We start from the raw sequence: 72,089 nt of genomic DNA, 5'->3' as shown, positions 1-72,089 counted from the left end.
CCCCCTCCTTTTTAGATTCTGTTCCCATATAGGTCTTTATAGAATTGAGTAGAGTTCCCTGTGCCATACAGCAGGTTCTTATTAGTTATCTGTTTTATACACAGCAATGTGAATATGTTAGTTCCAATCTCCCAATTTATATTCCTCTTGTCCCCCTCCTTCTCTCTTGGTAACTGTAAATTTGTTTTCTCCATCTGTGACTCTATTTCTGTTTTAAAAATAGATTAATTTGTACCATTTTTTTAGATTTCACATATAAACAGCATCATATAATATTTGTCTTTCTCTGACTTACTTGACGCAGTATTGACAATCTCTGCATCCTTCCATGTTGCCGCAAGTGATGTTATTCCATTGTTTTGATGGCAGAGTAATATTCCAGTTTTGTATCTATATATAAACATCTTCTTTATCTACTCCCCCATTGATGGACATTTAGGTTGCTTCCATGTCCAGGCTATTGTAAATAGCAGTAAACATTAGGGTGCAAGTATCTTTTCAAATTAGGGTTTTCTCTGGATATATGCCCAGGAGTGGGATTGATAGGTCATATGGTATCTCTATTTTTAGTTTTTTAAGGAACCTCCATACTTATTTCCATAGTAGCTGTACAATATACATTCCCACCAATAGTGTAGGAGTGTTCCCTTTTCTCTACACCCTCTCCAGCATTTATTGTTTGTAGATTTTTTGATGCTGGCCATTTCTGACTGGTGGGAAGTGATACCTCATTGTAGTTCTGATTTGTATTTTTCTGATAATTAGTGATGCTGAGCATCTTTTCATGTGCCTTTGGCCATCTGTGTGTCTTCTTTTGACAAATATCTATTTCTTTTCACTTCTTAAGTGGGTGACTTTGGATGAACAAAAGCTGAACTAATGTTTTTGTTTTGATTTAAATTTTTTTGTTAGTGTTAATTGCCCAGCTTAGACTTTAGTCAATAGTGTATAAGAATGCCCGTTTCTCCACACTGCTGCCAACATTGGGCATTATCGGTTTTAATTTTTATTAATCTGATAAGTGAAAAATGGTGCCTCATGGTTTTGATTTGTCTTAATTATGAATAAGTCTGAGAATATTTTCACAGGATTACTAACATTTTGCATTCTTTTCCTGTTCTTAGTCTTCATTTTTTTTTTTTTTCCTGTTGAGTAGTTTCCTTTTTCTTAATTGATTTTCCTAATTGGTTTTTAAAGGTTTCTTACTGTTAAAGAAATTTGTCCCATTCTGCCATGTGTGTGTCTGTATACTGTACACATAGCCCTCTTTGGCCCTTGAACACTTGGCCACATTGAATAATAAGGTAAAAGTTGTAGTTGGAGGCACAGGGGCGCAGTGTGGCTCCATGTAAGTAGGGGTGAGTGAGGTAGGGAGTGTGCGTTTGCACTGTGGGTGTCCATCTGATATTGAGGTGGATGGAAACCTGGAGGCTGGGGCGAGAGTTTGAGTTGGGGCAACAGTGATGTAACATGCTTTCTTATTTCTTACATCAAATGTTACTAATGCCTAGATGAGTAAGTCTGAGGTGTCTTAGGTAGCTTGGCTCTCTCGGCTGGCAGTGAGTGCGGGGGATTGAATAGTTCTGAAGGTCCAGGTGTGCCGGGCACACAGCCCGAGGGCAGGCATTACTGGGTGGGGACACGGAAGCTTGAGAAAGCTGATTTGCTCCAGGTCACCAGGCTGTAAATGGCCAAGCTGGGTCTCATCTCAGGACTAGCTCACTCTCCAGGCCAGTTCTTTGCTGTAATGCTAATGATTCTACCATGATTAGGCTCAATTAGGGGAGGACTCAGCTGTTATAAAGAGGTTTGTCAGGAGAACCTTCTAACAAGAGAGTAAAATTAGGACATTTTAAATAGATTGCCATCTCAACAGTGAAATTTCACATTTCTATGTTTTAATGTTAGTAATTGGCTTAAGTAGTCCTTCCAGGAGAACACAGGTAAATGAACAGTAATTATAATTGGACTCTATTGAAAAACAGCAGTAGTATTAATAGCCCTGTTCACTCCTGAAAGGATGTTCAGCACAGAAACCAGCCAGAAATCCATTTCCCCATCTTGGATTTGGTAGAACTGGATCATACTAGACTTTCTGTTCATGCATTTTTTCACTCAACAGCTGTTTATTAAATGTATATACTTTGTGTTGTTTTGCTGAGAGCTGAGACAGGAGTGAACAGAACTGACTCAGCCCTTGCCCTCAGGGAGCCTAGTCTAGTGGAAAAGGTGATAAACAGGTAAACAAACAAATCAAGGACTTAAGGGCTGTTATCTGTGCTGTGACGGACAGTGCCGAGACAGAATAATCTGGGCATCACCTTTAAATGGGGGGTGGGGGGGAAGCCAGGGAATGTCATATAGATTCTCTGGGTGCTTGGGTGAAAGTGAAAGTCACTCAGTCGTGTGCAACTCTTTGCGACCCCGTGGAAGTTGCAAAGTATTCTCCTAGCCAGAATACTGGAGTGGGTGACTTTTCCCTTCTCCAGGAGATCTTCCCAACCCAGAGATTAGACCAAGGCCTCCCACATTGCAGACAGAGTCTTTACTGTCTGAGCCACCAGGGGGTGGGAAGCCTGTCCCTTCTCCAGCAGATCGTTCGACCCAGGAATCGTATCAGGGTCTCCTGCATTGCAGGTGGATTCTTTACCAACTGAGCTATCAGGGAAGCCCAGGGTGCTTGGGTGCTAATATTTAATTTTTGGTTGAAAATCCCTCCTATAACCAACCTGCCTATTGAGAGTTTTCTCTTAACACAGGAGAGACAGCAACACGCTGTGAAGACGAACAGCGGCACACAGAACGGTTTCTTCTGGGGGCTACAAAACTGAAATAATGATGAGGCTCCCTGGACAGCCGCTTCTGCTCAGGTCTTCTGAAGGGAAGTACCATGTACCCTTAGGGCAGTCTTTTCTGACTATCTGGGTGTCAGTCACGATTTTTTAAAATTGGAGTCTAGTTGCTTTTGCAGTGTTGTGTAGGTTTCCTCTGTACAGAAAAGTGAATCAGCTATATGTATACATATATCCTCTCTTTGTCACCATAGAGCACTGAGTAGCTCCCTGTGCTGTACAGTAGGTTCTCATTTGCTATCTATTTTTTTTTTTTTTGCTATCTATTTTATACATAGCAGTGTAAGGACCAACCTAGATAGCATATTGAAAAGCAGAGACATTACTTTGCCAACAAAGGTCCGTCTAGTCAAGGCTATGGTTTTTCCTGTGGTCATGTATAAATGTGAGAGTTGGACTGTGAAGAAAGCTGAGCGCCGAAGAATTGGTGCTTTTGAACTGTGGTGTTGGAGAAGACTCTTGAGAGTCCCTCGGACTGCAAGGAGATCCAACCAGTCCATTCTGAAGGAAATCAGCCCTAGGTGTTCTTTGGAAGGAGTGATGCTAAAGCTGAAACTCCAGTACTTTGGCCACCTCATGCGAAGAATTGACTCATTGGAAAAGACCCTGATGCTGGGAGGGATTGGGGGCAGGAGGAGAAGGGGACGACAGAGGATGAGATGGCTGGATGGCATCACTGACTCGATGGACGTGAGCCTGGGTGAACTCTGGGAGTTGGTGATGGACAGGGAGGCCTGGTGTGCTGCGATTCATGGGGTCGCAAAGAGTCGGACATGACTGAGCGACTGAACTGAACTGAACTGAACTGTATATATGTTAATCTCAGCCTCCCAATTCATTGCACCCTCCTTGCCCTGCTTGGTGACCGTATGTTTGTTCTCTATGTCTATGTACCTATTTCTGCTTTGCAGATAGGTTCATCTGTACCATTTTTCTAAATTCCATGTATATATGTTACTATATGATATTTGAATCATGATTTTTAACGGAAGGGCTTTCCAGGTGGTGCTAGTGGTAAAAGAATCTGCCTGCCAATGCAGGAGACACAAGAGACATGGGTTCGGTCCCTGGGTTGGGAAGATACCCTGGAGGAGAGCATGGCACCCCACTCCAGTATTCTTGCCTGGCAGGCTACAGTCCATGGGACTACAAAGAGTCAGACACAGCTGAGCACACAAACACATTTTTAATGGAAATCTCTTGCTTGAGGTAAATAACTAGCTCAACTGTAATGGGAGGACCTGAAAGCATCGAAGGAGAATGTAAATTCCAGAGGTCTGTCCAGAACGAACATGAATAATTCCTTCACTCAAGCCTGGTCCAGAAGATTTGCGTTCTGCACCCATACCCGCCTCCCCTTTCCACCTGCCAGCCCACCAAGGGCCAAGTAGCAGCACGTGGTTTTCTTGGCCCAGAAAACGTCTCCGCCAAGCAGGAGTTTCCTCAGTTCACAAACACTTTGATTTTGGTTGTTTGAGCCATGATGAGAGCACCAGGCTTTCAGGAATACAGTTTGATGATTGTGGTTGCGATTCATCAACCCATCTCCCAGGACTTTTTAAAAAGAGACTTTTAGTTGCCTTTAGTTATGTATGTGTAGAATTTGGATAACATTGAACTTTCTCTTCATTCAAAAAGTGTTTACTGAACACACACTTTGTGCCATTGTGCAAAGAGCTGAGAGAGTGGTGGCCAGGAGAGACATGGGTCCTGCCCTCATGGGCTGAACACCACTTATTAAACCACTGTTCTTAAGAAAACATCATTAATTAATTTGTTTAGGTAATATTTTGAATTCACCTAAAACATCATCTACAGTCAAATTTCTGGTCTTTTATTTGGCCTGGAAGAGGGCCTTCTCTTTCTAGCTAATTTTAATGAAGTTCTTAGTGTTGCTCCTCTTTCTTCCTACGTTCCCTCTTCCTAAACAAATATAGCTGTAGACAATTCCAAGGTATTTCCCGATTACCTGTGGGAGAGATTTCAGTTTTCAGGGAAAAGGAATAAGAGAAACCGGATTCTAACATGCAACTGATGGAAAGTAAATCCTTGCCTCCGTTAAACTGGTGTTTGGGGTCCATCTTGTGGCCGGAAGGGTTTTAACACAAACCTGGACTCCCTGTTGCCCCCTCGTGGCAAGAGGCAACAGCGCGACACCCTAGGAACCTTTCCTAGCATTACGGAAATAAAGATACAGATCAGGAAGGGAGTTAACAGTTGACCTTTACTTAACACTCATAAAGCAGAGATGAGCCAGGAGAGTGCCAGCACTGGAATGGCATTTGCAATTGCTGCTTGCTTTCCGAAGGATATTGAAGAAACCCTCAAATATGAAAATCCAAATTTATAATTTTGTGTGGCTATGACATAAATATATGACATATTCTCAACTATTATTTTTTGATCTTGATGCTGTGCCTGAATCACAGAAATTTTAGACCTGGAAACGACCTTAGAATTTAGACAACAAAATTGTATTGAATTAAAAAAATTATTTATTAATTTTTTTTTGATGTGGACCATTTTTAAAGTCTTTATTGAATTTGTTACAATATTGTCTTATGTTTTGGTTTTTTCAGCTGCGAGGCATGTGGATATTAGTTCCCCAACCAGGGATGGAACCACCTGCACCCTCTGTACTGGAAGGTGAAATCTCAACCACTAGATCACCAGGGAGGCCCCTAGATTTTTACTGTTAGTCTCCGTACTGAGTGCTGTTAAGGACCTAAGGTGAATGAGATACAGTGTATACACCCTGTCCTTAGGAGTTAAAGTGTAGAGACAGATAAATGAACAGGTAAATGCCATGTAGAATGCAGTGATAGTGGAAGGGCTTGCTGTAGGACAGAGGTGCAGAATGGCCACCTCTACCTGGAGGCTGGGAAAGGCTTGAAAGAGAGGAGGCAGCACCTGATTTGTGTCTTGCAGAATAGGGAGTTTTCTAGGTGGGCTGGGTGAGGCTGGAGATAGAAGACGGAGGCCCTGGGCAGTGGGAAAGCACATGCCGGGAGGCGGGACTTTCCTTTAGTTCAGGACTTTACCTGCTTCATAAAGCCTCGGTGGACGGATGAATGAGAGAATGAATGATGATGAGAGGAGTGTGAGAGAGGAGGGGGAAGGGGTTATGTGGGGAACGGATGACAACACTAAGGAAAATGAACATGACGCTGCAAGAGGTGAGAGAGGGAGGGGTGGAGGACCAGTGAAGGGTTTGAACAGCGGACTTGAAACGGAGCAGGACCGTATGGTCCTTGCCCCTCCATCATGTTCTCTGCCTGACTTTTGCCCGTGGAAAACTTTAGTCAAAGAATAAGTTTGAATCAGAGAAGTGAGAAATATAGGAACAAAGGAAAACAGTCTAAGGAGACTAAATAATAATAATGTAGTCATTAAGCATAGTCAAGGACCTTTACTTCTTTCTCAAGGGCTATAGATAATATTCTGAGCCATATCTTGTGAGGTGTCTTATAGATACCAAGACAGCAGGTGGAGAAGTTAACTACATGATGACCAGACTGTACCTGGACTTGAGCTGCCACAATTCTAAGAACTGACTGCAAAGAAATGGGACCAAGTGTACCCCGAACTGAAGATTAACTGTACCTAAAACAACCAAGATGATGCTAGTTAGACCACTGATACCAATTTGAAGATGACTGTTAGAGATGGCTGTACTATTTCTGCATGTAGTACCCCAATGCCACTCTGTCTATAAAAGCTCTCACCCACTGCTTGTCAGGGCGGGGGAGTTGGCCTTTGGACAGATGTCTGCTCGCCTTCACCCCAGTTGCTGGCATCTGAAGTAAAGCAAACTTTCCTTTCCACCAACCTGGCCTGTTTATTGGCTTTTAAGCAGCGAGCAGCTGGACCCTCCCCCCCCGCCCCACCCAGCTGATGCACACCTTTGGGTAACAGAGTGACAGTATCAGACTTATGTTTTAAAAATAATTTGATTAGGGAATTCCCTGGTGGTCCAGTGTTTAAGGCTCTGTGGGTCCCCTGCAGGTGGCAGGGATTTGATCTCTGGTTGGAGACTTCCCTGCAGCTCAAACGGTAGAGAATCTGCTTGTGAGGCAGAACACCAGGGTTCAATCTCTGGGTTGGGAAGTTCCTCTGGAGAAGGGAATAGCAATCCACTCCAGTATTCTTGCCTGGAGAATTTCATGGACAGAGAAGCCTGGCGGGCTACAGTCCGTGGAGTTGCAAAGAGTTGGACACGACTGAGCAGCTAACACACACACACACACACACATACACACAAGGAACTAAGATCCTGCATTCTATACATGTATATATATATATATATATATATATATATATATAGCTAATATATATTAGCAGTAAGAAGGAAGCAGAGAACAAATTAGCAGGCTATTTTAATAATTCAGTGAATGATAAGGACCTGAGATGGTGGAAATGGCATTTTGAGGAAGGAATGGATTCAAGTACTATTTATTATTTTACATTTTTTCCAATTTTATTGAAATAAAATTGACATGTAACTTTGTATTAGTTTAAAGCATACAACATAATGATTTGCTAATATGTGTGTATTCAGAATGGTTACCACAGTAAATTTAGTTAGCATTCTCCACCACCCATAGCTACAAATTTTTTTCCTTGTGATGAGAACTTTTGATTTACTCTCTTAACAACTTTAAAATACATAATAAAGTGTTAGCTACTACAGTCACCATGCTGTACACCCCCCAGAACTTATTTAGTGTATAGATGGAGGTTTGTACATTTTGATCACCTTCACCTAATTCCCTCTCCTCTGCTGACTACCAATCTGCCATGTTTCTATGAATTGTTTTTTTCAGATTCCACAGATAAGTGAGGTCACACAGTATTTGTCTTTCTCTGTCTGACTTACTTCACTTAGAATGATATTTGGCAAAACTAATAAAACATTGTAAAGTTTAAAAAAAAATAAAATTAAATTAAAAAAAAAGAAAAAAAAATAAAGTTATTGATATTTCTCCCCCCCCCGCAAAAAAAAAGAATAATGCCTCAAGGTCCATCCATGTTGTCACAAATAAAAGGATTTCCTTCTTTGTTATGGTTGCATAACAGTCTCTTGTATTTGTATACTTTATCCATTCATCCATGAACACGTAGGTTGTTGTCTCCACATCCTCACCAACACTTATCCTTTGTCTTTTTGATAATAGCCATTTTAACAGTTGTGAGATGATACCTTGTTGTGGATTTGATTTGCATTTCCCTGATTAGTGATGTTGTGCACCTTTTCATGTATGTGTACATTTATTTTGGAAAATGTCTAGTATACAGTTCCTGTGTCCATTTTAAATCAAATTAGTTTTGTTATCAAATTATATAAGTTCTTTATATATTTTGAGTATTAACCCCTTATCAGATTTATGGTTTGCAAGTATTTTCTCCCATTCCATAGGTATCCTTTTGATTTTTCTGATGGTTTCCTTTGCAGAAGCTTTTTAGTTTGATGTAGTCCCACTTGTTTATTTTTGCTGCTGTTGTCTTTGCTTTGGTGTCAAATCCAAAAACATCATTGCCAAGGCTGATGTCAAAGAACTTACCAACTGTGTTTTCTTTTAGGAGTTTTATGACTTCAGGTCTTATGTTCAGGCCTTTAATCTATTTTGAATGACTTTTATATATGGGGTAAGATGGGGGTCCAGTTTCATCCCTTTACGTTAGCTGTTTTGTTTTCTCTTCATTTACTGAACAGACTATCATTTTTCTGGGCTTCCCAGGTGGTGTGGTGGTAAAGAATCTGCCTCCCTATGCAGGAAATGCAAGAGACACAGGTTTGATCCCTGGGTCAGGAAGATCCCCTGGAGTAGGAAATGGCAAGCTGTTCCAGTATTCTTGCCTGGAAAATTCCATTGACAAGAGGAACCTGGCGGTTCCTGGCAGTTCCATGGGATCAAAAAGAGTCCAGCATGACTGAGCACACACACACATACACACACATCATTTCTCCGTTGGACATTCTTGGTTCCTTTGTTGCAATTAGTTAGTCATATGTGCATGGGTTTATTTCTGGGCTCTTTATTCTGTTCCATTGATCAAGTGTCTGTTTTTATGCCATTACCACACTGTTCTAATCATTATAGCTTTGTAATGTAGTTTGAAATCAGAAAGTGTGATGCCTCTAGCTTTGTTGTTCTTTCTCAATTTCTTTGGTTATTCAGGGTCTTCTGTGGTTGCCTACACATTTTAGAATTGTTTTTTTCTGTTTCTGTGAAAAATGACATTGGAATTTTTATAGGGATTTCATCAAACCTGTAGATTGCTATGAGTAATGTGGACTTTTAAGCAATATTAATTCTTCTAATCTATGATCCACTTACTCCTTGGAGGGAAAGTTATGACCAACCTAGATAGCATATTGAAAAGCAGAGACATTACTTTGTCAACAAAGGTCCGTCTAGTCAAGGCTATGGTTCTTCCAGTGGTCATGTATGGATGTGAGAGTTGGACTATAAAGAAAGCTGAGCGCCGAAGAATTGATGCCTTTGAAGTGTGGTGTTGGAGAATACCCTTGAGAGTCCCTTGGACTGCAAGGAGATCCAACCAGTCCATCCTAAAGGATTGGAAGGACTGATGCTAAAGCTGAAACTCCAATACTTTGGCCACCTCATGCGAAAAGTTGACTCATTGGAAAAAACCCTGATGCTGGGAGGGATTGGGGGCAGGAGGAGAAGGGGACGACAGAGGATGAGATGGCTGGATGGCATCACCGACTCTATGGACGTGAGTTTGGGTGAACTCTGGGAGTTGGTGATGGACAGGGAGGCCTGGTGTGCTGCAGTTCATGGGGTTGCAAAGAGTTGGACACGACTGAGTGAGTGAACTGACTGACTGACTGAATCTATGATCATGGAATATCTTTCCATTTATTTGAGTCTTATATGTCTTATAGTTTTCAGCTTTATCTCTCAGAACTCCTCTGCTTGCTTCCTCCAAGTCAGACCCCTAGACACATTGGTACACATTTCTCCTTCCTCTATATTGCCACCAAAATTCTTTCCATCCTTTAAGGTCAAGATTACACAGTCCTTCATTCAACAATTCAACACTCCTTAATTCTTCCAACCCAAACTTCTTTGTTTTTCCAACTCTTCTGAACTTCCACAGCACATTTACACATAGTATGTGTAAGCACATACTCTATTCTTTGTAGTAATTATGAATCCATTTTATTCCCTCTAAGCCTGTTTAGGTAGAAAGGTCTTGTCTTATTTCCTTTGTTTTCTTCTAAAAGCATAGCAAAATGTCCTGCGCTTATGCTCAGTGAATATTAGAGGAATAATTGACTATACAGAAATCCTTAAGAAGTAGCTTAAGGGAGTGCTATGCTCTGAATGTACCCTTGAAATTCAATTGTCAAAACCCTAATGACTGATGTAATGGTATTAGTATAGTGCGTATGTGCTCAGTTGCTTCAGTCATGTCTGACTGTTTGGGACCCTGTGGACTGTAGCCCGCCAGGGTCTTCTGTCCATGGGGTTCTCCAGGCAAGAATACTGGAGTGGGTTGCCATGCCCTCCTCCAGGGGTTCTTCCCAACCCAGGGAATGAACCCACATCTTTGGTGTCTCCAGCATTGCAGGAGGATTCTTTACCCACTGAGCCACCTGGGAAGCCAGTTAGTTTAGTAGGTAGAGCCTTTGGGAGATGCTTAAGCCATGAAGGTGAAGCCCTCTTACATGGGATTGATGCCTTATGAAAGTGGCTCCAGGACTGCCCTGGTGGCTCAGTGGTAAAGAATCTGTTTGCCAGTTTGGGAGAGACGGGTTCAGTCTCTGGCCCAGCAGGATCCCACATGCTGAGGAGCAACTACGCCCATGTGCCACAACTACTGAGCTGTGCTCTAGAGCCTGTGCTCTGCAACAAGAAAAGCCACTGCAATGAGAAGTCCAAGCACCAACTAGAGAGTACCCCCAGTGCACTGCAACTAGAGAAAGCCTGTACAACAACAAAGACCCGGTGCAGGCAAAAATAAATAAAATTATATATATATAAAAAAAGTGACTCCACAAAGATTCCTAGCCCCTTCCACCATGTTAAGACAGAGTTAACCAGGAAAAGGGCCCTCACTCACCCATGCTTATGCCTTAATTTTAGATTTTCCAGCTTCCAGAACTGTGAGCAATAAGTTTCTGTTGTTAATAAACTACTCAGTCTGTGATATTTTGTTATAATAGTCCTAACAAGTGAAGACATGGTGGAACAGCAAAAGTAGTATTTTTTCCCAAGCTATAAAAATACAGATTTGGGGCAGAAGCACTCTATAAAGAGGCCCTGGGAGGGGCAGTCCTTTGAGGAAGAGTTTGGGTACCTGTAGAAAAGGCAAAGAAATTGATCTAGGGATTACTAAAGGATGAGACTCTCAGAACTGGGCCCAGAGATGGTTAACATGGGCTTCCCGGGTGGCTCAGACAGTAAAGAATCTGCCTGAAATGCAGGAGACTCGAGTTCAATCCCTGGGTGGGGAAGATCCCCTGGAGAATGAAGTGGCAACCCATTCCAGTATTCTTTCCTGGAGAATTCCATGGACAGAAGAGCCTGGTGGGCTACAGTCAGTGGGGTTGCAAAGGGTTGGACATCACGGGGTGACTAACAGATTTCAGATGGTTAACATGAGGGTCCAACCTGAAGCAATATTCTGCTAAGAGCTTGATGATGTATAAGTCATGACAGGTAAGTGTAATGACTAGAGCTATTTGTGGAACTTACTTGGCTTGAGTGCAGTCTGTATTCCTTGCCTCCATTCACCACACAGTTGAAAGTCTTAGGTGATGTAAATTCAGTGCCAACTGCCCAGCAACTCGGTGGGCTCTTTTCACCCATTATTTCTGATCCTCAAAAATTTCTGATCCTCAAAAACAGGTGAAAGATATGAAGTCCAATTAATTTAAACATCTCACTCAGAGCCACATAGCTAATAAATGCTAGAAATAGTATTTAAATTGATTTCTCACCCTTGCAGTTCCCACAGCTGAAGGAGGGCTGGAGAGGGAGTGAGGAATGAAGTAAGGCTGGTGGATGCAGTGAGGGCCTGTGATAAGGTGAGCAGAGGCAGAACCAAGTTCTGTGCGGCTGAAGTTTCTACGATTTGGAAAGTGAAGCGAAAGTCTTTCAGTCGTGTCTGACTCTTTGCCACCCCATGGAATACAGTCCATGGACTTCCCCAGCCCAGAATACTGGAGTGGGTAGCTGTTCCCTTCTCCAGGGGATCTTCCAAATCTAGGAAATGAACCAGGGTTTCCTGCATTGCAGGCAGATTACAATTTGGGGGGCTCCTTAAAGAAAAAGGATGCAGGTGGTCCAGTGGCTAAGACTCTGTGCTCCCAATGCAGGGGGCCTGGATTCAATCCCTGGATGGGGAGCTAGATCCTATATGCTACAATTAAGACTTGGTGCAGCAAAATAAATATATATATTTTTAAAAAGCAGGCAGATGTATGTAGAAAATTGCCTATTTAGATACTTATTTAGGATAAAGAAATAAATCACAATAAATGATTGATGCTTTGGGGACTCAGAATACTTTCTTATGGTTCTTTTTAGGCAGTTTAATAGAATTGCTCACATAGAAATTCCTCCTGGGACTTAACTGGTGGTCCAGTGGTTAAGAGTATACCTGCCAGTGCAGAGGACACAGGTTCAAGCCCCGAGTCAGGAGGATTCCACGTGCTGTGGAGCAACTAAGTCCGTGCGCCACAACTCTGGAGCCCAAGTTCTAGAGCCTGTGCTCCGCTACGAGAGAAGCCAGCACAGTAGGAAGCCCATGCATAGCAACTAGAGAGCAGCCCCTGCTCTCCACAACTAGAGAAAGCCCGAGTGCAGCGATGAACACCCAGTGCAACCCAAAATAGATAAATGAACAAAGAAAGAAAATTAAATGAAAAAATAAAGAAGTGAAGCTATCTCCCTTCAAAGACAGCATGATGTTACATATGGAAACCTGAAGGAATCCCCCCCCACACACAAAGTTAAAAAAAAAGAAGGAAAGAAGTACCTTCTGATTCCTTGGCCTCTCCATCTGGACCCTGCACACCCAGAGGCCTCACAGGTTGAGGCCCTGAGGCTGAAGCTCCCTTAGCTTTGCTGTGAATCACCTTTGGAGGTGACTAGGGTGTGGGGTGAGGGATGAGGGAGAGATCAGAGCTGGGAGATGTGGACCAGGAGAAGGATGTGGACACTGCACAGGACCTGAGGATACGAAGTGAAGGGGCTGGGGAGACAGGATGAGGAGAAATGACGTTGTCTTTCAGATTTAAAAGAGAAAACAACTCCACATCAAAATAGCCCTGATGAAATATGATGTCCCTTTCCACCACAGCGAGTTCTCGTAGAGGAGCTGGGGTTGTCTTGTCCATTGTGTCAGGAGATGGTTTAATGAAAGAAACACCTGGAAACGTTTGAGTTTTGAAACAGTCTATCAGCAACAAACCATTTTTAATATTTAAGGGATGTGTGTGTGTGCACACACTTGTGAGCAAGGAGGAGGACAGAGTTTTTGAGCAAGTCAGTCTTCAATATCAGAATGATTTTATTTCTTCATACATTTTTAGATTGGCTGCTAAATCTTGTTTTAAATAAAGAGAAAACACATCTTCACATCTATTCTGTGCAGATGATTATTCCCAATACCTTTTAAAAATTGAGTATTTCTAAAAACCAAGGATGCTGGGAGACAGTACCTGGGCCAGATATAAAGGAGATAGTTGAAAGTGGTCTAGGCCACCGGTATCTCTCTGTAATGCAAACTCCTTCCGTGGAGGTCTATAAGCTTAAACAGTAGGCATACACATGGTGATCTCTTGGAGACGGTAAGCTGAGCTGGGGCTGATGGTCTGGATCAAAAGGTGAGACCCCCTAGAAGGGAGAGGGCATTAATGATAGTCCCCAAGGTACAACCAAGTGATTGGGGTTGATTGCTGATGATAAGAACAAAACGAGGAGGACGAGGTTGAGCAGAAGCATTTAATGGGCCTCTGACACAGCTTAAATGCAATCCACATTTAGTAATAAATTCTATGTGATTTGAATAATTCTGCAATTCTATTTTTTTTGCTCTATGTTATTAGAGAAGAGTGACTGCTTATTAGTTTTTAACAATTTAGAGGGACTTTTTTGAGGGGTTCTGCAGTTGGATGTTTGTTGTGGCACGTGGGTTCTTTGTTAAAGTATGCAGGCTTCTCTTGTTGTGGAGCGTGGTCTTTAGAGCTCTGGAGCTTCAATAGTCCCAAGCACAGGATTAGTTGCCCCAGGGCACATGGGACATTCCTTCCCTAACCAGGGATGGAAACCATGTCCCCTGTATTAGAAGGTGGATTCTTTTTCTTTTCCCTGGCAATAGCTTTAAAAAAAAAAGTTAATTAATTTATTTTGATTGGAGGCTAATTACTTTACAATATTGTGGTGGTTTTTGCCATACATTGACATAAATCAGCCACGGGTGTACATGTGTTCCCCCCCCATCCTGAACCACTCCCTCTCCTCCCTCCCCATCCAATCTCTCTGGGTTGTCCCAGAGCACGAGCTTTGAGTGCCCTGCTTCAAGCATTGAACTTGGACTGGTCACCTATTTCACATATGGTAATATACATGTTTCAATGCTGTTCTCTCAAATCATCCCATCCTTGTAGAAGGCAGATTCTTAACCGCTGGACCGTAAAAGGAATTTATGTTATTAGATATTTTTTCTGGACAGTATAGTGAAACTTTATTTTTTTAAGAGGAGAAAAGGTAGAGATTTGGACGTCTTAACCTGGCATTCGGAGAAAGAGGAGTGGGGTGCTGCTGGGGCCTAAGTCCACTGGATCTTTCGGCAGGGGGGTTTAGGTGGTACTTCATCAACTAGTAACTAAAAGAAGACTGTGGATGCTGTTGAGGAGAGCATCACACAGTTTTTGCTGAAGGACACCTTGCACAGGGGCCGGTCACCAGTTCTCCTTTCTCTGTGACTGGAATGGGGCAAGAAGCACAAATGTGTGCCCGAGGCTGATTCATGTCGATGTATGGCAAAAACCACTACAGTATTGTAAAGTAATTAGCCTCCAATTAAAATAAATAATTGAAAAAAAAAAAGGACAAATGTTGGGTGGAAAGGTGTTGTAGGCCGAATAATGACCCCCTAATCCCTGGTGTCTGTGAATATGTTAAATTATGTGGTGAAAGAGACTTTGCAGAGGGAATTAAGGTTATGAACCTTAAAATAGGAAGATTATCCTGTATTATCCAGATGGACCTAATGTAATCACATTGTAATCACATGAGCCTTTAAAAGGAGAAGAGAAAGACAGGAAAATGAATCAGAGAGATGCGACTGAAGAAGAGGCAGGAGCGACTTGAAGCTTGAGAAGGACTCAGACCCTGGCTTTGAATATGGAGGAAGGGGGCCACGTCCAAGAGGCAGCCTCTGGAGGCTGGGAACAGCACCCAGATGACAGCCAACAAGGAAGTGGGGGCCTCAGTTCTACAGCCACGAGGAAGTGGATCCTGCCAACAACTGAAATGATCAAGCAAACAAATTCTCCCCTAGGGCTTCCAGAAAAGATTGCAGCCTTGCCAACACCTTCATTTAACCTGGAGAGACCATGTCAGATGGAACTGGAGGATAATAAATTAGTTTTAAGTTTCTAAATTTTTGGTGATTGGTACTGAAGCAATAGAAAAACACAGAGTCGGACATGACTAAGCGCAACACAGCACAATGGAAAACTAATACAGCAGGTTGGGCACTACTTAATTCCCACTGTTTGATTTCATACTTTATTGTTCTCGTTCAGTCACTAAGTCATGTCGGACTCTTTCCAACCCCGTGGACTGTAGCCTGCCAGGCTCCTCTGTCTATGGGATTCTCCAGTCAAGAATGCTGGAGGGGGTTGCCATTTCCTTCTCCAGGGGATCTTCCCAGACCAGGCAGTAAACCTTCATCTCCTGCATTGGCAGGCGATTCTTTAGCACTCAGCCACCTGCGAAGTCCAGCGAAGTTCACCCAATTTCATATACTTTTTTGGCCCCACCGCGTGGGATGTGGGACACTAATTCCCTGACCAAGAATTGAACCCATGCCTCCAGCAGTGCAAGTTCAGAGTCTAAACCATGGAACCATCAGGGAATTCCCAGTACTTAATTTCTTATGTCAGTGGTTTCACTTTCTGAGGGTCTTTTTGAGAATGTGATGAAAACCGCAGGTCTTCTCTCTAGAAGAATTCATATACACACAGAACTGAACACAATTTCAAGAGGTTCATGAGCCCACCAAAGCACATCTCATGGTCCAGGTTAAAAACCTTTGCAGGTGGTAATGTTCAGTGGAGACAAGCAGAGAAGAAGTGACAGCCTTGTTATCTCTCACCAAAAGCTATTACAGTACTCAGGAGAGCACTTAGCTGGTTTACATTGAACTCAGTCCATTTCAGTGAAATGAATTTCCTAGATACTAAAGCTATAAGGCAACCATCTCAGCCTGTTCTTTTACTGATGAGCTCCTTGGAATGAGGGTGCACTGTTGAAGGTGACAGTCTTCATCAGATAGCTACTGAAACCTAGTGATTTGAGGGACAGCCAAAGGTTTAGAGAATAATGAAGTGTTGAAATAAAAATTCTGAGGCATCAACATTATTTAATGTCTATATGTGAAAAGAGCCTCAACGGCCCAAGTACTTATTACATAGATGCATGGTTGTTACTTGCTACTCCTTTGGATCATATGCATAGTGATGCCACTGGCAAGAAAGTATGAAGGAAGCAAAAAAATGAAAATCTAAAGATTATTTTTTTCCAGCAGATTTTAATTTAATCCGGTTCACCTAGAGAAATTTTAAGTGACCGTCTCTGCACATAAAAGGCCTTTAGTAGACATCTGTTTAATTTTTGCCATTAAAACTACAATTTTAATATTGGAAAAGACCTTTAAGATAATTTCCTTTTTAAATCGAGGAAGCACAGATTAGAAGATAAAACAATAGAAAGTACAAAAGTAACTTCCCAGTCTTCTGGAGCTTTTATGCACCTGTGTGCTCACTCACTAACCCATGTCTGACTCTTCACAACCCTATGGATGGTAGCCCACCAGGCTCCTCAGTCCATAGGATTCTCCAGGCAAGAATAATGGAGTGGGTTGCCATGCCCTCCTCCAGGGGATCTTCCCGACTCAGGGATCAAACCCACATCTCCTGTGTCTCCTGCATTGTAGGCGGATTATTTTCTGCTGAGCCACCAGGGTAGCCCTTTGAGGTAGGAAGCTGAAGTTCTTTCTCTCTTTCTCTCTTCTTTCCATTACCACCATTACTACCAGCTATTAATTATTGAGCTACTTATGTGTCAGATACCAAAACCATTGTTATTAATCCTACATCAACTCTACAAAGTAGATCTTATTATCCCCATTGATAGATGACAAAACTGAGAGCTGGAAGGACTATTATGATATGTACAAAGTTGTGAAGCTCATGAACGCAGAGCCAAGAGCCCAAACCTACATTTTTCAGTCCAGAGTCTGGCTGTTTCCAGTATGCCACCCAGCCTGTGTCAGCCTGGGTGGGAGAGGACCACAGTGGGCTTGGGGAAATACCAGCCAACGGAAGTAGGGGTCAAAAGTGAGAGAGAGAGAGCAGAGACTGAAGAGATGTGGCATACACAGGGAAAGGTGGTCGGATGACAGCAGGGCGATTTCTTCCACCTGTCCTGGTTGGTAGCTTGGAGGCCCTTCCTTGACAGCCAGCCAGGCAAGAGGCTTTGAGGAGGTGGAAGAGGAAGACACTGATGAGTTGCTCAATTCCTTCAAAAAGGAGCTGTGCCTTGTGGCTGGTTCCACAATTTTTGTTCATTGTGTGTGTGCTAAGTTGCTTCAGTTGTGACTGACTCTTTGCGACTCTATGGACTGCTGCCGGCCAGGCTCCTCTGTCCGTGGGATTTCCCAGGCTAGAATACTGGAGTGGGTTTCCATTTCCTTCTCCAGAGGATCTTCTTGATTCAGGAATCAAACTCACATCTCCTGCGTCTTCTGCATCGCCAGGTGGGTTCTTTACCACTCATGCCTAGCCTGCCCTTTGTTCTTTGACAGATGTGCTTTTTGCTGCCTAGGATTCTGAGGATGGTAAGAACACAGTGAAGGTTAAAGGCCTGTGCCTTCCTTCTGACTTACTTCACTCTGTATGACAGAATCTAGGTCCATCCACATCACTACAAAATCACTACAAAAATCACTACAAATGATTCAGCTTTGTTCCTTTTAATGGCTGAGTCATATTTCATTGTATACATATACCACACCTTCTTTATCTATTTCTCTGTTGATGGATATTTAGGTTGCTTTCATGCCCTGGCTGTTATAAATAGTGCTGCAATGGACACTGGGGTACATGTGTCTTTTTGAGTTACGGTTTTCTCAGGCAGATTGGTGTTGTTATATGGCAGAAACCAACACAACATTGTAAAGCAATTATTCTCCAATTAAAAACAAAAAAATAAAATGAAGCTATGAGAAAAAAAAAAAGGGCTTATGCCTTCTATTCACTCTGCTCACTCAACATCCTTGAACCTCTCGGGATTTGCAGCGTGCATTTATCAGACTCAGGAAACATCTGCAGTGTGCTGTCTTCTCGCATGTATCTCTTGGTGACATTTAGTTTCACACCCATAGATTTAGTATTTCCTTGTTTTTCTGTGCCAAAGTTTCCAAAAGTGGAAATTATTTTCTTACAGAATGAAAATATGTGAATGAAATTAAGACATGCTTTTTTTGGAAGATAAACACAACAGCCAGTCTTTGAGACAATATAATGACAGGGATGTGTGGGTCTAACTTTGAGTGGTTATCCTCAGGGCATATCTCTGATATAGCCTGCCTGCTTCAGGGTGACAGCCAGACTGACTACATGTTTTGGACACGCACCTTGCCTTTTTGCAGGTTTTCAACCGTATTGTTCCAAAGCATAGCTGCCAAAAAAAAAAAAAAAAGGGGAAATCCAATAGAAAATCCACATAATGAAAACCATGAAAGCAAAGGTTGCATATAGTTCTGTAGGCTTCCACCTAAAATTCTTTTGGGAAAAGTATCAATTTTAGGGTGTAAAAATAGACATGAATGATGATTATGGTTGTTGTATTTTTAAATTTTTAATTAATTAGCTAATTTAACATCATAACTGATTATATTTTTATTTTTAATTTTTCTTCCAGTTTTCCCTTCTCCAGGGGATCTTCTCGACCCAGGGATTGAACAAGGGTCTCCTGAATTGCAGGCAGATTTTTTTTTTTTTTTTTTTTACCATCTGAGCTACAAGGGAAACCCAATAATTGACACACAGCACTATATATGTTTAAGGTATAATGATTTGACTCACATATATCATGAAATGATGATCACAATATGTTTAATGAACATCTATCATCTCATATAGGTACAAAATTAAATAGAAAAAAGAAAAAAAATTTTTGTTAGGAGAACTCCTAGGATTTACTCTCAACAGTTTTCAAATAACACAGAGCAGTGCTAATTGTATTTATCTTGGTGTACCTTATATCCTTGTTCCAATTTATCTTATGACTGGAAATTGGTACCTTTTGACTGCTTTCATCCAGTTCGTAACTACAAATCTGATCTCTTTTTCTATAAGTTTGTTTGTATGTTTGCTTTTGAAGTATAATTGACCCACAACATTATATTTTTCCATTTCACAACATAGTGATTTTTTTCTGTACATTTCAAAATGATGATCACAATAAGTCTGGTTATGATATGTCACCATACAAAGATAGTCTTTAGTTGTTGACTGTATTCCCCACACTGTACATTTCATACTCATGACTCATTTATTTTGCAACTGTAAGTTTATACCTCTTAATCTCCCTCATCTATTTCTTTCTTCCCTCCACCCACTTCTCCTCTGGTAACCACCTGTTTGTTCTCTGTATCTATGATTCTGTTTCTGTTTTGTTATATGTGTTCATTTGTCTTTTTTTAGATTCTGCATGTAAATGAAATCATATAGTACTGGTCTTGTAGAAGGGGATTTGACAATGTCTAAGAAAACTACATACGAATTTACCCTTAGACCCAATTCACTAGCAATTTATCCTGAAGAAACATTTCTAACAATACAAAACTACACATGTGTAAGATTATATATCTCAGTGTACTTGTAATTGCAAAACATTGGAGCTAACGTAAATATGTATACATAGGCGACAGATCGAATGCACATAATAGAGTCCTATGCCCATAATAGAGTATGAGGCAGCTTTTGTGGACTGATTTTCAGGATTTACTGTTTAGTGAATAGAGCAAAGAGCAAAAAAGAATAAACAGTATGATACATTTGGGGTAGGAAATAAGGAGATATAATATACCTGTATCTGCTCATTTTTCACAAAAAGATACATTGGAAGAATAAACCAGAAACGAATGAAACTTACCTATAGAGGGAGGGTGGGAACAGAGTGGGAGGGATACAAGAGATAATGACACTTCTCTGGGTAAGTATTTGCATATATTTCTGACTTTAGAGCTATGATTTTTGGGGGCTTCTTCTTTAGTTTATTATAGGGGTAGCCAGACAGGTAATACGAGGTGTAAAGCATCTATTGTGCTATTTAGGCTCAAGGTGACAAGGTCTATATCTTTCTTTAAGGAAGTGGGATATTTTCCAAGGTACTAACTTTTCCAAATTTAAGGAGAAGTGTGGGGACTTTAGCTCCATTCTTGGCATTAATGTGATGGACACTTTGTGTTTTTCTGTGTCTAACTGGTCAGCTGAGAGATTGGCTACTCTTGAGTCCGAAATGCGCTTTTATCAGTTGTGATGCTCTTGGCTGAAAGTAAAGGAAAATCCAATTCAAACTTGTTCAAACATTTACTACTTTGTATAACGATATGGAGATAGGACCTGAGCTCAGTGCCTCAAGGCCCTAGGTTCCTTCCATCTTTCTGTCCTGTCATCCTCATCACATTGGCTTTTCCTCCGAAGCTGATGATTCTTTCGCTGTTCTAAGATGTCTGCCACAGTTTCAGGGGTTGACAACACCGGGAAACAGGACATGAACCGTGCCTATCATGTGTTCCTTTTATTTAATGGTATTATTTTTGGCCATGCTGGGTCCTTGTTGCCTCCCGCGCTTTTCTCTAGCTGTGGGGAGTGGGGGCCGCTCTCCAGTTGTGGTGCACGGGCTTCTCATTGGGATGGCTTCTCCTGTTGCAGAGCACAGGCTCTAGAGCACTGGGCCTTCGGTTGTTGCAGCAAGAGGGCTTCAGTAGTTGTGCCGGGGAAGCTCTCATCTGTTCCTTTTAAAGAGCAACTTTCCCAGAAGGCCTCCAGCAGACTTTCCTTGGCATCTCATTGGCAGAGTTGGCAAGGGAGACGGCAATTATCATGAATGATTTACAACAATCAAGATTAATCCTCTTAGGCTGAGGAGGAAGTGTAGTGCATTTGGATGTTGTTGTTGTTGGGCTTCCCTGGTGGCTCAGTGGTAAAGAATCCACCTGCCAATGCAAGAGACATGGGTTTGATCCTTGGGTTGGGAAGATCCCCTGGAAAAGGAAAGGGCAACCCACTCCAGTATTCTTGCCTGGAAAATCCAATAGACAGAGAAGCTTGGTGAGCTACAGTCCATGGGGTTGCAAGAATCGGACACGACCTAGCGACTAAACAACAACAACAAATTTACTTTGTTTAGGTATCAGACAAATAAAATTTTCTTTGAGAATGGAAGAAGGGAGAAGGGGGACTGCTATTGGGTATAATGCTACATTGTCTGGCCCCATCAGTGATGGTAATAGTAGGTATATGGTATAGTAAATGGTCCTTTAGGGAAAAGATCTGTGTTCAAAACAAGTTACTTTAGAAGAAGATGTGAACTGTAGGCAATTATCAGCATCTTTTGTATATTAATATTGGCTACATCTATTAACTAGCAATAAACGTTTATCTGATGGGTATGTTATTATTCTAAAACAACTTTCTGCTGCAGCCTGTGGGATCTCAGTTCCCTGATGAGTGAAAGCCTGAAATCCTAGCCACTAGACCACCAGGGAACTCCTGTAAATAAAAAAGCTGAGTGGGGGTACACAAGAACTCATGCTAGTATTGCTTTTGCATAATCTTGAAACTTACTTGCACTCCCACCAGAGATTTCCACTACTAACATTTTGTTAAAAATTGTTTCTATATGTGTTTACCTGTTATATAAATAAGATTACAATGAACCTGGTGCTTTGTAACATGCTCTTTTCACTCAAAATTGTATTTAGTCTCTTTAATAACTTTGTTTAAACAATAAGTTGTTTCCAATTTTTTAATAGCTAATATAACAAATCATTTTCTCATTTATCTGATTATCACCTTTGAACTCATTCCTAGAAGTATCACTTCTGGTTCAAAGTATACGTACTTAACGTTTTGGTACATGGTGTCAGATTGCACTCAGAAAGGCTGAACCTGTTCATATCCCTGCAGGACCCTCTCACTTCTCTGCCAACACCAACCTTTGTAGGTGTTGCTACATTGCTAATCCAATGAAAACGTTATCTCTTTGTTGGGATTTTTTGTATTTCCTAACTGGCAATAATAAAAACAATCTCACATGCTTATTAATCATTTGTAGAGTGTGTGTGTTACTTGCTTGTTCATGTTCTTTACCTGGTTTGCTGGTTATGGTGTTGAACCTTTTTATTGACATGTAAGAGCTCTTACATGTATATAATGACATACACCTTTTATCATAGATGTTGCAAATATTTTCTATTCTGTTATTGCTTCAACCATGGTATATGTAGGGGGTTGTTTTTGTTGTTGTTGTTTTCATGCAGTAATTTTTAATTTTATATAGTTTAAGCTTTAATAGTTTTGGGCTTTGGGGTTATGTTTATAAAGTCCTTTCTCACCACAAGACTATAAAACTATTCACTCTAATATTCATTTATTCTTACAGCTTATCTTTTCTTTATTAAAACATTGTTGTAAAAAGGTAAATATTACAATACTTAACACAGAACTGAATGTTTCTTTTTAAAAGGTTAGTTATTTTAATTTTTTTGACTGCACTGGGTCTTCATTGCTGTGCATGGGCTTTCTCTAGCTGTGGTGAGCGGAGGCTACTTGTCACTGCAGTGCACGGGCTTCTCATCTTCTGTTGTGGGGCATAGGCTCTAGGTGCTCAGTCTTCAGTAGCTGTAGTCCACGGGCTTAGTTGCTCTGAAGCATGTGGAGTCTTCCTGGATCAGGGACTGAACCTGTGTCCCCTGCATTGGCAGGTGGATTGCCATCCATGTACCACCATGGAAGTCCAGAATTGAATATTTCTTGTAATTTTTACCCCAAAGATAAACACCATCAATACCTTATATGTAACACAGGAAGTATATACATAATTATAAATATATAAGTATATCAAATATATTATACTTTGTACATTACACTATATATGTATATATATGTAAAGCATCATGCATCTTGGGCATCCTTTGTTGTCAATATACATACATCTACCTCATTCTTTTTTCAACAGTTGCACAGTAACAAATTGTATAGATCAGTTTTTCTCAGTCTTTTTTCCATCATTATCCACCTAAGACTTTTTACCCCTTAATCATCACCTGCTTCATGAAATTTCAATACCACATATATACTGTATACTTGTTTATATGCCTTATGCATATTTGTGCTTTATACATAAAAATGGTTTGTCTCCTCAGGAACCAATTTTCACCTCCTTGGTTGTGATATCACTCCTTTGAGAATGCCTGGTATTCCATTCCTTATTCATTATTCCACATGTATATATAATTTTTGACATTCTAATGCAATATTATCCATATTTATCTTTATACATATATTTTATTTCTATAGGATAAATTTCTAGAATTAAAAAGCTATATCAAAAGGTGTTAACATTTAAAATTTTAGCAGAGATTACTAGAGATTATCCCAATTATAAGCTAACAAATATATACTGAAAACCTGGCTTCAATTTTTACAATTAATCATAAATCCACTTGGAATTTGTTCTGGGATGATGAGTAAGGTAAAATTCTAATGATTTTTCTAGCTCATTATCCTTACTTTATTGAACTAACCTTTTCTTGATTTACCATATTTTAAGTATGGGAAATACTCCTATATTTACTCAGGCTTTGAATTCTGTTCCATGACTGTTTATTCTTACTCTATTACCATCCTATATTTATTATTTTTGCTTTATATTTTAATATCTGATTCCATAATTTCTTTATGAATCTCCCCCTTATTTTCTTGGTATTTATGGTTTTTCCCCCTCTGAGTGAATTTTGAAGTAATTTTGCTTATTTCTAAAATTAAAAAAATAATAAGCTCTTAAGCTGCTATTGGGATGTAAAATTGGGATTGTATTAAATTTATGGATGATTTTGTGAAAACTATGGAATATCTTATAGAGTACATTATAGAGTAACACATTTAAAATAGGGTACAGAAACAAAAACAACATTAATGTATACCTGTATTAGGATGCTTTGAGTAGTAAATGATGAACATCCACATAAAACTCAAGTTTAAGCATAAAAGAGCATTTATTGGCTCATTTAACTAGTGAGTTCAGTGGTAAAGCTAGTCTTTAGGCATGTCTGGATCCCTGGGCTCAAATAATGTCTCCAGGACTAGTTTCCTGTCTCCCGGGTTGGTTGGCTTTTTTAGTTTCAGTTTTAGGCAAGCCTCCAAGTGGTAACAAAGGTGGTTTGTCTCTTCCAGGCTTATATGGGCTTCAGCACCTGCAACAGCAGAGGATGAGTCTTTTTCCTTACTGTGTCAGTAAAAGTATTGGTGATAGTTGTTATTGGCCAGAACTGGATTAAACACTCACGGGGGCAGGGCGGGGAATTAGTACTCAGCCTCACTTAAACCAGCCAGGCTACAACTGGGGAGGGGTGGTTACTTGAAAGGAAGAGACGAGGCATAACCACAGATGTAGGAGGTTTTGGTATTATAATACCCATTGATTTATATGAGGATATTAAAGAAATACTGAGTTGAAGTTCTAATATTATTTTTCAGCATATCAAAAGTTACTCTGAGGCTATAAAAGTGGAAAGAAACCAGGGAATGGAGTAGGAAAATATGGTGAGAGATTAAAAAAATTACCTTTGTTATTGAATAATATTTGTTAGAATTTATAATGCTGATTGTTGACAAATGACTCATCTCCCCTTTCTTGATCTCATTACTGTTTAGATCCTCCAACATTTTGCTTCATATAATTATCCTTTTTTCCAACATAATCCTCTACTTCTCTTCTAGTTTTTTTTCTTTTTTCCCTTCTCCAAAGTAACTACATTTCCTGCCTTCATAAACAAAAGCCGATTATTTCTACTGGTCTTTTAAACTCCTCTCCTATATTCCTTGGTCAACTATAAAGAAATTGTTTAGTTGAAAGTCATCAATGATTTCCTTAATCACCAAATCCCATGGGTTTAGATCCTTTTCCTTGATGGCCTCGTGTCTCTGCAGTATTTGGACTATCTTTCTTTTTTGAAGCATGAATTCGTAGTTTCTATAAACTTTCTCTCCTGATGCTCCTTTTATCTTTCTGAGACTTTTCCCCTAGTTACTTGGTTGTTTTCTTCACGTGTAGACGATTCTCTAGGTTTTTGGTTTCTCTGTTCAATTTCTTGGCAGTCTCAAACACTTGCCTATTTTCTAAAGAAAGGATGAGCCTTTCTATTTTGCTGCTTCCGATCAGTTCCTCCCCAAATCTTCATGATCCAATCCTAACCATCCATTATCAAAGCCTGGGTTTACTTCTTCTAAAACAAATTTTCTCCTGAATCTCTTGGTGCCACTTTTTTTTTTTTTTTTAAATGACACTATTTTTCAAACTACTTTTTTTCAACTTTTCAAACTTTTTTTTTCCAACTATTTTTTTTCAAACTACTCTTTCAAACTACTTTAATTGGAAGGACTGATATTGAAACTCCAATACTTTGGCCACCTGATGTGAAGAACTGACTTATTAGAAAAGACCCTGATGCTGGAAAAGATTGAAGGCGGGAGGAGAAGGGGACAGCAGAGGGTGATATGGTTGGATGGCCTCACCGACTCAATGGACATGAGGTTGAGTAAACTCTAGGAGTTGGCGATGGACAGGGAGGCCTGGCATGTTGCAGTCCATGGGGTCTCAAAGATTTGGACACGACTGACTGACTGAACTGAACTGAACTTTTCAAACATGGATTAGTTACTTCTATATAAGACTTGTCTTACTTTCTGGCCTATAAGCTTCTTTAAGAACATTTTTGAATTCAACCCTGCATTTCTTTAACTGTGAGACACATTGTCTTGTATTTATTTATTTGTTTATTCAACATACATTAAGACAACTACTATCTAGGCACTGTGCTAGGTAGTAAAGAATACATTTGTGGTTTCTGCTCTCATAGGATTTTAGTCTCATGAAATAACAAATACATACTGTGACATAGATTTAATGAAACTTTGACAGAATGACTCTTGCATCTTGAACTCCTCTTTCATCTTCTCTCCCCAAACTGCTGTCCTACACTTCCTGCACCCTTTCCCTGATAATCTCATAGATTTCTCAAACTCAAAAGCTGAATTTGATTCATGTGCTGTGGACACCTATAAATGAGAAATTTGTCCAGTGTTAAAAAAAACAAAACAACAAAACTCACAAACACCTTCTGTCTTTAAACCTTCTGCTGACTTGAGTATTTAATGTATACCACCTCCTCTTCATTACTCAGGGGGAAATCTTGGTATTCTCTTTGATTTCTTCCTCTTTCTTCATACTTAATAATTTTCATTCAAACACTTATCATTCTTGTTAGGCCTTTTTTTTATCTATAAGAAATTGAAAATTAGTGTTTAGCCAGTAGAGGTGTTTTGTTTGGTCTGCATATTTTTGAAAGGAAAGTGAAAGCAAAAGTCTCTCAATCATGTCTGACTCTTTGCGACTCCAAGGACTGTATAGTCCATGGAATTCTCCAGACCAGAATACTGGGGTGGGTAGCTGTTCCCTTCTCTAGGGGATCTTCCCAACCCAGGGATTGAACACAGGTCTCTTGCATTGCAGGCAGATTCTTTATTGTCTGAGCCACCAAGCAAATACGATATTCCTGTTTCTCTTGAAAAGTTGGAAAATCAGGCAACACGGGTTCCTCATTCATGGAAGAATGACTGGAGTTTTAGATGAGACATCTGAAATACTACTCTAATCTCTGTTGTTGTTGTTCAGTCACTAAGTTGTGTCCAATTGTTTGTGACCCCATAGACTATAGCACTCCAGGCTCCTCTGTTCTCCACTATCTCCAAGTTTGCTCAAGTTCGTGTCCATTGAGCTGGTGATGCTATCTATCCATTTTATGCTCTGCTGCCCCCTTCTCCTTTTGCCTTCAATCTTTCCCAGAATCAGGGTCTTTTTCAATAAGTTGGCTCTTCGCATCAGGTGGCCAAAGTATTGGAGCTTCAGCAACAGCCCTTCCAATGAGTGTTCAGGATGGATTTCCTTTAGGATTGACTCCAATCTCTACCATTTCTTATTTTTATTACATTCAGTTCATTTTCTCATTTATGAAACATTCTTCTCATGGCTCAGTGGTAAAGAATCCACCTGCAATACAAGAGACGTGGGTTTGATCCCTGGGTCAGTAAGATCCCCTGGAGTAGGAAACAAGAACCCACTCTAGTATCTTGCCAGGAAAATCCTGGCAGGCTACACAGTCCATTGGGTTGCAGAGAATCAGACTCAACTGAGTGACTGAGCATGCATGCAGCACTTCATCCTTAATTGAGGCATTTGAATTTGTAATCTTTGGCCTATAAGATCACAGAATGTTAGTACAGGAAGAGATATTAAAAGATCATCTTATATAATAGCCTCTTCCACCTTCTATCCTGTAAGAGATGGAGAAATTGAGGTTCAAAGAACTTAACATCAGCTGACCAATTTTATACAACTGTATAGAACTCAGTCTCACAGGGTGCTATTAGATGCCATTAGACCCCTTCCTCACTTTGGGGAAAGTCCATAATCTGGACCCATTGTCCCCCAAACCCCCCACCCAGGGCCCTCCCATAGAATTTTCAGGTTCAAAAGCTCTATGCTTACAACTCTTGCTTTATCAGGTTCTGAGGCCCAAGACCTTTGTAAGGTATGTCCTAAGTGAGGCCACTTTTCTGTGAGGTTTTTGAAGGTTATTTATCTTAAAAATCCATCCCCAGTCTTTCTTGCTTTATTCTCTAGTGCTTACCTGCATATATCTCATATGCAGGTAAGCAGGTGTGTTCTGAAACATACCTATTCTTTCCAATCTTTTTCGTTCAATTTAGTGCTATTCTTTCCTACTTATCCTTCCCTAGTCTCCGCCTGCCTGATATAATTTTTTCCATCCTCTAAAGTCTACCTGCCTCCTTGAAGTGCAGTAGTTAAGAAGGTGGTTTGCATGAGACAGACTTGGTTTGAAATCTAGGCTTTGTCCTTTACCAGCCAGGTGACCTAGGACAGTTCCTTTCTGTAAGCCTGTTTCCTTGTCTGTTAAACCACCACGTGGTTAGAACTACATAGTGCTGCTTTCATAACCCACTTTTCTTTCTTATATATCTTCTCTTATCATTAAATAGTCTTCTACATTGTCATTTTAAATGGTTCAAAGCATCCCATAATTGTGTATCAGGCTAGTCAAACTGTAGCTCTACGCGCCCTTTCTAGAAAACCTGCAAATGCTCTTACTTAAATTGATATGAGTGAACGTCTCTTATCTGCATTCACGGTATCCATGTCTAACAAGTATGTAATAATATTTAACCTATGTTTTTTGGTGGAGAAACTGAAGTGAACCCCACCAAGGCTTAACATACATATGCAGTTTTGATTATTTCCTTTTGAAAACATCCTAGAATATACTTGTTGGTTGTCTTAGTCGCTCAGTCATGTCTGACTCTTTGCCACCCCATGGACTGACTGTAGCCTGCCAGGCTCCTCTGTCCTTGGGGATTCTCCAGGTAAGAATACTAGAGTGGGTTGCCATGTACACCTCCAGAGGGTCTTCCCAACCGAGGGATAGAATCCAGGTCTTCCGCATTGCAGGCAGATTCTTTACCATCTGAGCCACCAGGGAAGCCCATGCTTATTTAGTCAAAGCATTTAAGAATTTTGATACATATTTCTAAAATGCCTGGAAAGGGGGAGATGTACCAGTTTCTATTCCCATCTGCAATCTTGTTTTATTGAACAGCTGCCCAATATCTATAATATTTTCTTTTTAATCTTTGCCAACTTAATAGGCATTTAATATGCCATTTATATTTTTAAGTAATGTGGATGAACATACCTATTTATTGGCCACTTTTACATATTTAAGTTGGTATAAAAGTAATTGTGTTTTTTGCATTGTTGAACTTTGTTATTTAATATTGGAATAATTCTTAAATGTGGTTATGTTATACATCATTTTAATGTACATTTCTCACTTTTTTTTTTTTTGCTAATGACATTACTTGCTGTTTATTTTATATTTATTTTAGACTAGGGAAATGATGTTAGACAAAAAGCAAATTTGAGCTATTTTCTTATTTGAATTCAAAATGGGTCACAAAGCAGCGGAGACAGGTCTCAACATCAACAACACATTTGGTCCAGCAACTGCTAACGAACTTACAATGCAGGGGTAGTTCAAGAAGTTTGGCAAAGGAGACAAGAGCCTTGAAGATGAGGAGTGCAGTGGCCGGTCATCAGAAGTTGACAATGACCAATTAATTGAGAACAATCATCAGAGCTGATCCTCTAATAATTATATGAGAAGTTGCTGAAGAACTCATTGTTGATTTGGCATTTGAAGCAAATTGGAAAAGTGAAAAAGCTCGATAAGTGGGTGCCTCATAAACTGACTGCAAATAAAAAAAATCATCATTTTGAAGTGTCATCTTCTCTTATTCTACACAACAATGAACCATTTCTTGATTGTACTGTGATGTGTGATGAAAAGTGGATTGTATTACAACTGGTGACAACCAGCTCAGTGGTTGGGCCAAGAAGAAGCTCCAAAGCACTTCCTAAAGCCAAACTTGCACAAAAGAAAGGTCATGGTCACTGTTTGGTGGTCTGCTGCTGGTCTGATCCACTACAGCTTTCTGAATCCCAGTGAACCTGTAATATCTGAGATATATGCTCAGCAAATTGATGAGATGCACTGAAAATTGCAACGCCTGCAGCTGGCATTGGTCAACAGAATGGGCCCCATTTTTCTCCAAATAACGGCTCACTGCATGTTGCAAACCAATGCTTCAAAAGTTGAATGAAAAAAAAAAAAGTAGAATGAGCTGGGCTATGAAGTTTTGCCTCATCTGCCATATTCCTTTGACCTCTTGCCAACCGACTACCACTTCTTCAAGTATTTTGACAATTTTTTATAGGGAAAACGTTTCCACAAGCCGCAGGAGGCAGAAAATGCAAAGAGTTTGGGCATGGATTTTTATGCAATGGGAATTAACAAACTTATTTCTCATTAGCAAAATGTGTTGATTATAACGGTTCCTATTTTGACTAATAAAGATGTGTTTGAGCTTAGTTATAATGATTTAAAATTCATGGTCCAAACCACAATTACCTTTGCATCAACCTAATATATCTTTACAACAGACTGGTTCCAAATAGGGAAAGGAGTACATCAAGGCTGTATACTGTCACCCTGCTTATTTAACTTATATGCAGAGTACATCATGAAAAATGCTGGGCTGGATGAAGCACAACCTGGAATCAAGATTGCCAGGAGAAATATCAATAACCTCAGATATGCAGATGACACCATCCTTATGGCAGAAAGCGAAGAAGAGCCTCTTGATGAAAGTGAAAGAGGAGAGTAAAAAAATTGGCTTAAAACTCAACATTCATAAAACTAAGATCACGGCATCTGGTTCCATCACTTCATAGCAAATAGATGGGGAAGCAGTGGAAACAGTGAGAGACTTTATTTTTTTGGGCTCCAAAATCACTGCAGATGGTGGCTGTAGCCATAAAATTAAAAGACGCTTGCTCCTTGGAAGAAAAGTTATGACCAACCTAGACCGCATATTAAAAAGCAGAGACATTACTTTGCCAACAAGGGTCCGTCTAGTCAAAGCTATGGTTTTTCCAGTAGTCATGTATGGATGTGAGAGTTGGACTATCAAGAAAGCTGAGCACCAAAAAATTGATGCTTTTGAACTGCAGTATAGGAGAAGACTCTTGAGAGCCCCTTGGACTGCAAGGAGATCCAACCAGTCCATCCTAAAGGAAATCAGTCCTGAATATTCATTGGAAGGACTGATGCTGAACCTGAAACTCCAATATTTTGGCTACCTGATGCGAAGAACTGACTCATTGAAAAGACCCTATGCTGCAGAAGATTGAGGGAGGGAGGAGAAGGGGACGACAGACGATGAGATGGTTGGATGGCATCAACGATTCTATGGACATGAAATTGAGTGAACTCCGGGAGTTGGTGAGGGACAGGGAGGCCTGGCGTGCTGCAGTCGATGGGGTCGCAAAGAGTCAGACACGACTGAGCGACTAAACTGAATTGAATATATCTTTGGGCTTCCCAGGTGGCACCAGTGGCAAAGAACCTGCCTGCCAATGCAGGAGTTCGATCCCCAGTTTGGGAAGATCCCCTGGAAGAGAGCATGGCAACCCACTCCAGTATTCTTGTCTGGGGAATCCCATGGACCAATTTACTTGGCAGGCTATGGTACATAGGGTTGCAGAGTCAGACACGACTGATGTGACTCAGCACACACATGTACACAATATATATTTTTGACAGATTTTTGTTATTCTTTTGCCAATTTTCAATAGTTTTAAACTTATTATTATCCATTCCCACTTTGACATCCTCCTTTCTAGTTCTGTCTCCTATCTATGTACCTGATCTATGGATCTCATTCCCTTCTATTTCTTTAGGGAATCATTCAATCAGTTATCCTCTTACTACTCCTTAATCTTATACTATTAACATCACCAAGTCTCTTTTCCTTACAGAGAAACTCTAATCTCTTTCTTTCACTTGCCATTCTGCTTTGACTACTGACCTTTCTCCTTTACCATACAGCCAAACTTCTTGGAAGAATTGTCTTCACATGCTACATCCACTTCATCTGTTTCAACTCACTACAAACAGATTTACATTTTCAGTGCTGTCTTTATTGTTAAGATTTTAATAACAGAAGTATATCATATACATGTGAAAAAAGCAGGACATAAAATGGTTTCTCCAAATATACTCAACTATTCCAAAAATATTTATGTAGAGAAAAAACTTACATGTAATACATGAAAATTTTAAGTTACTTCTTATGACTGGTAAGTTTTATTCCTTTAAAAAAAAAGTCAATTATTTATTTATTATTTCAGTGACCACTCATTTATTTCATTTTAATTCACTTTCCTTTAGACTCCAGTTAACACAGTTCACATTTATCCAGCAAATATCTGTTGAGAACCAAATGAGCCAGAGCATCAAAGCAATTGAGGTGAATATAAAATATGCCCTGCCAACAGGAAGGTCTCTAAAGTTGGAAGACCAGATGTCTCTAAATGAATCACAATTATTATGATAAATATTCAAAAGTTCATAAAGAAGAGTATTTTCTGTCTTGAATGAGAGCTGGACAAATGTCCCAGGGAAGGACTAAATGAGGATTTGAACAAAGAAAATCAAGGCAAGGAATCATTTTTACCATTTGCAAAGCGAGGAGACTTGAAAAATCACAGTATTGCAGAAGTTTAAAGTTAGCTGGAACATAAAGGGGGGAGTTGAGCATGGAGGAGGAGGAGGGTGGTAATTAATATCTCTTTGTGGCCAGGATTACACTCTGATCGCTAATACAAGTGATTAATCTCACACTTTTCTATTTTTTGCACAACGCATGGGAAAAAATATTCATATTGTTTATTTTCCTAATGGAATTAGACAATTCCCTTTGGGGAAAGTAACATTTCTCTTGATCTAAAATCCTTATGCACTTACCATATCTCAATGGGCAGTCTACAGTTTGCGTGTGAATTTTAAGTTCTCAATTTGTGGTCCCCCATAATGTCCTCAATTTTATAAACAAGAATTATCGTTGATATTAGAACACATTACAGTGTTAATTACAAATTCTCAACTTACAGTTTCTAAGAAGGGGCAGAAAAGTAAAGAAATGATAGTCAAGAGCAGCAGGGCCACTTCATTTGGCCGAAAGGCTCAAAGAACAAGCGGGAATGACCCAGATTCCCAGGGCAGGCGGTCAGCCTGCCGGCAAGACTAGATAACCTGGCAAGACAACTGCCTCTTCAAAGGGCCCTCCTTCCCTCTTCGCTCTTTCCAAACGATCTTTGAGCGTCTCAGACTCTCCCACTAAAGGCGCCCAGCCATTGGTGACCGTAGAGCGCCTCCGGTTTCCCTGGTAACAGCCAGCCACACCAACCAGGCTCGCATAAGTCTTCCCAGAATGCCGCGCGCCTTCTCTAATTCACTTCCGGGTGCGGAGGCCTGACTCCTCCAGTCGGTCGGTTTGCATATGTTAGCGCTGGGGTTTCTGGCTCCGGGTGTGTCATATTCCTGCAGCGGGTGGTGGAGACTGTTTTGTTCTTTCTCTGCCTTCGAAACGGATCGCTAAGGAAAGGCGAATTTCACCGAAGTTTTGGTGGCCCTCGATAAATGAATTATTAGTTGCAAAAAAAGCTAGAAAGTGCTTTAAAGTTATGTGCAACTTCATTTGTTGCTGTGGTATTTTAAGCAGCTTTACACAACTTCCTCTAAAACAACTATTATTGCTTTAGAAAACGAAGGCAAGCACACACAGGCGCAAACAAAACCAAACCGCCGAATTTCCTCTTCACAGTGAGCCCAAACCAAAATGTGGAAGTTTGAAGCAGAGAAAAAAGTGTCTTGCCGGGCCCAGCAAGGAGACGGGAGCTGGGGCTCAAATACCCCAAATTCCGTGAAGGATTTCAGCACAGGATTTCTTTCTTTAGGTTTATTATTTTATTTTTTGGCTGTGGCGGGTCTTTGTTGCTGCTCAGGGGCTTTCTCTAGTGTCAGTGGACCGGTGCTACTCTGATAGTGGAGCATAGGCTCTAGGTGTGAGGGCTTCAGTAGTTGCAACTGGAGGGCTCAGTTGCTCCCCTGCGTGTGGGATCTTCCCCGGACTGAAGCTGTGGCCCTTGCAGTGTAAGACAGATTCTTCAGCACTGGACCACCAGGGAAGCCCACAGTAAAGGATTTTTAAAAACTGGGTGAGGGAGGCTGGTTGCAGGGTACTGATTAGCTCCTGCACAATTCTCTGGTTGATGTTGAGATAATAGGGCATTTAACAGTGTCAGTCCTAAGGCGTCTATGGGGTCTGGGGGCTCATGATTGTCAGATAGTTTCTCCCATTTGGTGGTGGTTTTAGTATCTGTAATTCAGGAAGTATGTATCAGATACTATTATCTTGGTATTTCAGAGAGGAGCTACAGCAGAGATTATGGGAGAATGGGGGTATGTCCTGGAAAGGCCCTATAGAGTCCTGCTTGGTTAAACATTCACTGGTACAACAACCACAGGAAACACTTTGGAGCAGTCTTCCAGATCCTCTCTATGCATATAATGTTTCAAGCTGTAATTACATTGTACATGCTATTTTGTAATCTAAAAAGCTTTTGTAAACATATTTCATTTAAAAACCAACATGGTTGTATGTTTTCAATTGTATTTTTTGTTAAAACAGTTTCTATCCTTTAAAAAATTTTTTAAATTTGTTTGGCTGTATTAGGTCTTAGTTGAGGCTGTGTTGGGTCTTAGTTGCGGCATGCAAGATCTCTGGTTGTGGATGGGCTCCAGAGTATGCCAGCTTCAGTAGCTGCAGCGCTCAGACTCAGTGGTTGCTCCAAGGCATGTAGGATCTTAGTTCCCTGACCAGGGATCAAACCCAGGTCCCTTGAGCCCGCATCCCCTGCACTTCAAGGTGACTTCTTTCCCTCTGGGCCACCAGAGAAATCCCTTCTTTCTGTTCTTAATTAGTACTGTAATGGAGAAATGAAAATCCTTATAGCTAAATCTTTGCCTAAGTTCTCATTTCTTTGCGGTAATTATTTTTCTCTTTTTAACTTAGTAATTTGTGTTTGCACTTCCTCTTTTTCAAATGCCTTCCCATTCCACTCATGTCTTTATAGTATAAATGGATGAAATTACACATATGGCATCCAAAGCCTACTCAATTTTTAAAAGTTTATCTTTCTGATTATAAAAGTAATACATATTTACTGTAGAACATTAGGAAAATGTGGATGAATATAATAAAAATATTCTGATATGTAGACAACTACTGATCATATTTTGGTATACAGTTTTCTAGTTTTCTCTCTGTTGCCTTCAGCAATGAGCATCAGAAAAATGTTTGGTAATATAGTGGGGTGAATGACACCTTTTAATTTGTATTTCTTTGCTTATTCATGTAGCTGAATAGCATTTCAGAAGTTCACATTTTATAGTCCATTTCAGGCCCCATCTTCTCTATCTAGCCTTCCCTGAGAATTCCAGACTAATTACACTAACTTATAATGGTCTAGGTTCTCACGGCAAGCATACTGGGGTGGTTTGCCATTCCCTCCTCCAGAGTGAAAAAGCCAGCTTAAAATTAAATATTAAAAAAACTAAGATCATGGCATCTGGCCCCATTACTTCAAGGCAAATGGAAGGGGAAAAGGTGGAAGTGGTGACAGATTTTCTCTTCTTGGGCTCTATAATCACTGTGGATGGTGACTGCAGCCATGAAATCAGAAGACGACTGCTTCTTGGCAGGAAAGTTATGATAAACCTAGACAGTGTGTTGAAAAGTAGAGACATCACACTGCTGACAAAGATCCATATAGTCAAAGCTATGGTCTTCCCAGTGGTCACATACGGTTGTGAGAGCCGTATGGTAAAGAAGGCAGAATGCCAAGGAATTGATACCTTTGAACTGCGGTGCTGGAGAAGACTCCTGAGAATCTCTTAGACAGCAAAGAGTTCAAACCAGTTAATATTAAAGGAAATCAATCCTGAATACTTATTGGAAGGACTGATGCTGAAGTTGAAGCTCCAGTATTTTGGTCACCTGATATGAACAGCTGACTCACTGGAAAAGACCCTGTTGCTGGGAAAGATTGAGGGAAGAAGGAAAAGAGGGCATTAGAGGATGAGATGACTGGATGGCATCACTGATGCAAAGTCCAGGAACTTGGGCAAACTCCGGCAGATGATGAGGGACTGGGAGGCCTGGACTGTTGCAATTCATGGGTTCGAAGAGTCTGACACAACTGGGCGACTGAACAACAACAACAACATAACGGTCTAGTTTTCCATATTTGTATATTTTAGTTCTCTAACTACATTAGAGCTAGTTGTGTGGTCCTGGATAAACTATTCAGTTTTGTTGAGCCCACTTTCTTCATCTGCAAAATATACTAATATTTATTTTGCAGGGTTGTGGTAGGGATAACAAATAACATATCTCAGCTTAATAAAAAGTAGCTTTTTTCGTATAGCTTTAGCAGTCTATGTACATAGGAGGTGTTCATAATGTTATGTTTCATGTGAATGAGTAATCTGAGCATCTCAATGAATTTAGTTATTTATTGAGCACCTTTGACACATAGGTACTGTTCTTATTCCTCAATATCTCTTGAATCTTTATGATTTAGATACCTTTCTTACATAAATCATATGCTCCTCTCAACCTCAAAAGTTCTCTTATGTTTCTGCTGCCATGCCTGGCACATCATAGAAGGTGCTGAATAAATGTTGAGCTGAACTGAGTGAATTTAGTGGAAAAAGAGAAACACAAGTTAGTTAAAACCTGTCAGGTATTGATGAAGCCATAATAGGTACAAAGTACTTTGTACATTGGGAAATCAGGAGAGATTAATTTTGATTAAGGTATCTGGGAATGCCCTGTGGATTAGGTAGATTTGATCAGGACCTGGAATTCAAGGACTGAGGGTGTGTGTGTGTGTGTGTGTGTGTGTGCACGCTCAGTTGTGTCCAACTCTTTGTGATCCATGGACTGTAGCCCACCAGACAGTGTCCACAGGATTTCCCAGGCAAGAATACAGGAGTACATTGCCATTCCTTCTCCATAAGGACCGAGGATGAGGGCTTAAGGATGGAAGTATGAGTTAAGGCTTGGAGGTATAAGTTAAAATGTTGTGTTTTGTTATGTTGATTAAAAAATTAATAGTTGATCTAAGAAAGAAATGGAAATTTAATTTGAGACAACCTGAGGTTTATAACCTGGGAGACAGTCTTTCAGAAAGCTGAGGACTGCCCCACCCCTTAGAGGTCACAGCACAGTTAGAGACGTTTTTGAGATAAAGGGTTATACATCAAATGAATTATTGACAGAAGGAAGGTTATCTCTCAAGGAGTTATAAAGTAGTGGATCATCCTGACACTATACAAGATTGAGAAGGACTATAAGCTCTGGTTAATGCAGATGCACAACACACTCTAAGCGGGAGGGAAAAGGCCCGATCTGGCAGAGAAAAAATTTATGTTTAAATTATTCTTGTCTTGCTATAAAATATGAATTTATTTCATCAATTAGAGTTATTTTGGTGGCAAAAAAAGAGGGTGGGCGAATGGCCTAAATGAGGCAAAATAAAAAAGTTTGGTCTTATATTTTGAGGACTTTAGCGTGACCAATCGTTATAATTGCAGTTTTCAAATGTTTCCGGGAAACAGTGCTTTCAATATGGCTTGGGGCGTCAAGAGAGAGGTGGACCAGAGACTGCAGTTAGCCTGCTGGTGGACAAAGCAGGAAGTCGGAAAATGGCAAAAACCTTCACGGGGAGAAGGGTATTTAATGGCCAGCACTGGTCAGGAGGTAAGGAAGGAGTGTGCACGAGAAAGCGAGGCTGCGGAACAAGGCTTGTGAGGATCGCACAAGCACGCCGACGAACAGCGGCGAAGCCCACAACAGGCCGGCTGCATTCTACGAGGGTACAGGCCTGCTCAGCCAGCTGGCGCCTGGCCCCGCCCCTCTAGGCCTGCCCAGGAACCATCGCCCCGCCCAGCACTCGCCGCCCCGCCCCGTTACCGTCGCCCCGCCCCGCGCTTCTAGCCCGGCACTCCGTCTGTGTCCCTGGTTGCAGACCCCAGCCACTGAACGTCCTTGGCCCCGCCCAGAGACGGCGGCCGGGCTGGCGCCGGTTAGACCTGGCAGAGGGAGGGCCTGGGCGGTGGGAGGGAGGTTACCTTTCCCTCTCTCGCCCTCCGTCGCCCGAAGCGGGAGGAAGAAGCCGCGGCAAAGTCCGTGGGCGGCATGGCAGAAGCTCCGGATGAGCGCGAGCCGGGCTCCGTGGCAGGGGAGCAGCTGCAGCAGCAACACGTCGGGTGCCAAGTCTTCTCCGAGCGGCTGGCTCAGGGGAAGCCACAGCAAGGGTTCCTCTCCAGTTTCTTCACCAACAACCAGAAGTGCCAGCTTATGCTCTTAAAGACGTTGGCCACAAGTAGGAGCCTTGACCCGGGGGCTGGGCGTCTGCAGGGTGGGGTCTGAGACCGGGCGGGCAGGGAGGGGCCTCCGCACCCCTCCGCTAGGGGGCTCCGGGTTCGGCTCAGGTGTGGCGGGGCCGGGTTCTGGCCCCAGGGGCAGAGTTAAGGCAGATTTGGCATCGTGGGGTGGGTGTTGGGGGCTGAGCCTCAGTTTCGATCAGAGAAGGCGCTGAGGCCCTCTTCAGGACTGTTTGCTTGTGGCGTGAATGAGGAGTCGGGTTAGGAGTTAGCCCTTTCCGTGACACTCTGACAGATCCTCTCATTTCATAGGTAAATTGTGCATTAATATGGGGACTGGAGAGTCCAGGTGAAGCAGAGTTTTAAAGAGCTACGTTAATTAAAGCATACTTGCTGAAACCGCGCAACTCAGATGGGATTTGAACCCAGCTAAAACTCAGATTGGGACTTAAGCCCTGCAGGCTGGGACCGGAACCTACTGTCTTTTAAATGCAATCGCACACCTGGTCTCAGGAAGTTCAGGTTCTTTATGTCTCACTGCAGTAGGAGTTGAGCAGGAGGCAAAATGATAGGTAAGAAGTAGATTTATTGAGAGAGATACAAACTGCATAGACAGTGTGGGCTGTCTCAGAAGGGAGGCCCTGGGAGATCCGTGTACCATAGACAGAAGGTGGTCTGTCTTAGGTGGTGAGGGTGGCCTGGATATATGGGCTGGTTAGTTTTTATGGGCTAGATAATTTCATAGGCTAATGAGTGGGAGGATTATTCCAACTCTTTTGGAGACAGGGTGGGGATTTCCAGGATTGGGGCCAGAGCCCACTGTTTGGCCTTTTATGGTTAGCCTTGGAACTGCTGTGCGATGTGTCATTTAGCATGCTGATAAATTAAAATGAGTATATAATAAGGCTCAAGATCTACTGAAAGTTGGATCTTCTGCTGTCTTGGGCCTAATTGGTTCTAACCATTTTATGTCATGTCCACACAGCTCTGTCATTCTCTAAGGGTTGTGTCCTGCCCTGTTTTGTCCTGGCTCACTGCTGCTGGCAGTGCAAAGACAGTTTTGCAGTCCTACTCTTTGTTGAAAGGGGTTCTTAATCTTCATACACGGATGGGCTTCAGAATGTGGAAACTTCTGATATGTACTACGAAACTCCTGTTTGTATGCTCCTAAGGGCATTTTTCTGGGGAGAGAGTTCATAGCCCCATGATGTTCTGAGATGCCCATGAACCTGAAAAGGTTAAGAACCATTGCTGTGGGTTACATAGGGACACCATCTGCTGACCAGTTTCTAAATCCAGGGACATTGCACTAGAGATTCTTAACTTTTTTACAAGGCCCTAGACTTCTGCTTTATTGACTATGCCAAAGCCTTTGACTGTGTGGGTCACAATAAACTGTGGAAAATTCTGAAAGAGATGGGAATAGCAGACCACCTGATCTGCCTCTTGAGAAACCTATATGCAGGTCAGGAAGCAACAGTTAGAACTGGACATGGAACAACAGACTGGTTCCAAATAGGAAAAGGAGTACGTCAAGGCTGTATATTGTCACTCTGCTTATTTAACTTCTATGCAGAGTACATCATGAGAAACGCTGGGCTGGAAGAAGCACAAGCTGGAATCAAGATTGCCGGGAGAAATATCAATAACCTCAGATATGCAGATGACACCACCCTTATGGCAGAAAGTGAAGAGGAACTAAAAAGCCTCTTGATGAAAGTGAAAGTGGAGAGTGAAAAAGTTGGCTTAAAGCTCAACATTCAGAAAACGAAGATCATGGCATCTGGTCCCATAACTTCATGGGAAATAGATGGGGAAACAGGGGAAACAGTGTCAGACTTTATTTTTTTGGGCTCCAAAATTACTGCAGATGGTGACTGCAGCCATGAAATTAAAAGATGCTTACTCCTTGGAAGAAAAGTTATGAGCAACCTAGATAGCATATTCAAAAGCAGAGACATTACTTTGCCAACAAAGGTCCATCTAGTCAAGGCTATGGTTTTTCCAGTGGTCATGTATGGATGTGAGAGTTGGACTGTGAAGAAGGCTGAGTGCCGAAGAATTGATGCTTTTAAACTGTGGTGTTGGAGAAGACTCTTGAGAGTCCCTTGGACTGCAAGGAGATCCAACCAGTCCATTCTGAAGGAGATCAGCTCTGGGATTTCTTTGGCGGGAATGATGCTAAAGCTGAAACTCCAATACTTTGGCCACTTCATGCAAAGAGTTGACTCATTGGAAAAGACCCTGATGCTGGGAGGGATTGGGGGCAGGAGGAGAAGGGGACGACAGAGGATGAGATGGCTGGATGGCATCACTGACTCGATGGATGTGAGTCTGAGTGAACTCCGGGAGTTGGTGATGGACTGGGAGGCCTGGCGTGCTGCAATTCATGGGGTCGCAAAGAGTCGGACACGACTGAGCGACTGAACTGAACTGAGACTTCCCGAGTTTACTTTAGATACATTAAGAGAATCAAAGACAAACTTGTTTGTCCCAAAACAAGACTACTGTTTTATGGCTGGCCAGTGACAGTTCAAAAGTCAACCACTCAGTGAGTTTTCCATCCTTCTTGAGATTACCTGCATCTCCAGGAATCAGGGGAGGAGAAAGGGGAGTAGAGGGGAATGATGACATTGTGTTTACTTTGCAAATATGTATCAAATGCCTCCTAGATTCTGCTTTGGGCAAATACAGAGAGTAGTTGGGACCCTGCCTTTAAAATGTTCCAAAGTGGAATGCAGTGAAAAGGACATGGGCTGCAGATTTAGAAGTGGGTTTAAATTTTGATCCCTTTCCTGTTACATATGGAAGAGTGATTTAACTCTCTGATCCTGTCTGTCTTTATCAGGGAAAGGAAAAGGGAGTTGGGAAGGGGTGAAAGTACCTCTTTTGGGGTTGTTGTGAGGAATAGGTTTTATAAGTTTAAAGAGCCAGTGTATCAGGAGCTGAATAAAGAAACTGTAGCTGTTTTTTACAGTGGAAGAGCCAAAAAGTGGAGCAGGAGTTGAGATAGGAAGTGAGAAGGGCCAGGTGCTGAACTTGAGTCCCAGTAGGAATTAACCTGCTTCACCCTTCCAAGGGGAAAGCTGCTGGAGAACCTGTTAGTGTATTAAAGCATCAACCTGCAGCTTTAAAATCCTATCCCTGGGATGGGTGTGATGAAAGAGATCAGGCCTCAAGGGAGACATTTGTTTTATTTTTCTCCAAAGCACATCCATTCTAAATACTGTAGGTCCTTTGAAGAACCAAACCAATGTGCTCCCAGCAATTTTTTTTTTTTTTTTTAAAGAGGACACTGGACTTTTGAACCCATTTCAGTTCTGTAAAACTCTCAGGTGCTTCAGTAATACTGCACTTAGTATGGTGCCTGATACTTGATATACACTAAGTAGAATTTATTAATAATAATTGTTTTACTGTTAACACTCTTTAAGAGGGGTCAGGTTAGAAAAGCAGTAACCAGTACCTAACTTTCTCATCCAACAATACTTTTACTTACCTGTTTTTTGCTTTCAGCATTTGAAAACCTTAATATCTTTTTTTTTTTTTTTTGCTTATGTCATGTAATTTGCTGTGCATTTATATTCTCAGACAGGACATCTATGTGAAAAGTTGATGTTAGAGGCACTTGGGTTCCTTATATTTTCCTGTAATTTTAACAGGCTCATAGATTCTTTAGAAGCGGTGGTGGGGGGCTCTGGAGTTGTCTAGGCCTTTTCACCCCCATCACTGACCAGAAACCTCTGTGCCATCAATTGACCAGAGTGTTTTAGAGCTCTGTTGGAACAGGTTATCTTTGAAGCCCTTTGAGGCTACCAGGCCCTTGTATCGACTGCTGTAATTGTTGGAAAAACCTTTTCTCATGCCGAGTTGAAATGTGCTCCATGTAACTTCTGCCCTTTGGTCCTTGTTCTGCTCTCTGAAGAAATGTTGGCAGAATCTATTCCCACATGACACCCCTTCAGATACTTGAAATTATTGTGGCCTTAGTTAAATCTTTTTTTTTTTTAACTTTAATCTTTTTATTTTGTATTGAGGTATAACCTATTAACAATGTTGTGGTAATTTCAGGTGGACAGCGTAGGGACTCAGCCATACATATACATGTATGCATTCTCCTCCAAACTCCCCTCCCACCGAAGCTGGCAAGTAACAGTGAGCAGAGTTCCATGTACTCTACAATAGGTTTCTGTTGGTTATCTATTTTAAATACAGCAGTGTGTACATGACCTTCCCAAAGTCCCTAACTATCCCTTCCCACACCCCGACTCTGCCCCACAACCATAAGTTTGTTTTCTGTCTGTGAGTCTCTTTCTGTTTTGTAAGTTCATCTGTATCGTTTCTTTTTAGATTCTATATATAAGGGATGTCATATGGTATTTCTCCTTCTCTAACTTCCTTTACTCAGTATGACACTCTCTAGGTCCATCCATGTTGCTGCAAATGGCATTATTTCATTCTTTTTAGTGGCCGAGTAATATTCCACTGTCTATATGTACCACATCTTCTTTATCCGTTCCTTTTTCAATGGACGTTTAGGTTGCTTCCATGTCTTGGCTCTTGTAAACAGTGCTACAATGAACATTGGGATACATGAATCCTTTTGGAACATGGTTTTCTCCAGATGTGTGCCCTGGAGTGGGATTGCCGGGTCATGTGGTAGCTCGATTTTTAGGTTTTTAGGGAACGTCTGTACTGTTCTCCATGGCGGCTGTAGCAATTTACATTCCCATCAACGGTGTAGGAGGGTTCCCTTTTCTCCACACCCTCTCCACCATTTGTTGTTTGTGGATTTTTTGATGATAACCATTCGGACTGGTGTGAGGTGATATCTCATTGTAGTTTTGATTTGCATTTCTTTAATAGCTAGAGATGTTGAACCTCTTTGCATGTGCCTGTTGGCCATCTGTATATCTTCTTTCTCCTTTCCAAATCTACAAATCCCTTTCTTGCTTCCTGTGGAACAAAGCCCTGAACTATTCCAGTCACCTTCCCCTGTGGAACAGCTTTGGTTGGCAGGCCCTGTTTAGAGTGTGGTACTCAGAATGGGATGCTGTGTACAGATGAGGGCAGACCACAGTGGGGCCACTTACTGCCTTCCTCTAATCTGGATACTGTGCTGCTGTTCATTTCTGTGGCTATGACCACAGTCATGTTGGTATATTTTGTACATGTCTTTTGGTATATATTTTAACACATTGTGTTTGAGCATTTAACTGAGAAACATTTGATATTATCTAAGATGTTTGATGGAACATTTTGGTATTTCTGTGAGTGTTTCATTTCATTAAAGACCTGCTGTTATGTTAATTTAAGCTTATCTTTTTGTATTTATTTTTTAATCAATTTTAAGATATTAATATTACTTAAATTATTACTAATTACTGATTAGTGTTACTTAAAATTAGATATTAGTATTACTTCACTAAGATTTGAGAGGTATTTTTTTCTTTTATAATATTTGGATAATTTAATTGCTGCTGTTTTTTTCCAATTACCATATGTAATTGAATCAATATCTTTCTAGATCCATATGTCAAACTTCTACTTGATGCCATGAAGCATTCAGGTTGGTAAGTAAATCTTTTTAAAGTACTCCTCTATATTCTGACTGCTGAAAACAAACCACTCCTTTCTCCCCCATCCCCCACAAACTGAAACTACTTCGGATTTTTCACTTCAGGCCACAAAGCCCTTTCCATATGGTAGGTGGTGCTGGTGGTGGTTGGCCGCATTCTCTCCAGGCAGGCCTTGTTCTCTCCGGACCTCTTCTGCCCTAACTCCACATCTCTGGCTCCACCATTCACCTCAGGTATTTAGTAAAGACAATACTAAAAATCTTTATCGTAACTAATTACCAAACCTGGTTTTTTCACTATGCCAGTCTCAGCATTATCCTTAATAGAGACGAAGTCTCAGTTTGTTATGCATGCAGTAGCCTTCCGGGTGTTGTTCAACTTTGAGGGGATCAGAAAAAGTGACTTCTGAGCTCCCCTTCTTAACATTCTGGCCCGAGGGCAGAAACCCCAGCATATTTCCAATGTGGTCTTCATTAGTCGAGCCAATGCTTTATGGACTCACGGCCTAGCATTTGAACTGGGATCGATTTTGCAAAGACAGTTTCCTTATTTTACAGACGAGAGAACTAAGTGCTGAAGGTGTTCAGGTGCTTTCCCGAGGTGTCCTGTGTGGCAGTGGTGGAGATGTGGGTGATCCGGGTCTCCTGGCCCACGGCTGTGCCCCATGGACACTGCTTCTGGACGTGGTCTCTTTAATCCATTCTTGCCTTCTAGTGCTGTTAACAAAGACAGACACTTTTCTTGTGAAGATTGTAATGGAAATGTCAGTGGAGGTTTTGACTCTTCAGTGTCTCAGGTAGGCGTTTTACCCAGTTGTTTTCTTTCCTCCAGTTCTCCTCATGTTTGCTGAGTGCCTTCCACATGCCAGGCATTCTACTTGGTAGACTTTGTGCAGGATTGAAAAAAAATGAGTTAATGACGATTCTGACCCTTAAGGTCCTCACATCTCACAGGGGAGACAAGACATGAATGCAGACAATGATAGAATTTGAGGCAGGTTAAATTCTTGGAGGTGGGTGTGGTTACCATTGGGGATGTTGTGCAGTTCAGCTGCTATATGGTGGGAGGCTTTGAATGTCAGGATAAAGAGTTTCATCTTTACACAGTGGGAAATGATGCATCTTTGAGAATTTTTGATAAGGAGAGTGAGTTTTCTCATCTGTAATATATGGGTAGTGATTGTATTTATCTCACAGAACGGTTATGAGAATTAAATGAGATTTCTCTTGTAAAGTACACTCAAGTCAACATGCTAGTTTTAAGTCAGTGGGGGGTTCTGACAGAGTCTCGAGGTGGTAGATGGATATGTCATGTGATGAGGGTAAATATAAGTGTTGTATGTCACTGATTCCATCATGAGTATATAACACACTTAACTACATTTAATTGTTTCCTGCTAGGGGACGTTATGTGTATTTTGGTTATTTATAGCTGTTGCAGGGAGATCATGGAAAGAGCAACATAACAGAGGGGTGAGGTGTCTGAGTTTTGGAGTCAGATAGACTTTGAGTTCAAATCCTTATTCCCCTGCTTATTAGCTGTGGGGCTTGGGCAAGTTATTTATTTTATTCTCAGTTTCCTCATTTGTAAATTAAAAAAATTAATTAATTTATTTTAATTGGAGGCTAATTACTTTACAGTACTGTAGTGGTTTTTGCCATACACTGATTTGAATCAGCCATGGGTGTACATGTGTTCCCCATCCTGAACCCCCCTCCCACCTCCCTCCGCATCCCAATCCCTCAGGGTCATCCCAGTGCACCAGCCCTGAGCACCCTATATCATGCATCGAACCTGGGCTGGCGATCTGTTTCACATATGATAATATACATGTTTCAATGCTATTCTTTAAAATCATCCCACCCTCACCTTCTCCCACAGAGTCCAAAAGACTGTTCTTTACATCTGTGTGTCTTTTGTTGTCTCGCATATAGGGTCATTGTTACCGTCTTTCTAAATTCCATATATATGCATCAGTATACTGTATTGGTGTTTTTCTTTCTGACTTACTTCACGCTGTATAATAGACTCCAGTTTCATCCACCTCTTTAGAACTCATTCAAATGCATTCTTTTTAATGGCTGAGTAGTATTCCATTGTGTATATGTACTACAGTTTTCTTATCCTTTCCTCATTTGTAAATTGATAACTGTAACACCTATAGCTCTCCAGGTGGGTCCTGGTGAGTTCATTCCCTTTTGGGGTTAAATAGAGTACACCTTTTGAATCTTCATCTTATTTCTCAGCAGTGTTATACACAGTTGGGAACTCTTTTTAATTAAAATTTTTGTTGTGAAGTAACTCATTCATACAGAAGAATAACAAACCTATATGTATGCTTTAAGTCATAATAATAAAATTAACATCTGTATAACTGCCACACAGATTTGAGAAATAAAACCCTGCTGGGACTTTAGAAGCCTGTGTGTCCCTTCTTGGATCATAGCCCCCTTCCTTATTTTTGACTTTTGTAATAATCATTCCCTGCTTGTCTGAATGGTTTTAACATCTATGTATATAGTCAAACATTGTGTTGTGTAGTTGCCTGCTTTTAAAAAAGTTTAAAAAAAATTTATTTATTTGGCTGCACCAGGTCTTAGTTGTGGTAAGTGAGATCTTTCATCTTCATTGCAAAATGTGGGGTCTTTAGTCACAGCACATAAAACCTTTGGCTGTGGAATGTGGGATCTAGTTCCCTGAACATGGATCAAACCCCGGACCCCTGCACTGGGAGCGTGGAGTCTTAGCCACCGGACCACCAGGAAAGTCCTTTGTTGCCTGCTTTTAAGCTTTATATATACTTGGGGTCATATGTAATACCCTGTCATTTTATGGAATTATACAGGATATAGTCCTCTGTAACTTAATTCTTCTGTACAACATTGTGAGATTCTTCTGTCTTGTATGCATCCCTGGTTTATTTAGTGTCACTGTTGTGTATATTATTCCAAATCAAATCCCTTATGATTATACAGTGGAAGTGAGAAATAGATTTAAGGGCCTAGATCTGATAGATAGAGTGCCTGATGAACTATGGAATGAGGTTCGTGACATTGTACAGGAGACAGGGATCAAGACCATCGCCATGGAAAAGAAATGCAAAAAGGCAAAATGGCTGTCTGGGGGGCTTTACAAATCGCTGTGAAAAGAAGAGAAGCGAAAAGCAAAGGAGAAAAGGAAAGATATAAACATCTGAATGCAGAGTTCCAAAGAATAGCAAGAAGAGATAAGAAAGCCTTCTTCAGCGATCAGTGCAAAGAAATAGAGGAAAACAACAGAATGGGAAAGACTAGAGATCTCTTCAAGAAAATCCGAGATACCAAAGAAACATTTCATGCAAAGATGGGCTCAATAAAGGACAGAAATGGTATGGACCTAACAGAAGCAGAAGGTATTAAGAAGAGATGGCAAGAATACACAGAAGAACTGTACAAAAAAGATCTTCACGACCCAGATAATCACAATGGTGTGATCACTGACCTAGAGCCAGACATCCTGGAATGTGAAGTCAAGTGGGCCTTAGAAAGCATCACTATTAACAAAGCTAGTGGAGGTGATAGAATTCCAGTTGAGTTATTCCAAATCCTGAAAGATGATGCTGTGAAAGTGCTGCACTCAATATGCCAGCAAATTTGGAAAACTCAGCAGTGGCCACAGGACTGGAAAAGGTCAGTTTTCATTCCAATCCCAAAGAAAGGCAATGCCAAAGAATGCTCAAACTACTGCACAATTGCACTCATCTCACACACTAGTAAAGTAATGCTCAAAATTCTCCAAGCCAGGCTTCAGCAATATGTGAACCGTGAACTTCCTGATGTTCAAGCTGGTTTTAGAAAAGGCAGAGAAACCAGAGATCAAATTGCCAACATCCGCTGGATCATGGAAAAAGCAAGAGAGTTCCAGAAAAGCATCTATTTCTGCTTTATTGACTATGCCAAAGGGTTTGACTGTGTGGATCACAATAAACTGGAAAATTCTGAAAGAGATGGGAATACCAGACCACCTGATCTGCCTCTTGAGAAATTTGTATGCAGGTCAGGAAGCAACAGTTAGGAGTACGTCAAGGCTGTATATTGTCACCCTGTTTATTTAACTTCTATGCAGAGTACATCATGAGAAACGCTGGACTGGAAGAAACACAAACTGGAATCAAGATTGCCGGGAGAAATATCAATAACCTCAGATATGCAGATGACACCACCCTTATGGCAGAAAGTGAAGAGGAACTAAAAAGCCTCTTGATGAAAGTGAAAGTGGAGAGTGAAAAAGTTGGCGTAAAGCTCAACATTCAGAAAACGAAGATCATGGCATCCTGTCCCATCACTTCATAGGAAATAGATGGGGGAGCAGTGGAAACAGTGTCAGACTTTATTTTTCTGGGCTCCAAAATCACTGCAGATGGGACTGCAGCCATGAAATTAAAAGACGCTTACTCCTTGGAAGGAAAGTTATGAGCAACCTAGATAGCATATTCAAAAGCAGAGACATTACTTTGCCAACAAAGGTTCATCTAGTCAAGGCTATGGTTTTTCCAGTGGTCATGTATGGATGTGAGAGTTGGACTGTGAAGAAGGCTGAGTGCCGAAGAATTGATGCTTTTAAACTGTGGTGTTGGAGAAGACTCTTGAGAGTCCCTTGGACTGCAAGGAGATCCAACCAGTCCATTCTGAAGGAGATCAGCCCTGGGATTTCTTTGGCGGGAATGATGCTAAAGCTGAAACTCCAGTACTTTGGCCACCTCATGCAAAGAGTTGACTCATTGGAAAAGACCCTGATGCTGGGAGGGATTCGGGGCAGGAGGAGAAGGGGACGACAGAGGATGAGATGGCTGGATGGCATCACTGACTCGATGGACGTGAGTCTCAGTGAACTCCGGGAGCTGGTGATGGACAGGGAGGCCTGGCGTGCTGCGATTCATGGGGTTGCAAAGAGTCGGACACAACTGAGCAACTGATCTGATCTGATTTGATGTCTGTAGTAGAGTTTACTCTCTGTAATGTCATTTCCAACTGTATTGTTATAAGCAATGCTGCTGTGAATTCCTCACTTTCTCTCCTGAAGCACACAGGCAGGAGTTATTATAGGGTCTCTGCCTAAAGTGGATTGCTGGCTCATATCTCATGCATTCACTTGACTTGAACAGCTAATGCCACTTTTCTTGCCGTGGTTTCCGGTATGCAGCACTCCTGCAGTTGCTCCTTTGGTAGCTCAGCTTCCTGTACCAGCCCTTAAATGTTGAGGTCCCTTAATCCAGAGTGTTACAGCCCCTTCTTTTCTTTCCGGCACTCTGCCAAGGTGATCTCATTTGTTTTGCTAGGTCAGAACTCTGTCTTGAACTCCACATCCGTAGAGCCAAGTGTTCACTGCACACCTACACTTGCAAGTTTTAAAGGCATCTCAGACCTTACATGTCCAAATCCAAACTGATGATTTTTACCATCCTCCATCTCCACCCAACCTGGTCTTTTAGTTTTGCATATATCAGTGAATGGTACCACCATCCATCCTATTACCCAAGCTAGAACTTTAGGGGTCATCGTTGATACCTCTGATTCCCTTCTCCTTTTCTATCCAGCACCACATTTTGTGCAATCTATCTCCTAAATACCTTTTAGGCTTCCACCACCCTAGCTCGGGCACTATTATCTCTTGCCTAGAATACTTTATTCTCATTCAGTTAGTCTCTCTGCATCCAGTTTGGATCATCTTATGCCTGTTTTTCCAACTGTGGTCAAAAGGATGAAAGCAAAATAAAACACCCCCTGTTTCACTGTTCCCTGTCAGTGACTTCCCATTGCTGTCAGGATAAAGAGTGACTTGGCCCTGATGACCTCACCAGCCCTACCTCATGCCTACCACCTCCAACTTTGTGCTTCAGTCCTATAGGCCTACCTTCACCTTCTCAAACATTCTTGTCCTTCGACCCTCCCCCTAGCCTTTGCGTGTATTATTCTGTCTCTGAAATGCTCCCTTCCCCTCTCCTCCAATTTAACTCCTGTTCATCCATCCATTAGATCCCAGTTTTAACATTCCTTCTGCAGAGAACCACTTCCCAACTCTGCAGATCAGGTCTGGTACTCCATTGTATGTACTCATAACAGCTGTTATTGCATGTGCTCAAGCATTTTGGTAAATATTTGATTAATTTCTATCTCCATTTGTAGACTGTAAATCTAATAGGTCTTGATAAATATTAGTTGAATAAATTGAATGCTGAATGTATATAAAATACCTGGGACATGTCCCAGTGTCTGGCACATAGTAAGTACGCAGTAAGTAGAAACTATTATTATTAGGACCCCTCATGTCTTTGTTATTCTTATAGGGTCCTCCTGTTCAGTGTGCTGTTGGCTTTTTGCACTTCTTTCTGAAGGTCTTTCTGAGGACTTTTCCTGGCAATTCTAGTAGAATGGGACAGTGTGGTCATGCATTGTTGATTGATTGCTCATTCAGAAACTTGATAAGAAGCATTTTACATATATTCTCATTTAATTCTCACAGTTTTATGAGGTAGGTAATGTAAGTCATCTCCTTTTAATAGTTGAGGAAACTGAGGCACATAAAGCTTAAGAAACTTGCCCAAGGTCACTGACTTAGTAAGGAGTGGGGCTGGAATTTGAATCTCTGCCTCATTCCACCGTCCATGGTTAAATATTATTAAGAGTCCAAGACAGTGGTGCAGTCCACCCAGCGAGGATGGTATGTGAATAAATGTCCTTAAACTAAGTGCTGTGCAGTCCAAGGAGAGGAGAGCCCTTGGGGAAGGCTTCCTGGCATGTATGGAGAAGACTGGGCCTTGATGGTGGGGTGGGTGTGGGCTCGATAGAGAAGAGTAAGTGAGGCTTTCCATGCAGTGAGCCCCCTCAGGTGAGAGTGAAGGTGGAATCTTATGAAATGAGAGTAGCTCTTAGAAATAACTGAACTTCTCTCATTTTGGTGCCTCTTAGATTGTTCTGTGTCAGAATAATATCCGTAATCAGGCCCACATGAACAGAGTGGTCACCCACGAGCTCATTCACGCGTTCGATCATTGTCGTGCTCACGTCAATTGGTTCACCAATGTCAGACATTTGGCCTGCTCTGAGGTAAGTTTTATTGTAGAAGATACTTTCCCCCACCCTGAACATTGTGTGTTTGAACACTTTATTCAAGTATGATTTATTTAAACATATTTGTTTTCTTGTTATAATTCCATGTTGGTCTTCGATTTCCATTTTTAACTATTGAATACAATTTTTGTCTTAAATATAACCTTTAAATCCTAACAGGAAAAGGAGTACATCAAGGCTGTATATTGTCACCCTGCTTACTTAACTTATATGCAGAGTACATCATGAGAAACACTGTGCTGGAAGAAGCACAAGCTGGAATTAAGATTGCTGGGAGAAATATCAGTAATCTCAGATATGCAGATGATACTACCCTTATGGCAGAAAGTGAAGAGGAACTAAAAAGCCTCTTGATGAAGGTGAAAGAGGAGAGTGAAAAAGTTGGCTTAAAACTCAACATTCAGAAAACAAAGATCATGGCATCTGGTCCCATCACTTCATGACAAGTAGATGGGGAAACAGTGGAAACAGTGTCAGACTTTATTTTTCTGGGCTCCAAAATCACTGCAGATGGTGACTGCAGCCATGAAATTAAAAGACGCTTACTCCTTGGAAGAAAAGTTATGAGCAACCTAGATAGCATATTCAAAAGCAGAGACATTACTTTGCCAACAAAGGCCCGTCTATTCAAGGCTATGGTTTTTCCTGTGGTCATGTATGGATGTGAGAGTTGGACTGTGAAGAAAGCTGAGCACTGAAGAATTGATGCTTTTAAACTGTGGTGTTGGAGAAGACTCTTGAGAATCCCTTGGACTGCAAGGAGATCCAACCAGTCCATTCTGAAGGAGATCAGCCCTGGGATTTCTTTGGAAGGAGTGATGCTAAAGCTGAAAGTCCAGTACTTTGGCCACCTCATGCGAAGAGTTGACTCATTGGAAAAGACTCTGATGCTGGGAGGGATTGGGGGCAGGAGGAGAAGGGGACAACAGAGGATAAGATGGCTGGATGGCATCACTGACTCGATGGATGTGAGTCTGAGTGAACTCCGGTAGTTGGTGATGGACAGGGAGGCCTGGCGTGCTGCGATTCATGGGGTCGCAAAGAGTCGGGCATGACTGAGCAACTGAACTGAACTGAACTGAACTGAAATCCTAATAATAGTGATTTGACTATTATATGACTATGACTAATTATAAAAAATATAAAAAAACATCTTTTCCTATGGAATAAACATTTCTTATAAAATTGATATAAACATTTACTGAGGGCTGTATGCCTAACACTGTTCTGTTTGTGGGTTCTTATTTAATCTTCACAACAATCCCTTGAGGTGTAGATACTGTTATTCCCATTTTATTTATGTGAAAAGTGAGGCATTTGTTTAGATACCATGGTTAGTAAGTGGCAGAGGCAAGATTACAATCAAGGTTCTTGATGGGTTTGCTGTGCTGCCTTCCACAGGTAAAGTTGCTAGCTTTCCGTAGAATAAAACAGTTCATTTCAAAAATGCAACATCAGTTCAGTTCAATCAATTGTGTCCGATTCTTTGTGACCCCATGGACTGCAGCACGCCAGGCTTCCCTGTCCATTACCAACTCCAGGAGCTTACTTAAACTCATGTCCATTGAGTTGGTGATGCCATCCAACCATTTCATTCTCTGTCGTCCCCTTCTCCTCCCACCTTCAATCTTTCCCAGTATCAGGGTCTTTAACAGTGAGTCAGTTTTTCGCATCAGGTGGCCAAAGTATTGGAGCTTCAGCTTCAGCATCAGTACTTCGAATGAATATTCAGGACTGATTTCCTTTATGATAGACTGGTTGGATCTCTGCAGTCCAAGGGAGCCTCAAGAGTCTTCTCCAACACCACAGTTCAAAAGCATCAATTCTTTGGCACTCTGCTTTCTGTATAGTCCAACTCTCACATCCATACATGACTGTTGGAAAAACCATGGCTTTGACTAGACAGACCTTTTGTTGGCAAAAGTAATGCCTCTGCTTTTTAATATGCTGTCTAGGTTAGTCATAGCTTCCAAGGAGCAAGTGTCTTTTAATTTTATGGCTGCAGTCACCATCTGTAGTGATTTTGGAGCCCCTCAAAATAAAGTCTGTCACTGTTTCCATTGTTGCCCCATGTATTTGCCATGAAGTGATGTGACCAGAGGTCATGATCTTAGTTTTCTGAATGTTGAATTCTAAGCCAACTTTTCCACTCTCCTCTTTCACTTTCATCCAGAGGCTCTTTAGTTCTTCTTCGCTCTCTGCCATAAGTGTGGTGTCATCTGCATATCTGAGGTTACTGATATTTCTCACGGCAATCTTGATTTCAGGTGCTTCATCCAGCCCAGCATTTCACACGATGTACTCTGCATATAAGTTAAATAAGCATGGTGACAATATACAGGCTTGATGTATTCCTTTCTCGATTTGGAACCAGTCTGTTGTTCCATGTCCAGTTCTAACTGTTGCTTCCTGATCTGCAAACAGATGTCTTAGGAGGCAGGTCAGGTGGTCTGGTATTCCAATCTCTTTAGGAATTTTCCACAGTTTGTTGTGATCTACACAGTCAAAGGTTTTGACGTAGTCAGTAAAGCAGAAGTAGATGTTTTTCTGGAACTCTCTTGCTTTTTCTATGATCCAGTGGATGTTGGCAATTTGATCTCTGGTTCCTCTGCCTTTTCTGAATCCAGCTTGAACATCTGGAAGTTCACGGTTCATGTACTTTTGAAGCCTGGGTTGGAGGATTTTGAGCATTACTTTGCTAGTGTGTGAGATGAGTGCAATTGTGTAGTAGTTTGAGCATTCTTTGGCATCGCCTTTCTTTGGGATTGGAATGAAAACTGACCTTTTCCAGTCCTGTGGCCACTGCTGAGTTTTCCAAATTTGCTGGCATATTGAGTGCAGCAGTTTCACAGCATCATCTTATAGGATTTGAACTAGCTCAACTGGAATTCCATCACCTCCACTAGATTTGTTCGTAGTGATGCTTCGTTAGGCCCACTTGACTTTGCATTTCAGAATATCTGGCTCTAGGTGAGTGATCACACCATCATGGTTATCTGGGTCATGAAGATCTTTTTTGTATAGTTCTTCTGTGTATTCGTGCCACTTGTTAAATCTTCTGCTTCTGTTAGGTCCACACCAACAGAAAATTAGATTAAAGGTTTGCTGAGCATGACCCCGCCCATCAGAACAAGACCCAGTTTCCCCCTCAGTCAGTCTCTCCCATCAGGAAGCTTCCATAAGCCTCTTATCCTTATCCATCAGGGGGCAGACAGAATGAAAACCACAATCACAGAAAACTAATCAAACTGATCACATGGACCACAGCCTTCTCTAGTTCAATGAAACCATGAGCATGCTGTGTTAGGCCACCCAAGGTGGATGGGTCAAGGTGGAGAGTTCTGACAAAACATGGTTCACTGGAGAAGGGAATGGCAAACCACTTCAGTGTTCTTGCCTTGAGAACCCCATGAACAGTATGAAAAATACAACATAGGAAGATATTTATTATTACCTTCCTATGTGGATTGGATTGCTTTCAGAAATACATACATATATGCTCCTAGAAAGACATTTGTATTTCATGCTTGCATTTCATTAATTGAAGAGTGCAATGTGCTGAGAAGCTAAAAAAAATTAATATAAATTTCAAGCTTATATTTCATAACTTAGATTATTTTCTCTTTCCCTTGAAATTAATAAGCAGCCTCACTGCATCTGATTATAACTCATATGATTTGGAAAAAAGACTGAAACCTGAGCTTTTGAATATTTCTTTCTCTTGGGTGTTACAAGAATGAATGCCTGTTAGCTAGTTAAAGTGTGTTAAGTGCTTTGAGCTCCTCAGAGGAATGAAGCTATGTTATTATAGGAGTAACAGGAAGTGGGCTATCTGATTGCAGTGAATGAGCAAAATTGTGGCCAGGCTGGCTATAGAATGTGGGTAGTTCCACAACTATTTCACATATTAAAGCTGCTTTTCAGATTAGGAAATGGCAACCCACTCCAGTATTCTTGCCTGGAAAATTCCATGGACAGAGGAGCCTGGTGGACTACATAGTCCATGGGGTTGCAAAGAGTTGGAAAACATGACTGAGTACGTACACAAAGCTGCTTCTTACCTTAAAGATACAGCAAATTAGAAAATATGTGCTAACTTCAGGCCAACTTCCAAACTGGTCATATTCATAGCATGACCAGTTTGGAATGTTCTTGATTCTTGTACCCATTAATTTTTCATAGGCCAATTGAGACCTTGGAGGAAGGTCATGAACTTACATGGGTTTAAGGGAAGGTATGGGAGAGTTTCAGGGGTTTGGGCTAGGAGGCCTGGGAGGTTTGTGTGCCTGAGTGTCTTAGGTACTGTTCTGTTTTATGAGCATGTTGAAAATCAGTTTGTAGGTCTTTGGAAGAACGCTTTCTTGAGTCCTTTTGGTCATTGCTAGAAGTGAGAACAGAGTATCTGTAAAGATTGTAGAGACCATAATCTTTAACTCAGAAGTCCAACTCTGACTTTTGGTTCCAAAAGAAATTAGTTCTGTCATTAAGGCTCCAGAGAAACATTTTGAAAATTCCTTTTGAATAGGTGATTCCCCCCATATATTTGGTGTTTTGTAGCATAGCTTATAGTTGTCTGTTTTTTTTTTTTTTTAAATGCTTTTCTGGATTCAGTAATTATTTGTTTACTTATTGGTTGTGCTGGATCTTCGTTGCCATGCCGTCTTTTCTCTAGCTGCAGCCAGCAGGGGCTAAACTCTACTTGTGGTGCACCAGCTTCTCATCATGGTGGCTTCTCTGGTTGCAGAGCATGAGCCTCAGCAGTTATGGCACAAAGGCTTGGTAGTTATGGTTTCTGGACTCTAGAGCACAGGCTCAGTAATTGCGGCGCATGGGATTAGTTGCTCCACGGCATGTGGGATCTTCTTGGACAAGGGATCGAACCCATGTCTCCTGTATTGGCAGCAGATTCTTTAGCACTCAGCCACCAGAGAAGCCCTTTGCTCTTTTTCTTAAGAACTTCGTAAGTCAGTAGCGTTGAAAAAATCTTACAGGTACTCTGTCCTCAGAAAAATATGCCAATTTTATATTATTTTATAATAAAAAAAATCAGTTGATATAAGGTGTAGAGCACAAATGCTTACTTTCTTTTTGTCTTCTTTCTGTCTTTGTGACAGGTTCGAGCTGCTAACCTTAGTGGAGACTGCTCATTTTTAAATGAAATATTCAGGTTGCATTTTGGATTAAAACAACACCATCAGGTAAAAACTAACATATGAAATCGCTTAACTGTCAAGAGTGCTATGAGTGGAAATAATGCATAGAAAAATGAGAAGTACATTTAGTATTTGAAATGTGAAAGAACTATTATTTGAACAGAATACAACATGTATATCACTTAAGCCAACAGAGGGAATTCAGTTATGTTTTTATAATTATGGGGAAGCTCTGTGACTGGGAGATTTTCACAGTGAAAAGAGCTATGATATCTCGCATGGGATCATTTTGGACGGGGGTAGATAATGAATAGAAATGAAATCACATCCTGTCTTACTTCTATTCTAACAGTCCTGGACTTCTGTTTTCAAACTATCATTGTTCTTGAGACAAAAAAGTAATACCTGTGAGAACAGAGACTGCATTGCAGCGCAGTGTGTATTAATGCACCTTTATAAAGGCTGTGTGATGTGACAGCAAAGCTTTGGATCGGCACAGACTTAATTCTGAAGAACTGAGCTGAGAGATTTTGTACACAAAACAAAATGAAAACTATAGGCCAGATCAGTCCTGCTGGAAAGCTTTTAAGGTCACCGATAAATGGACACGGGGAGAGGAAATTTAGAACTGATGGACTGGTGAAGAATGTGAGCAGTTCTTCCACAGCAACCAAGGGGCTCTGTGTCCACACTGAGGAGAAAGGCTGGTCAGAGCTTTTCTATGGGAAGAGGTTGCTGGACCAGTATGTGACGTACATGGGTATCAAGATAGCAGTTTCAACCAGATGTAGAAAGGACAGGCTTGGAACAACAACAGGAAGGTCCTTGGTGGAGTAACTCAACTCAGCTCTGGGGAGGAAGGTGGAATGTCACAGTGAACTAAGAGAAACTGTGAACTCAGTGAATGGGAGTCAGAAGGCAAACCTGGGGCCTGGGAAGGGTGACTGAGCAGATAAGGCTGTTACGCTTTCAGCCTGTGTCAGGTCCACTTGGTGATGTGCCACTGACTTGTCCTGAGCCACATGGCATCTGTGCCCTCCAATCCCTGCTCTTCTGGTGAAGTCAGCTCAGGCAGCATTTGAATGGGCCGTGTGTTCTGGCTCTCAGTGGAAAGAGCGGAAGCAGGGTACACTCAGCACATCCCCAAGAAGAGGCTAATGCATATAAGGCATGTGATCCGGGGCCGAGAGTCTTTGAAAGAAATCTCTCCTCTTTTTACTTTGGGTTGGAAGTAGCAGTGGATGAATACAGCGGGCAATAGGATGAAGATAGGTGGAGGCAGTGGGAGAACAGGCCTAGCTTTTGTACAGTGTGTGCCCAAGAAAAAAGTTGTTTGATTTTTTTTCCCCCCTGAAAAATTAGAAAACCTTCAAATTTTGTGTGTGGTTTCCTGTTGCCTTCAGGGGAGATGCCCCTGTCAGAGGAAAAGTTATCTAGCAATGGTCAGCTATGAAAAATTGAGAGAGAGAGGCACAGCAGTATATTTCAGATTTATGCAAGTTAAAAAAAATTCAACCAGAACCTTATTTATAGACTTTTTTTTATGATTTTTCAAATTGGGAGTTACTGTTTAGCAGACATTTCCTAGAACTTATCATCATTGGGAAAGATAAGAAGAAGGGAGGAGAGGAGATCTTTCTTATACCTAAATAATTTTAGATTGAGCTAAACATGCTCCATAATTGCATCTTTATTTTTTGGACTGATAGAAATGAATAAAATAACATGAGAGAAAATTAATTTTGACCGTGGTTCAGACCTTTTGTGAAGTGTTACTATTTCATGAGTAAATTTTCATTAACGCTATATACTTTCTTGCTCCTTAGACTTGTGTGCGAGACAGAGCCATTCGTTCTATCCTGGCTGTTAGGAACATTAACAAAGAAGTAGCTCAGAAAGCTGTTGATGAAGTTTTTGAGTCTTGTTTCAATGACCATGAACCTTTTGGAAGGATCCCTCATAATAAGACCTATGCAAGATATGCTCATAGAGACTTTCAAAACCGGGATCGATACTACTCAAATATATGAAGAAAATGATATTTTATACTATAGAGCTTCAGTGATCATGAAGAAAGTATGGTTCCTAAGTGGACAAACATAAACGATCAATTAAATACAGGGAAGACACAGAAGATGCTGATTCTAACATCAGAAAAAGTAACTGTGGTGAGAAATGAAATTGCCTTAAACGCAAAGGCAACCATTGTATCTTTGCGGCTTGGATCTTTATTTACCAGTTGGTAAATAAAGCAAATAAATTGTTCATTTAAAATTTTCTACAATATACTTGTTATTACTTGTGTTTTGTTTTTATGATAGTGATTTGTTTTTATTATATGTGATTATTTTAATACTTGATTATGAAACCTGTGAAGTATGCCCTTGTGTGATGTGTATGAATTCTTTGGAAAAATATCTTCAGATCCTCCGTCCATTTTTAAATCAGGTTGTTTGTTTTTTGATGTTGAGTTGTATGAGTTTTTGTATATTTTTAAAGTAACCCCTTATCAGATATTATTTGCAAATATCTTCTCCCATTTAGTAGGTGACCTTTTCATGTTGTTGATGGTTTCCTTTGCTATGCAAAGGCTTTTTAGTTTGATGTCCCTTCTGTTTATTTTTGCTGTTCTTTTGCTTGCCTGAGGAAACATATCAAAACAAAAATTACTAAGGGTGATGACAAAGAGTTTACTGCCTATGTTTTCTTCTAGAAGTTTTCTGGTTTCAGGTCTTACTTTAAGTCTTTAAATTCATTTTGAATTTACTTTTGTGCTTTGTGTGAGAAAATAGTCCAGGTTGATTTTTTTTTTTTTTGTATGTAGTTGTTCAGTTTTCCCAGTACCATTTATTGCAGAGACTGTCTTTTCCTCAATGTATATTCTTGCTTCCTTTGTCATAGGTTAGTTGCCCATATGAGTGTGGGTTCATTTCTGGGCTCTTTTCTGTTCCATTAATCTGTGTGTCTATTTTTGTGCCAGTGCCATTACTGTTCAGATTAGTATAGCTTTTGTAGTATAGTTTGAAATCAGGCAGCATGATAACTCTAGCTCTGTTCTTTCTCAAGATTGTTTTTGCTATTGTTTATTGTGTTTCTGTACAAATTTTAGAATTATTTGCTGTTCTGCTGCTGCTGCTGCTAAGTCGTGTCAGTTGTGTCCGACTCTGTGCAACCCCATAGGCGGTAGCCCACCAGGCTCCTCTGTCCCTGGGATTCTCCAGGCAAGAACACTGTTCTGGTTGTGTGAAAAATACTATTGGTATTTTGATAGGGATTGTATTGAATCTGTAGATTGCCTTGGATAATATGGTCATTTTAACGATATTGAGTCTTCTAATCCATGAGCATGGTATATCTTTCCCTCTGTTTGTGTCATCTTCAATTTCTTTAATTAGCATCTTATAGTTTTCCAAGTACAAGTCTTTTACTTCCTTAGATATATTCCTAGGTATTTTGTTCCTTTTGATGTAATTATAAATGGTATTATTTTCCTATTTTCTCTTTCTGATAGTTCATTGTTAGTGTATAGAAATACAACAAATTCAACAGCATATTAATAGGATCACGCACTGTAACCAAGTGGGATTATTGCTGGGGTACAAGGATGGTTCAACATATGAAAACTGGTCAGTGGATTATAACACATTAACAGAGTGAAGGAAAAAAAAAATCACATGGTTATCTCAATCGATGCAGAAAAAGCATTTGACAAAATTCACCACCCATTTATGATAAAAACTCTCCAGAAAGTGAGTGCAGAGGGAACCTCCTCAAAATAATAAAGGCTGTATATGACAAACCCACAGCTAGCATCGTACTCAACACTCTTGAGTTGTACACTCTTGCTACTTTTATTCAACATAGTTTTGAAAGTACTAGCCATGGCAATCAGATGAAAAATAAATAAAAAGGAATCCAAATTGGAAAAGAAGTAAAACTGTCACTGTTTGCAGAAGGCATGAACTATATATAGAAATCCTAAAGATGCTCATCAATGAGTTAAGTGAAGTTGCAGGATATAAAATCAATACACAATCTTTTTCATTTCTATACAATAACAATGAAAAGTCAGAAAGAGAAATTATGGACACAATCCCATTTACCATCACATCAAAAATGATAAAATGCCCAGGAATAAACTTACCCAGGGCTCAGACAGTAAAAAATCTACCTGTAATGCGGGAAACCCAGGTTCTATCCCTGGGTTGGGAAGATCCCCTGGAGAAAGGAATGGCAACCAACTCCAGGATTCTTGCCTGGAGAATTCCATGGATAGAGGAGCCTGGGGGACTACAGACTACCCCTAGGGTTGCAAAGAGTTGGACACGACTGAGCGACTCACACACACACACAAACTTGCCAAGGAGACAAAAGACCTGTACTCTGAAAACTATAAGACATTGATGAAAGAAATCAAACATAATACAAATGAAAGATAAATCATAATTTTGGATTGAAAGAATCAATATTGTCAAAATGATTATACTACCCAAAGCAATCTACAGATTCAGTACAATCCCTATCAAATTACCATTTGCATTTTTCACAAAACCAGAACAAAAAAAATTTAAAATTTGTATAGAAACACAAAAGATCCCAAATAGCCAAGGCATTCCTGAGAAAGAAAAACAGCTGGAAGAATCAGGCTCCCTGACTGGAGACTATACTACAAAGCTGTAGTCATCAAAACAGTACTGGCACAAAAACAGAAGTATAGGCTAATGGAACAGGATAGAAAACCCAGAAATAATCCATGCACCAATGATGAATTAATCTACAACAAAGGAAGCAAGAATATATATAATAGAGAAAAGACAGTCTCAAATTAAGTAGTACTGGGAAAACTGGACAGGCGCATGTAAAAGAATGAAATTAGAACATTCTCTAACACCATACACAAAAATTAACTCAAAATAGATTAATGACCTAAATATAAGACTGGATACTATAAAACTCTTAGAGAAAATAGGCAGAACACTCTTTGATGTATTGCAGCAGTATCTTTTTGGAGCCACATCCTAGAGTAATGCAAATAAAAGCAAACAGATGGGGCCTAATTAAACATAAAAACTTGTGTACATCCAAGGAAATCATAAACAAAATGAAAAGATAACCACAGAATGGGAGAAAATATTTGCAAATGAAGTGACTGACAAGGGATTAATCTCCAAAATATATAAACAGCTCATGCAGCTCAATATCAAGAAAACATGTAACCCTGGACAGAAGATCGAAATAGATATTTCTTCAAAGAAGACAGAGATGGCCAAAAAGCACATGAAAGGATGCTTAACATTGCTAATTATTATAGAAATGCAAATCAAATCTACCATGAGGTATCACCTCACACGGTCACAATGGCCATCATCAAAAAGGTCTACAAATGATAAATGCTAAGAGAGGGTGGAGAAAAGGGAACCCTCCTATACTGTTGGTGGGAATGGGTATTGGTGCAGCCATTACGGTAAACAGCATGGAATTTCCTTAAACTAAAAAAAGTTGCAATGTGACCCAGCAGTCCTATTCCTATCCAGGGAAAGCTATAATTTGAGAAGATACATGCACTCCATGTTCATAGCAGCCCTATTTACCATAGCCAACACATGGAAGCAACCTAAATGTCCATCGACAGAGGAATGGATAAAGAAGATGTGGTACATATATACAATGGAAAATTACTCAGCCATAAAAAATGATGAAACAATGCCATTTGCAGTAACATGGATGGACTGAGAAATTATCATACTCAGTGAAGTAAATCTGAGAAAGACAAATATCATATGATAATCACTAATATGTGGAATCTGAAAAATGATACAAATGAATTTATTTATAAACAGACTTATAGACTTTGAAAACCAACATAGTTACCAAAGGGGAAAGTTGGGAGGGATAAATTAGGAGTTTGGGATTAACATATACACACTATTATATATAAAATAGATAACAAACAAGGTCTTACTGTATAGCACAGGGAACTCTTTATTCTGTAATAACTTACATATACAGAAGAAGAATCTGGAAAAGAATGGAAAATGTATATTTATAACAATCACGTTGCTCTGTGTTGTTGTTCAGTTGCTAAGTCATGTCTGACTCTTTGCAACCCCCTGGACTGCAGCACGCCAGGCTTCCCTGTCCTCTACTGTCTCCTGGAGTTTGCTCATGTCCATTGAGTTGGTGATGCTATGTTTCTATACCTGAAGCTAATACAACATTGTAAATCAACTATAATATAAAATAAAAATTTAACCAGAATAACTCTGAAAATCAGGCAAACCATGGATTGCAAGAAAATATTCATTTATCTGACAACTCTAATGTGAAAATATAGAGTTTCTATGACTCAAGATAGGGGTGGCTCAAATGGTAGAGTCTGCCTGCAATGTGGGAGACCCGGGTTTGATCCCTGGGTTGGGAAGATCCCTGGAGAAGGGAATGGCAACACTTCAGTATTCTTGCCTGGAGAATTCCATGGACAGAAGAGCCTGGTGAGCTACAGGCCATGGGGGTTGAAAAGAGTCAGACACATTTTGATATTTGGCAAAACTAATACAATTATGTAAAGTTTAAAAATAAAATTAAAAAAAATTAAAACACTTAATGGACACTTTACAAAGGAAGCTACATAATTGACCAATAAACACTGCAATGAGAAACTACACTACACAGCCACTAGGAAAGCAAAAATCTAATAGACTGCTGCCAATATTTGTTAAGATGTACAAACAGAACTCTCATGCATTACTGGTAGGAATGTAAAATAGTATCACTTCAAAAAAAGGTTTGGCAGTTTCACATAAAGTTAAACAGTCACCTATCCCTTGACTGTGCTGTCCTGAACTTGGTATTTTATTTAAGAGAAATGAAAACAAATCCACAAAAAGACTTGTATAAGAATGTCTACAACATAATAAGTTAACTTATTTATAATAACTAAAACCTGGAAACAATGAAATGTCTGTCAACAGGAGAATGAGTAAACAAATTATGGTATATTTTTACCCTGGAATACTGCTCAGCAATAAAAAGGAATCAATCACTGATATATATAATAAGCTGGATGAAGCTCAGACATTATGCTAATTAAAAGCATGAGACAAGAGAGTACATACTTAATGATTCCATGTATATGAAATTATAGTATGGATAGAAGTAGTCTGTGTTGAAAAAAAATCAGAACAGTGGTTGCCTGGAGTGAGGGAGAGGCCGGAGAATTGACTGGGATTAGAGAGAAGGAACTTTCTGGGCTGATGGAAGTGTTCTGTATCTTCATTGTGATATGTTACACAGATGTATCCACTGTCAAAATTGTTCAGGTAATATTTAGACATCTCAACATATGTAACATTTACCTTAAAAAAGAATTGAGGGCCTCCCTGATGGTCCAGTGGTTAAGAATCCACTTTGCGATGCAGGGGACACCAGTTTGATCCCTAGTCTGGGAAGATGCCACATGCCATGGAGCGTCTAACCCCGAAGCCACAACTCTATCAAGCCTGTGCTCTAGGGCCTGCGAGCCTCAACTCCCGAGCCATGTGCCAGTTAGTGAAGCCCCGGTGTCCTAGAACCTGTGCTCCACAACAAGCCACTGCAACGAGAAACCTGCGCATTACAACTGGAGAAAGTCCCTGCACAGCAACGAAGGCCCAGCACAGCCAAAAATAAAAATAAGTGAAAAATTCTTAAAATAAGAAGCCCATGGACAGTGGGTGGAGGTATAGATTAAACAACATGGCAGAATGTTGATAAGTGTCAAAACTGATGGAGATAGAGAATTCATTATACAATTCTACGTACTTTGTAAATAAAATTTTCCACTATTTTTTTAAACTGGAGGAAATGATTTAAAGATTAATATGCACTGAATTCTAAATACTATATATATATTTTTTTAAAGAAAGGGAGAACTGGTATAACTACACAGTCTTTGCTAGGCAGAAAACTGAGTGCTAAACAATTAGAAAATCATTGTTTTGTTCATTCTGCCCTTGGGAAAGAGAAGGAAGGGCAGACTGAAGAATGAAACAGGATAATCTTAGTCTGCAGCAATCAGACCACACTATTCAGCGATTCAACCTCCTCAAGGGGATAGAGATATCCAGGCAAGATATTACCAAACCTAGATATTTGTTAATTAAACTCACTTCAGAGCAATACCCTGAGTGAATAATTAATTAAATGTTAATTTATGTTGATGATAGTATTGCACTTGAATTTTGGAACTTTTTCCCTGAATTTTAAATATTTGAGAAGCAAGAGCTAAGTATTCTGCTAATAACCTGCATTTTTCCCCCTCACATTTTTTTTTTTTCTTTTCCCTGCTGATTTCTACTGCTAACTTGGATAATGCAAGTGATAGAGTTCCCAAGCAGAATGAATTTGGTTCTATAGAAATTAGCAAGTAGAGTATATGGGATTTTATAAGGATAATAATATTTTTTCAACAGGTATTAAGGCTAAGTTGAGAAAAAAAATTGGGTGGTCTAGAGGGTAAGAATCTGCCTTGAGGTGCAGGGGTCGTGGGTTTGATCCCTTGTCAGAGAACTAAGATTCCACATGTTGTGGGGCAACTAAACCCGTGCACCACAACTGCTAAGCCGGCATGCCACAGCAGAGATCCTGAACGCTGCAGCTAAGACCCCAGGCAGCCAAATAAGTAGATAAATGGAAAAAAATTAATCCTTAGTGACATCCTGAGTGCTATCTGCATTTATATTGCCTCACATTGAAGGTGGTAAAATAATGGGGAAAAAATCAAACTGGGTCTAGAAAACTCTAACATAATGTTTCCTTTTCTGAAAATTAGTAAATCCCAGAGTTCCAGAGCAAAGGCCAAAGCTTTATGTATATCCCTTCCAAATCTGGATCGACAGGGTCAAAGTCAGATGTGTCTGGAGGGGCCAGGCTGGTCACTGGAGTGGCCAGTTATTGGTAGGAGGCCCTGAGGACTTTGTGTCAAGAGGCTGGACTCAAGACTCACTAAGGGAAGCACAGTGCCCCTCCCCTCCATTTTCCCCATCACGGCATGAGGAGGAGAATCAATCTGAGGGAAAAAATAGATATTGCATTACTTCAGTAAACTCTTATTTTAATTTTTACTTTTTGGCCATGCTGCATGGCATGTGGGATCTCAGTTCCCTGACCAGGGATCAAACTCATGCCTCTTGCATTGGAAGCATGGAGTCTTAACCACTGGACCACCAGGGAAGGCCCAGTAAATATTTACTAAGTACTGACTGTCTACTATATACTGACGTAGGCACTAGGGATACTGAAACGTCCAACTTGGATTGGATCTGTATTGTAGGGAACAGCTGCACCAAGGAGGAGGAGTGTGGGGTGGTTTGGGGCTATAAAATTGGGTACCCAACCTAGAGGAAGTGACGTTTGAACTGAGACCTGAGTTTGAGGAGGAGTTAGCAAGTCCAGGGGATGTGGAAGGAGACTTCCAAACAAGAGGAAACTCTGTGTGAAGGCCTTAGAAGGGGGCAGGGACAGTGAGAGAAAGGTTGTGGAAAGGGATAATGTGGAATAAAGTATCCGGTTCTCAAGGAAACTGGTACCCAATTCCCAGGGAGATGAGAAGCTTTGTAACCTGAGGGTCAGAAAAGGTAAACAGTGGGAAAGAATGAAATATTCTGTAAGTGGTTTGGAGAAAACTGGACATCTGGAAAAAAGTTAAATGCTTAAGTTATTTCTATACCCAAATAAGTTCCAGAGATATCAAAGATGTTAATAGAAAAGAAAGCCATAAAAATACCAAAACATGGGAGAATTTTAAACATAATCTTAGATTGGGAAAGCCTAAAGTGACACAAAAATTACAAAACCATAAAAGGTGCTATCGATACTCTTAACAGCATTTTTAATCTTCAAAAAAAGAAGATAAAAAATATTTTCCACCCAGTAGCATGAAAGATGTTATAGTAAAGTGATGACTGTTTACATCTATATAAAAAACAACAGAAAAATGAGCAAATAACATGGACAGAATACAAATAGGTACCTCTTTAAGCATAAGATCTATGTGACCTTATTCGTAATAAGAGATGTACAAGCTATGACATACTGTTTTCACCTAAGAAGTGTACAAGGGTCAAAAATATACATCAAACTAAAGTACTTCTTCATAACAAAGGGAACCACTAACAAAATGAAAGGCAACTTACTGAATGGTAGAAAATATTTGCAAATCATATATCTGATAAGTGGTTAATATCCGAAATATAGCAATAACTTCTCTAACTCAATAGTACCTCCCAAACAACTTGATTAAAAAAATAGGCAGAGGATCTGAATAGACAGGTTTCCAAAGAAGACATATAGATGGCTAACAGGTACTTGAAAAGAAGCTCCACATCATTTATCATCATGGAAATGCAAATCAAAAGCACAGTGAAATTATCACCCCCTGCCTGTTAGAATGACTTATAAAAAAGACAAGAAATAATGTGTTGGTGAGGGTGTGGAGAAAAAGGAACCCTTGTGCACTATTGGTAGAAATGTCAATTGGTGCAGCCACTGTGGAAAACTGTGTGTGTGTGTGTGTGTGTGTGTGTGTGTGTCACTCGGTAGTGTCTGACTCTTTGCAACCCCATGGACTATATCCCACCAAGATCCTCCGTCCGGGGAATTCTCCAGGCAAGAATACTGGAGTGGGTTGCCATTTCTTTCTCCAGGGGATCTTCCCAACCTCGTGATTGAACACATATACATACAGGTGTCTAGAATATTCCTATAAGTAAATACAATGAGCTATCTCAGGTGGCTCAGTGGTAAAGAATCTGCCTGCAAATATAGGAGACACAGAAGACATGGGTTTGATCCCTGGGTTGGGAAGATCCCCTGGAGAAGGAAATGGCAACCCACTCCAGTGTTCTTGCCTGGAGAATCCCATGGACAGTGGAGCCTGGTGGGCTACAGCCCACGGGGCTGCAAAGATTTGGACACAACTGAGCACGCACGCAGTGGATAAAGTCCCCACCAGGGAAAGTGAACTAGATGTTGGAGAGGGAGGAAATGTTACTATTTGCTGTGTACGATTTTGAACCTTTTGAATTTTGTACATGTGCATCTAGTACCCAAAAAATTAAATGTGCATTTACTTATTCATAATTTTTTCAAAATTTATGTCAGTATAACCAATGCCTTTGTTCTAAGTGTGAGCAAATCATTGCAATGTTAACCTTAATGTTGTTAAATATATTATCAATTTATTTTCATCATATTAGTTTCATTTTTCAAGCTATAATCCCAAGCACACCTTTTTTTGAAAATGTCTACCATAAAACTCCCATTTTAATTGAATTCTCTTTCAGGGTTCTTATTGCTGGCATTAGTTATCTTTGATAGTGAGGCGTCCCAAATTCCCGTTTCCAAAGCTACACATACTAATTTCACCACTATCTTAACAGTACTTAGCACAAACCTTGTTTGTTCTCATTGCGCTACCATACACATAAAATGTACCATCGTAGCCATTTTTAAGTGTACAGTTCAGTGGTAATAAGTGCATTCATATTGTATAGCCAATACCATCCTCCATCTCCAGCACTGTTTCATCTTGCAACATGGAACTCCATGTCTTTTAAACAATTCCCCAGTCTTCACTCCCTGACCCCCCAGTAACCAGTGTTCTACTTTTTGTCTCTGTGATTTTGACTACTGTTAAGTACCTGAGACATTTGTGAGGATTAGATTTGTTTACATATAAAAGACTTAGAAGGATGACTGGCATATGTATTACTAGCTGCTGTTATCTAAGTCCAATAGAACTTTCTGTGATGATGAAATGGTTTTCACATGAACTATCCATGTGGCATACATGAAGTGTATGTGGTTATTCAGTATTGAACTGTGGCTAGTGAGACCGAGAAATGGCGATCCAGTGGTTGGGACTGCATGCTTCCAATACAGGGGGTGTGGGTTTGACCACTCAACAGGGGGACTAAGATCCCACATGCTAAGTGATGCAGCCAAAATAAATAAAATCAGTGAGTTTTTTTTAAAGGAATGGCATTTTACATTTTATTTAATTTAAATTAACTAAAATTTTTTAGTCACATGTGATTAGTAACTGCCCTATTGAACAGCAAGAATCTAGAGCTTAGAGGAGAGGCCAGGCCTGGAGTTACAGATGGAGTTGTCACCTTATGCCTGATAGTTGAAGTTGTAAGAATGAAGGGAGATAAATGGGAAGGGCAGAGGGCTAGGATTAGAAGCTAGGGAAGACCAGCATTTCAGGTTTTTTTCAGAGAAAGAAGATGGAGACATGGGAAAAAGACCAAAAGTAGATGAGGTACCTTGTCAGAAAAACAGAAGACAATTCCAAGAGGTGATCACTAGGTTACATACCATGAATTGAATTAATACAATAAAACTGAAAGTATCATTGACCATGTCTGTGTGCTCGAGGTAGGTTTTGTAACTTTGCAGGTGGTGGTGGGGGAGATCGGCTGTGCAGTGGAATTTGAGGCACCATTTGTAATGCCTCTGCCTTCTCTGGTGAATATGTGCAAAAGACCTTATGAAGGCATTGGCTTTGAGTGCTTGCAGAAGAAATATTTCAATACTAATTTCCATGACTAGTTCTGGAGACATTTTAAAGACAACACTGTATGCACTGCTTTCTACAACATAACCCTTTTGGGCTGCACCCCACAGGCTTACAGGGTCTGCACCTGCCCAGCTTTAAGGCCTAAGAAAGAGCCTGGAATCAGCAACAGAGCATCAGTGGTTTAATGGATGAGAGAGCCTACATGTCTCAAGCAGGGTCCTGGATTTGGACCTGACTGTGTGCAGCAGACAGATGGCGGGCAGGACCTGGCGGCAGGCTTCCTCCTGCTGGGTGGGGAGGGGAAATTGCCAGTTATTGGGGGAATTGATGTCTGGTTGGCTCATTAGTTCCCAGGGAAACCAGCAGAGGGGCATGCCCCTCACAGCCTCTTTGATAAGAACAGTCACTAGGTGGGGCCTTGGGCAAGTAGGTAGGAAGGTTAGTCATGTGAGTTGGGAAAGCTGGCATAGTTCGAGCAAGGGATATACAGAAAGTGAGAGAACCGTCCTCTTGAGTGGCCTCACCATACACCCCACAGAACTCTGTTGTAAGGCATTGGAAGATTATGGTGGCTGTTTCCTTATTAAAATGTTAACATGTGAGTCAAATTGACAGTTTTCGAAACAGAAGGATCAGTTTCATTTAATTATATTGACCAAATCTAGTCAATTGATTTTTAAACCAGCAGAATTCTTTGTAGTGTTCAAGAAGTCGTTATGCTCTACCCAAACAAGAGGAATGGGTCACCTTGGGATTCGCTGCTGGAATTTTCCTTTATGACAATACACTGGGAACTAAATCATTGGTCCTAAAGAGACTCTCTCATCAAGGTTCATCAAACCTGTCTTGATTAATTTTTCAAAAGCTCATGAGGAGGTTTACCAATTATACTTTCAAGGGTTCATTTGATCAGCTTCACTTGGTTGCACAGACTGCATATTGCTTCAACAGACGAAAATGGTTAAAAAAAGTCTGATGGAACTCAACTATAAACTAAATTCTAATATGACCTAAACTTGTGTGCTTTCAATTATTGCATAGCAAATTCTCATAGCATTTCTGCAAAAGTAGGGAGCAAATATTAGGTCCTTTTGGGCAGTGAGGGAGACTGACAGAAAACAGGAAGATCACTCAAGATGATACAATAACCTACTGCAGAACTATTAAGTTTTTCTCTGAGCCGCCCTCCTTTTATTTCTACAGCAGTTATCATTACGGTGTTGTGGTTGTAAGTAATCTGCATTTTCAGCTCACACAGACATTCTGTTGTTCCATATTGAAACAAATTCCCTTTTCTTCTGTGGCCTCTTCTAAAATTTTGATTTTCAAACTGTGGTCCTTGGCCCAGCAGCAACTTCATCAACTGGAAGCTAATTAGAAATGCCCAGATTCTACTAAATCAATCTGCATTAATTCACATGCAAGTCAAAGGTAAGAAGCTCTCTCTGAAGGGACTTGATGGGTTCAAGACAGTGGTTGGCCACCCTGGCTGCATATTAAAATTGCCAGAGCTGCTTTTAGCCATGAGGTTCCTGGGGATTCCAACCTCAAGGGTTCTTATTTAATTGATTTGCAGGTGGGACCTGGGTATGCTTCAGTTTTAAAACTTTCACAGGTGAGTCTACTGTGTAGGCTTGAGATTTCCTGCTTTAGAATCATGTTGCATCTAGGTGCCCTTGTTTTCAAATTCATTATTCTGAAAACGAAGCAAAACAAAATATTCTATATATTTCATATAGTATTTTTTGTTGCTGCATAAAAGAAATCCAGGAATTCAGAATTTTTCTCATTCAATTCATTTACTAATTAAATAACTTTAAAAAAAAAAGAACAAATGTTTTCAGTCATGCCTAGCAGACCCTGCTAAAGCAATCTTTTGCTTTAGGCTTTGATATGTTAAAACCTATTCAGTGTCTCAGAAAATGCAAGGGAAGAAATAGAAGACAAAGAGAGATGTTTTGCTTTTATCCATTATTATGGTAGGATAAGCACTGCATATCCCAAGAGAAAAGAATTTCAATTATGAAATTCAGAGCACATGTGAAAATAGGTAAGGTCTTTGGGTAAATACAGGCAACCCAATTAAATTTGAATTTCAGATAAACAATGGATTCTTTTCTACTCAGTAATTTAGTAACTTTTAGTGTAAGTATTCAGTATATGTCATGCAGGTACATGGGATATATTTTTATTTACCAAATTTGGCAGCCAAAGCAATAGGCCATGTTAAATGAGGCAAAAATTGCATCTATAATTAATAAAAATTAGAATCTATAGATGTGCCAAGAGGATGCCTACACAAATTCTTTATGGAATACGTTACAATTTAAACAGCAGTAATATATATTCCATGATTACAGCTCAACAGGAAATCTCTAAGTGTTTTTGATTAAGATACCTCTTTAGGTATGAGATGGCTGGATGGCATCACCGACTCCATGGACGTGAATCCGAGTGAACTCCGGGAGTTGGTGATGGACAGGGAGGCCTGGCGAGCTGCGATTCATGGGGTCGCAAAGAGTCGGACACGACTGAGCGACTGAACTGAACTGAACTGACCTCTAGGTGAGGATTGTAATGTTAAGAGAGAGAATAATTTTAAGTAATTCCATGTATTTCGATTCTACAATAAGTACCATTTTACTAACACTTTTTGCTAATTCATGTGTAAAAAAATTTTAATCAAAATGAAACATCGCATGTTCTCAAGAAAAAACAAAACAAAACAAAGCAAAACACAAAAAAGCCGCCGGGAGCAGTCTGAGCTGTTGGAAAATATAGTCAGTAGAGGGCGCTAGAGTATCACGGATGAATTTCGACTCATAAAAGGCTCGTTTTTTGCAGTGCTTTGTGCTACTTTGATTTTATTTAAATATTTATTTCAGTCCACTTTGCCATGCAGTGTTGCTAACACAGATTAGAAACTAAAGGCAGTACGAGTGTACTGTTCAGCCCTAAATGATACATTTCTTTTGCCCAAGATCCTTGACAGCAATGCACTTTAGCCCATGTTGGCTATTGAAAGTACTGAGCTTTCTGTTTAGGCTTGAATGCCCGGGTCTCTGCAAGTGTGTGTGATTGTGTGAGTAATAATGGGTCTAATTAACAAAGGCAGTGGCAGGTGGAGGTTTATCAGGTGAAGGATGTGAAAATCCCAGTTGGGGTGGGAGATGGCCATGGCTGGCCTGACTTGGCTCCTGAACCAGAGAATGTGTCTACATGTCACAGTTCTGTCCTCATGTGGACACACCTAAAAGGTGTACGGAGGTCTAGTTAAATTCAAGACAATTTCATTTCCCCTCCGTGCTGCCTATGCGACAGAGAAGGAGCATTCATTATGTGTCTGCCTTGGG

General features: G+C 40.5%; 1 protein-coding gene and 1 long non-coding RNA gene across 7 annotated transcripts in view; both read left to right on the top strand.

Annotated features, from left to right (window-relative positions):
• Positions 1–37,915: 37,915 nt before the first annotated feature.
• Positions 37,916–58,461, top strand: ATP23 (ATP23 metallopeptidase and ATP synthase assembly factor homolog). Of its 6 annotated transcripts, none has more exons than XR_015163865.1 (7): positions 37,938–38,335; positions 43,864–43,909; positions 44,046–44,148; positions 44,473–44,711; positions 50,863–51,000; positions 56,139–56,222; positions 58,004–58,461. XR_015163865.1 is itself a non-coding variant. In XM_086400267.1 (7 exons), exons 4-7 carry the CDS (start codon positions 44,580–44,582, stop codon positions 58,205–58,207), a joined length of 558 nt encoding a protein of 185 aa, XP_086256393.1. In that variant the 5' UTR covers positions 37,954–38,335; positions 43,864–43,909; positions 44,020–44,148; positions 44,473–44,579; the 3' UTR covers positions 58,208–58,461. The 6 variants fall into 6 exon arrangements, 5 of the variants coding, with proteins under 5 accessions (XP_086256392.1, XP_086256391.1, XP_086256393.1 ...); XM_086400267.1 differs by having other exon boundaries at positions 37,954–38,335; positions 44,020–44,148; XM_086400268.1 differs by having other exon boundaries at positions 37,975–38,335; positions 44,020–44,148; positions 44,630–44,711.
• A 12,679-nt stretch (positions 58,462–71,140) lies between these two features.
• The window catches only part of LOC147371961 (uncharacterized), a 1,398-nt gene continuing 449 nt past the window's right edge, over positions 71,141–72,089 (top strand). Inside the window, exon 1 of the long non-coding RNA XR_015164742.1 lies at positions 71,141–71,301. This is a non-coding gene — a long non-coding RNA (uncharacterized LOC147371961). The remainder of the gene's footprint in view (positions 71,302–72,089) is intronic.

The sequence above is a fragment of the Bos grunniens genome, chromosome 5 (assembly GCF_055505025.1).
Source record: "Bos grunniens cultivar Pamir isolate PY7600 chromosome 5, Bosgru_T2T1.0, whole genome shotgun sequence".
In the NCBI taxonomy this organism is placed as follows: Eukaryota; Metazoa; Chordata; class Mammalia; order Artiodactyla; family Bovidae; genus Bos; species Bos grunniens.
Note: the sequence above shows the minus strand (reverse complement) of the source record. Positions and strands in the feature narration are given on the sequence as shown.

Bases quoted from the DNA above. Each gene is read 5' to 3' on its own strand.
- ATP23 (XM_086400265.1), top strand. From the start codon at position 38,149: ATGGCAGAAGCTCCGGATGAGCGCGAGCCGGGCTCCGTGGCAGGGGAG. The intron at 51,001-56,138 runs GTAAGTTTTATT...TCTTTGTGACAG, and splicing joins GACATTTGGCCTGCTCTGAG to GTTCGAGCTGCTAACCTTAG. The intron at 56,223-58,003 runs GTAAAAACTAAC...CTTGCTCCTTAG, and splicing joins GATTAAAACAACACCATCAG to ACTTGTGTGCGAGACAGAGC.